The following is a 53,499-nucleotide window of genomic DNA, read 5'->3' on the forward strand; positions in this document are numbered from 1 at the left end:
AAATTTGTTACCGTTTTATTTCTCGAATCGGTCACCGAGATTTTGTTCAACATCTTTAGGCTTTTTTTCTTTAGGACAACGTAAAAGACAAGTTAAATGCTAAGGCCTTAAGATCATTTCAAGGCCAAGATGACATTTGTTAACAACTGTATAACTTGAAAATTTCATAAAAAGAATTTAAAGACGTTTTTTAACATATTAGCTGTTAATTGAAAGACTGTCCCAAAATGTTTGCCTATTCTATCGGAAATAAAATCACAAATTAAAAAAGGTAACAATAATTACCACATAACTGGTGTTTTAATGGTTTATCTTAACGAACAGTGTTTTTGCCTTGAGTTCTTATTCTTATACAAGATCTCCAGGCAGCTACTCATCCATAAACTGTTTTGTTGACGACAGTAATAGACCAAAAAAGTAGAGGTCATTTTTGGAGTGAAAGGAAACCAGTTGATATTAAAGCTAGAGGTAGGATATGTAAATGACAGACATTTTGTAATGGTAATTTCTTGGAATGAAAGTAAGTTAAAAGAGTTTTCATTCCTCATTATGAAATTGTAACTGACGAACGGTTAAATTCAACCAACTGCTCAGTATCGCGATTTAAGTCGCGAGTATATTATCAATTAATGTGTAAAGGTAATATCTTAAAATGTATGTCAATACAAAGGGTTTGAAAATTATCACGTCTACATTTGAAACATTTGAATTGAGTTACAATTTAAGAGATTGAAACAATATGCAGTGCAACAGTAGTCAGTCATTGATTCTAGAAGTTCAAAATATTCTACAACTTACAGAAACTGCATTTCACGAGTTTTTGTAAGGTATTGGTGCGATTTATTCTTATGGGAGAAGCTTTGGTGATACAAGTGGAGAATTCATATTCATATTCATATTCATATTTATTAATTCATAATTCACATTAAGATTACAACCTTATTATTTGTGAAAGCTTTATAAAATATGTTAGAGCGTTCGAGAATTTTAAATTTAGTAGATACTAAAAATACAATTTTAAAACTATAGTTTACAATATTTAATTTTTTTTTTTTTTTTTAATTAGTTATAATAACCCTAAGCATCATTGGTCAGATGCGTTAAAAGACGATTTTTGAATGCGTTTGTGTTAATTATTCTTCTAATTGTAATAGGTAGTGAGTTCCATAATTGAGTGGCATGGACAAAAAATGTACGTTCAGATTGCAGGCAAGCAAATCTTGGCTGGATCAGTACGACAGTTCTTAGCGAATTTGAAAAAGTTAATCGGTTGTGCAAATAATCAGGTTGACGAGACTGTAAAATACTGTGCAGCTGAATGAGAGTTCTAAATTTTATAAGGTTATCAAAATTCAGACCCATTATTTGTTTAGAATAACTTGAAATATGGTCGTAATATCTTATGTTGAAGATGTATCTGGCAAAGTTGTTGTATATAACATTAAGTTTTCGCCTTGTATTTGAGTCAACGCTACACCACACTTCACATCCATACAGCAGAATAGGTAATAGAAGAGGTCTTACAAGCAACATCTTACTACTGACAGAAACAAACCTTTGGGATGTCCACAGTAGACGCAGAGCACTATATAACTTGCCAATTGTAGTAGCTGCATGGTGATTCCATGTTAAAGTCTCGTTAAAAATAATACCTAGATTCCTAGCAGACGTTACAAATTCAATAACTGAGCCACCCAGCAGAACCGGTGGAAAGCTTGACTTATCAAGGGCGCGCTTGTAAATACACAAAGTTTTAGATTTTCTTGGATTAAGGGTGAGGTTATGCTTGAGAGCCCACTGTTGTATAACTACTAGATCCTCATTAACATAGTTAATAGCATTTCTTATGCTATCTACAGGAGTGTCCAAGTATAATTGGACGTCATCAGCAAACATATGAACTTTACAAGAATTAACCAGTTGAGGAAGCTCATTAACGTAAAGTGAAAATAATAGAGGTCCAAGAATAGAACCCTGAGGGACCCCTGCTGGGACTGTCAGAAATGAAGATGTCTGATTTCCTACAGCAACGCATTGTTGTCAATTAGATAAGTATGAGTGCAGAAGTTTCACCGCAAAACGAGAGAATTTGAAATCATACTTAAGTTTTTGACACAGCACAAAGTGATCGACTGTGTCAAACGCTTTTACAAAATCTAGCAATGTTAAGAATGTAGCACGATTCATGTCCATCGCTCTGCGTATATCATCAACAACAAGTAAAAGCGCCGTTTTACAGCTTCTTTTTGCCCGAAACCCGGATTGGTTTGTATCTAGCAGGCTATTGTATGTTAGGTGTCCTTGCATCTGTTTTAAAAGTAGTTTTTCAAAGACTTTGGATAGGAATGGCAGGATAGCAATAGGCCTATATTCTGGGTTAGCACAGTTTAAAGTCTTAGGGATAGGAAGTATCTTAGCATATTTCCATATTCTCGGATACTCAGAACTAGTTAATATAGAATTAAATAAATGAGTTATGTATTTTAGAATATGAGGAAGTACAATTTTCAAGAACTTCGGATCTATCCCATCTATGCCTACCGCGCCTGATTTAATGGACAGCATTGCCTCGACGATATCTTCCTCAGTGAAACGAGTAAAGTTAAAACTTTGTTCAGGGTCGTCAATTTCATTACTCGAAATATCATATGCAGAGCCATGAGAGTCAATTGAACTACGTGTTTTGGGAACAGATAAATACACAAACTGGGCATGGAGTTGGTTGCAGTCTATGTTAGAATTAGGTTCAGAAATTCGTTTGCCATTGCCCAATTTACGCAAGTTTTTCCAAAGGTTATTCCCAGATTGGTTATCTGGGTTCAATAAATTTTCATAGTAGCGTCTCTTAGCCGTTTTAATGCGAGAAACTACTAAATTTCGGAAATAACGAAAGATATCATGAAAAATTGCTAGTTTATAACGCTTCCAACGAATAAACGCATTGTTTCGCTTTTTAATCAAATCTATTATAGAAGCATTTAACCATGGCAAAGAATTACTTCTAATTACCTTATATTTCATGGGTACGTGACGATCATAAAGGTTGTTTAGATTTTCTTGCAAAAACTCTGCCTGTTGGTGCACAGATTGCATTTGATAGATATATTCCCATTGTATACTTTGTACATCATAACTTAAACTATGGTAATCTATGGTCTGAAAGTCTCTATAACTTATGACTGCATCTGTCACGTCCAATTGAATATCATAGGTTAAGAAGATCATATCATGACATGAGAAACCCGGGGCAGTTAGTTGGTTATAGAAAAGAGTTTTCTTGATATCACTAACAAAGAATACGTCGAGGAGAGTAGGGGTATGATTTTTAGCGAAGTGAGTTGCCGACGTAACATTAACAGGTAGAAGATTTAAACTTTTAAGATAATCAGTCATAGTAGCTGACGAACGAATGTCTAACAAATTGCAATTTAAATCTCCGCACAAAACTATATAAGCAGCATAGAAAGAAAATTTTTCTAATGTATTAATTACTGTATCGAATTCAGTGTTTTTGTTAGGTCTATAAATCACCCCTAGCATAACACTCTCTACTCCACAATTAACTTTAAGAAGCAAATAATCATTAGCAGTGTTTTCACCTGATCGGCAAATTTCTTGATATCCTATTCCATTACGCAAGTAAACAGCAACACCCCCACCTACTCGACCGATTCTGTCACTACGGAAGAGTTTGTAGCCCTCAATATCATACACCGAACTAGGAAACTTACAGTTGAACCAAGTTTCTGAGATACATATCACATCAACCTGTGAGTTAATAAACAACCACCGAAATTCGTCCAATTTTGGACTCAAACTTTGAGCATTAAGGTGTACAATATGCAAACCTTTTTCTCGCGAACGCAATACCCGAATCATTCGAAATAAATTTTCATCCATATCACTCAAACCAAACCCACCACCAGCTGATATCATAACTGAAATAAATAGGAATCAAATTGTATCAACACTAATAATATAATTTGAATAACAGAAGCTTAACATATGAAGGGAAAACAAAAATAAGCTCTATGACCAATGATTAACAAATATTAAAAAGAGAAATAGATAACTTTAAACTATAAAGAGAAAATATAAATAAAAATAAAGAAATGTTTAAAGAGAAATTACGGTTCTTATTGTATTTTAATATAAATTATATAAATTGCTGCAATTATTGTGAAGAGTTTACTTTAAATGAGTGTTGTTTCGTTTTCTCTGAGTTGGTATCTCATGGCAGCAGTATTTAAACTGTCAATATCATCAACAGCTAAAGATTTACAGTTCTCAGTAAATTTGACAAACACAGTGCCAAGGTGGGAGTAGGCAGAGAACAATCGCTTTTGCTTTTTCATACGTACCGCATGTTGAAGGAGAGCTCGATTTTTTTGTGACAAGCTCTCGTTTACATACACATTGCTGTTTGAATCGAGCCCAAGATCGCATAACGAAAGCGGTCGCTTAGATTTCTTACGATATTTGGAGAGTGCTTTTAACATTGCAGCTCTTTCACCTACATTACTAAACTGAATTATTACGGGGGGCTCGTCAGTTTTATAACGATGTGCGGTGCGAAATATGCTTTTCAAAACAGGCGGTTTGAACTCGATCGTGTTGCAAAGCTTATTGAACATGTCGTGCAGGTTTTTCATTCATGAGCTTAGGAATACCAAAAATAACAGCATCAGTCAGATACTCTTTCTTCTCCAGTGTATCACATCGCTTCTTTAACACAGCCAGTTCCTCCTTCGCTAGTTTGTTTTCATTCTTCTCAATACACTCGGTCCTCTGTGTCAAGTTTGATATCGCCAGGTTGACATTGTTGACGTGTTTATTTAATTGATCTTCAAGCTCGTTGACTTTACTAAACAGTTCATTGCGAATTTTGTGAATTTCTTCCCTGATGGTCCCAATTATATTTTCGGTTTGTTTTGCTAGTTCGGTATGAAAAGATTCCTGGGAGAGCCATGAATTAACGGGAGTAATTTCTTGACTAAGATGTGGAACATGTGAGACAGCAATAGTGCCGTTTTTATTTTGGCTACCATCGGCTGAGTTGTAATGAGAGAGACTCATTTGTGCGTCAGAAGTGCTAGTTTTCGGCGAATTCGGAATCAGTGGTGGTTGAGATGCAGACGTTTCAGACTTTTTCTTCGACTTTTGCTTCTTATCAACATGTGTTTTGGTTGATGCTGGAAGTTGCTGTTGCTCACGATCCAAGTATGACATCATGCAATGTATGTATAAAAAAAATTCACATTCGTATCGAGTAGAGGATCATCAGTCATTGACTATTGTTGTTCATCTTACAAAGTCATCTGGAAACATCTCTAGTAATTTGACAATGCAGTTACTTCCAAGGCTGAAGTGGGTAGAAAGAAAGCATCCAGATTACATTAAGAAGCTAAACGAAGCTATACCTCAGTACGTTGTGCGTGAAGATCACATTGAATCAAGATGTTAGACAATAAAAAAGTATGTGTGCGAAGCCAATGGATGATCTAACAATCAGGTTATAAAATTCGAAGCTACAGTCTGGGATGGAACTAGTTCGTCTAGTTTCTTCTAGAAATACAAAGAAGTCAAACAAGGATGCGTACTGAGTGCCGTTCTATTTGTACTATTCCCAAACGATCGATACTTAGAACTTCCAACTGGTCTCACTGTGAATGGTATGCAAATAAATGTTTTGTTATATGCGGACGACATAGTTCTTCTTTCTGACAGACCTAGTACCCTACAATCAATCATCGATAGCTTCAACTAAGAAAAGTCTGAAATAGTAATTTTTAGGAATGGTGGTAGAACAGCAGCAGCTGAAAACTGGTATTTCAACAATGGTGAGATAAAGATAACTAATCAATACAAATATCTTGGCGTTTACTTTTCTTACAACATTGTACTGGTCATATCACTTAACAAAAAGACTTACATAATCGAAAAACTCAAACAACTCGACATGGTCGAAATTTGTAAAGAACAAGTTTGTTACTCACTCTGCTAAATATAAAGTGTACGATGCAGCACAAGTGTGGGGATACAAGGAACACATTCAAACTGAAAAACTACAACGTTTCTTCGTCAAAAGATGCTTTGGTCTGCCTGATAATACGCCTAACTATGCAATACACATCGAAACTGGTCTTCCGAAAGGCTTTCCTAAGTACATTAAAGATACATCTGTCATACATACGTAGAGTGACGTTAATGCCACGTAACCGCTTACCGCGTATCCTCTCTGAAGTAGTCATCGAGAAAAATATTTATTGGGCTCAGAAATGGGCAGGCCTTTTCCAAGAGATGGAGATTAATTTTAGTCCCGAAAATCTAGTTTCAGAATGGAATCAAATGCACAAATTGCTGCTGACAAAGCAAGTAGAAAAGCATTGGGGCGATTTTACTAGCAATGCAGTCACAGTTCCACGACGAATATTGCAATCTTTTTTAAAGGGCAGTCAAGAATTACTCTGAAGATAATAATGTCCGTGACATGATCAGCTTAAGCTTCAAAGCAAGGTGCGGTCTTTTGAACTTAATTGCTAAAGCATTTCGCAACGACTCTGTTGGCCTGTCGAACTATGTAATCAGGATGCGATAGAAAATACTTACCACTTCATTGCTGTGTGCCCCATCTTTACCGACAAAAATACCTTGGAAATGTAACTTTAGATCGGCTAACATTCCTAAACATTTTCAATAGATCTTGCTACCCAAAACGGTACATTTTTTTAAAAGACTCGCTTAAATATCGTAGTTTAAAAATAAACGAATTTTGTTAAAACTTGCTAAGCTTTGCTTTAATTAAATAACCTAATTTCTTTTTGAACCTGACAGACGAATTAAAAACAAGTAATTGTCATACTTAATTTTGAATACCAGCCTAATAATGTTTTTGGAAAATTTTTTAATTGAAATAAAATTATATTATTATTTTTTGTTATTATTATTATAAAAAAAAAAAGAATTCAAATTTTCAAATTGATTTCAAGACATTACCTTTACTAAAACTACCAACAACTTTAATATTAACTGGTTTCCTTTTACTCCAAAAATAACCCTCAGATCTTAGACTATAACCTCAAAATTTCGTATTAATTTTTCGATATTGTACTCATATGTGAAATTGAAAACGCTTGTCCTTAAAGCGTAACTCACTCCTGATACCGCTTTCAATAAGTGATCCTTGCATCGAGGAAACTAATCAACTTTATGTACTCCTTATGTTCATCATAGATCACCTCTTATGGAATAATTACAATGTTCGACACTGCAAAGAAAAAATGAGAAGGGTTTAGAATTTCTTCCACGGTGTGCAATAAATTATGCTCCCCTGCTCATCTGGATGTAATTTTCAAGCCTTCATTCGCCCAGAACATGAATACATACACTCACCCTCGGACCAACCCAAAATTCTATAGTGTGCCCAGCCAGTGGAGTTATAGGAGAACGCTCACTTTGCCTACTTTACCGTAAAAACAAGTTGGTCTGCTAAAAATTGGGATTATTTTACTTTTTTTAAGTGTAAAGTTTGAAGTGTATATATAGCACTTGGCCTTACTATGAACTATGAACACCTTTATAAATGTTTTGTGTCCAAAAGTCTGCAACTTATGATAAACCGACTTTCCATTTATTGTGAAACATGGGAATATTATTTTTCATAATACAGGGTTTTTCAACAGAGACGCTACAAAAGTAGAGCGACTGAGACAGCATTTCATGATTTCAAAAAAAAAAAAAAACTTTTGTAGCGCTATTATTGAAAACCCGATAGTTAACGAAATATAACTACAGGTGATTGTGATTTGTTCTTTAATGGTAGCAGACTTGACGTTGTTAAAGAATTCAAGTCTTTGTAAATAAAAATGAAATTTATCTGCCATTTAAGAAACATCTGCAGTTTACAAAGCTAGATCAACATGACAATCACGTGGCACAAGATTTTTAGCAAGTAAAATGTCACACTAGCAGTCAAATGCAAAATTTTAGAAGATGTCGTAAAACCACGTTGTTCTATGTTATCCAATTCTTGGAAATAGATGAATTTGAAAAAGTAGCAACAATGAAACTTTCTGAAGAAACGTTTTAACTTGGCAAAAAATACACCTAATTACGCTTTCTATTTGGAAGGACTGGTTTACTAAAAATGCTTACCTATAACTTTAAACCTTTAAGCTGATTTAATATTAAAAACTGCTAAACACTCAAATAATGGACTGTTTAAAAAAAATGGTCTTTTAGGTTGATTAAATTACAGAACTTCGACATCATCTACGTAGTAAATATTCAATGTATTTTTCAGGACGTGAAACAACTTAAAGAAGGTCTTTACACCATTATACAACTAGAAAAAGATGCAGCCCGAAAAACCTAGTTTTTGCAGCCCGTGAATTTTGTACCTAATTATTACTTTGATGATGATTTCAGGTATAAGGAAATCTTAGTCGTATTTAAAACAAGATGTGAGCTACTACATTTAAATGGCATACCATACAACTACGGCAGCTTTAACCAATTTTTTACCATCTGTAACATGTACGTGAGGGAAGATATATTCCATTTTATCAACATTTGTCCAGTTCTAAAACACCAAAGACTTTCACATCTCGAGAAAAACACTTACAATGAATGAAACCATCGATAACCTGAATGAAAAAAATTGAAAATCCATTTGTTCCCAAGCGCACACTCAAGGGGTTAACATTACCCTTATTGTGTAGACACAGTGTGAGCACTAGAGGAGAGAGGGTTTGAAAGGAGATGTCAGTGCACATTGGTTTTGAATCCCTGAATATTGCAATGGCTGGGAAACACATAGTGTAGTAAGGCATTCAACATTCGCGTTGTACGGCAAAAGAACGAATCTCAGTACTTGACAGTACGACCGAAGTTGGACTCGAGGGTATATTAATGAGCATTCCTAGAAGCACGAGTATTACGGTTGAATTGTTTAAGGGAAGGAATGCAACTGGGTATTTCTCTAGAGTATAAACCGTACCCGTAACATGATGGTTAGTGCGTTGGACTGTCATGCCAGAGGTCTTGGGTTCGATCCCTGCCTACGCCATCTTAAGTCTTTTCACGGGTACTGCTCTTGCGAGGAATTGACAAATTCTCCGAGAGTAACTCTTGTCATGAAAAAGTGCTTTCTCAAATTAGCCATTCGGAATCAGCATATAAACTGTAGGTCCCCTCCATTCCTGACAAACATTACTCGCACACAGGAATGGTTGAGAGTTGTAAGTCACTAGGCCCTGGTTCTTCATGGACTGTTGCGCCACCCAATTTATTTATTTATTTATTTATAAACCGTTTAAATAACGGTAAGAGAGGGTGAGACAAGAAACATTTCGACGATGTTCAAGTGACGTAAATGAACTTATGATGGTAATATGACCAATCAATCTACGTTCAATACTGCCCTACGTTCAATACTGTCCGAAAGGCTTAAGTAAGTTGCAGCAGTAGGAGCCCAGATATGGGAGTAATATTCAAGCTTTGGACGAATATAAGTCTTGTAGATAACAGCCAGATCAGAGGGGGAGAAAAACTTCTTGCATCGGCTTAGAAAACCCAACCATCTTGCGGCGTTTTTAGTGACATCGCGTATGTAGTCGTTCCACAAAAGGTGGTTGGTGATACACATACCGAGAATATCGAGATGTTCACTTTCCTCGATGCAAGTGCCATTTATGGATAATGGCAGGGGGGTATATTTCACTTTAACGATACAAGACAGCATTGCGTTTTCGAAGCATTAAATTAGACGCGGTTTCTTATTCCCCATTGTACAATGCTATTTAGGTTGGATTTTAATAAGCTTATCATATTTTGTCAATGCAATTCCACTTTCGAAGAAGAGGGGTGTGAATCTGAAAACGAATATGAAAAGCTAAAAGTACTATCGTTGAAGTTGCAGACAGGAGATCATTAATAAGAACGAGAAAGAGTGTTCGAGATAGAACAGAGCTCTGGGGCACACCAGGTTTTCGATTAATGTATTGCGAAAGGTAATTACTAATAACTAATCCAATGAAGCAGGAATAAATAAAATAAAAATAAAATAAAAATCGAAAGCACGTATTTTCGATAAGAGATCCTGATGCCAAAAGCTACGAGTATCAAATGCTTCTGAAATATCAAGTGCAATAATCTTACCTTCTCCAAAGCGATGTTAATATTTTCTTCACTGTTCGGTGAGATGAACCATGAGGACACCAGTGGCTTCGAAAGCCGAATTATCGATCATTGAAAAGCTTTCGATCTTCGAGATTTTTCTTGAGCTGATAATTAATCAGCATTTCCATGACCTTGTGAAGAAGGGACGTACAAAGGTGCAATCGGTCAGTAATTACAGGGTGCGGAAGATTCGCCTTTTTTGGGAATAGGCTGGACAAATGCGGTTCTTCATCCGGTCGGAGGGAGACCTAAGGAGTAGGACAGATGAAAAAGCTTACGCAGTGGTTTTGCCAGCGTTGAAGAACACCTCTTCAGAACAATAGCGGGGATACCATCCGGGCCAGCGGATTTGTGTATGTTAAGATCTTTTGGGAAGTTGTCACAATACGAGTGCGAAAAAGGAATGGTCCCATAGAATCAGTTACTTATGCTCATGTAAAGGCAGAGTCATAACACTCTCTGGCAGCGTTGAATTGGCGCCGAACTGCCTTGCAAAGAGGAAAGCTTTCTCTAAAGAGCTTACGAAAGGAGTGTCATTGACAACTAGCATCGGAACCGAGAAAGAGGAAGAACTTCCCATGTTTCTTACAAATGACCAAACACTTTTACTGCCTTTGGGACGTTGCAGTACTTTTGCCGTAACTTTTGGTCATGTATAAATTTGGTCCGTCGAATATTGGTGTTGCAGACCTTCCTGGCTTGCTTAAACTTATTCCGGTTTTCCTCAATTGAATTGGCTTTAAAACAACGGAAATTAACCTTCTTGACCCTAATAACCTCCTTACTAATTCCTCCGAACAATGCGTTTTCCTTAGGTCTGATGCTTTCAACCCTATTCGGGATAAAAGTTCTCATTCACAGGAAGCATAGTGACCAGTTAAAGATTCTAAAATAATTATTGAGACCCTTTCAGTTGGCTTGGTGGCAATAAAATGCGATTTTTTTGGTATTAAATTAAAGTTCGCTGTAATAAATGCAAAACTAATTTTACTAATCAAAATATTTTATCAATTAACTTAAAAATGGGCTTCTTTGATATTTTATGGTAAAGTGTATTAATTCTGTTTTTAAACTCTGTTTACCTTTCTAATCTGAAATCACAAACTTCACCCGACTAGAAAGAATTTATATGATATTTTCTAAGAGATAGGTGAGGTATACCATGTTTCTTCCTATTTCTACAATATGTGCTTCAAATACTTCTAAATATTTATACACTTTACATATTTGAATATTTTATTAGGATTTGCAAATTATGTTATTCCTAAAGCAACAAGAATTTCGAAAACAAACAATGAAACTCAAGCACTATCAACTATCCCCTTAAAATGTTCAAGTTGATATAATGTGGTGCTATATGTTGGGCTTTGCTACCGGCAGCTGTCGGATAAGGGTTGGTGTATGAGTATCCTTGGTGATAGTATTTGGACAAACAGAATACAAAATTCTAACCTTACACCGAAATTTCAAAAGAAAACTACTTTTAGTTTATGCAAAGATAGGAAACTATCAAAATACTCTCTGCGAGAAGAACGTTAGAGAAGTGTCACTAAATGTAAAAAGTGTGAATTCAGCAAAATTAATTGATATTCTAAGTTTTTCCTTTGCTCGTGTTTAAATATAAAATTCATATAAAATGTTGCCTCCATGTCAAACTCAAAAGTGTGGAATGGTTCAGCTATATTGTTCGGAGCAAATTGCAATTCCAGAGACTTTTCCAAATATTCTCAAAACCTACGCAAAAGGTAAGCTACACGAGTTCGTAATGATTTATAAATAGAATTCTATTAACTGTGCATTAGATTATATTGACATTATGAATGTGCTAAATATGTATTTATGTATGTATATATGTGCATAGCTTCATGTAGCCGCATAAATACATATGTATGTACATAGGAACTTTATATACCTCTACGCAAATAAACAAAACCTATGTAATTACAAAATAGTTTGCATTTGATACCAAATTAGCCCGCATATATCACATGCTCCCAATTAATGAAGGTATACATTAGCCTGATTCAAAAAAACTAAAAGACCTTGGAATTTCAAAAAATTAATAAATTAGGTGGCGCATCAGTCCTTTGAGAACTCCGGCCTCGTGACTTACAACTCTCAACCTACAGTTTTAAGCAGAATCTTACATTACTTAAGTTAGCGCTACAGTCCTGTGTGAACTAGGGCCTCACCCAACAAACTTCTCCATCTAGTTCTGTTAATATCTAGGTGCCTCAAGTTTCACGCTCCATATTGGGTAAGGTCACTTTCCACTTGTGCGCGACACCTGATCCTCGGTTTTAATCTACTGTGCTGTCCTATGGGTTTGGATTCGAAGACTTTCCCGGCCGGAGCATTATGGTTTCCATGCGCTCTACGTGACCCAGCCATCTTAGTCGTTGGACCCCTCTGGCTAAGCCTACGTAGCTGTACAGCCCGTACATCTAGTCGTTCCATATTCTCCTTCAGTGCCTTCTATGCATACGGGTCCGGAGATCACTGAAAGAACTTTTCTCTTGACGCGACTTAAGGTTCTTTCATCCGTTACTGCACCGTATAACAGGACGGGGATGATGAGGGTCTTATAAGGCGACTCTTTGGTCCCTCGTGAGAGGGCTTTACCACTCGATTGCTTTCTGAGTCCAAAGAAACAGTGGTTAGCAAGAGTTATTCTTCGTTTGATCTCAGCGCTGGTGTTGTTTTCTAGTTTTATACAAGAGCCTAGGTAGACGAAGTAGTTAACTACCTCAAAGTAGCGTCAGTCGATGGTGACGTTTTGACCGATACGTCCTTGTTGTGAGTCCTTTTTTGACGACAGCATAATATATTTTGTTTTGCCTTACTAACCTCCAAACCCATTTTTGCCTGCATCAATACTCACAAAAGCCCCATTGACATCACGCTGAGTTCTTCCGATTATTTCAATGTCGTCAGCATATGCTAGTAATTGGACAAACTTTTGATAGATGTTAAAGAAATCTAATGACAGAGTATCACCTTATCTTAAGAGTTTTTTGACCCGAAAGGTTTTGTTAAGTTGTTTCCAAACTTTATACAGCTGCGTGAATTCTCCATGGTCATGCTGCACTAACGGAAGAGTTTGGCAGGGATGCCAAAACTAGACATGGCTCTATGCAGCTAGTTTCTGTAGATGCTGTCGTATACGGCTTCGAAATCGATGAAAAGATGGTGGGTGTCGATTTGGTGTTGTGCGGTTTTTCCAGGATCCGTCGTAATGTGAATATTTGATCGACTGTGGGCTTTTCTGGTCTAAGACCACACTGATAAGGACCTTCAAGGTTTTTTAACGATTGGCTTTAGACGTTGACATATTACGGAAGAGAAGAAGTTTTATGCGATGTTAAGTCGACTTATGCCTCTATAGTCAGTGCAGTGCAAACAATACTGAGGTTCCGTTCATTGGGCATGCTTTCTTTCGACTGTATCTTACAGATAAGTTGGTGCATGTTCTTAATCAAATTATCTTCACCTGCTTTGAAGAGCTCGGCATTTAAGCCATCTGCTCCAGCAGCTTTATTAGACATAGGAATCTTAAAAATCAAAAGACAGTCCTACGAACTAACCGTCACACCACGGGTACTGGTAATTTAGTTAACTAGGAACAAAATCCGTAAGTCAAGATTGGTTGAATCAATGTTTTATATACCACAAGTTTTGTATTTTCGTGTATTGCTTTTGAGTGCAGTACTGGCTTTAATTTCGCAATGATGTCTTTCGGGCTTGTTCATTGCAAGGGAATCTATTAAACTGCCATACGATGACTTTTTTCTCTAGCTATTCGAAAGCATGTTAAGCTACATTTTTCCGTATTTATATTTAAACCCCCCTAAATAAAGCTTTATGAGGTCGTTATGACTGTATCGTCTAAAAATAATATTCCAATATTTCATCATTCAAATAACCGAATGGAAAATCATATAAACGTATGTTAAACAAAATGGGACCCAATATTGATCCCTGTGGAATTCCTGATAGTATTGGGACAAGATCCGAGTGTTCACTCTTAGCTAATATATGCCTTTTCAATATCTATGTTTAATGTAATCGTTTTTAAAATCTAAGATTTTAAATAATTGAGTTTGAGGAATAATGTTTTAATCCTCAGAAAAGAATATTGACTGGTTCAACTATCATTTTCTCGAAGAGCTTTTCTATGTTGGAAAGCAAGGAAATAGGTCGAAAGTCTTTTAATTGTTATCTAGATCTAGTTTGGCTATTTGCAACAAGTTTTCATCAAATGAATGGGAGCTTTTTCACAAGATAAAGTTAGATATTCCGTCAATTCCGGAAGATTTTTTATTTTTCAGACCTTTTTTGCAAATATTGACATGTTAGAGTGTTGTAACAGTGAAGAAGATGGATTATGTGATGTCTCAGATAGTGAAAAGGCAAAGATTTCAGAATTGTTTTCAAGTAAAGAAAATTCGGAAACTTTAAAGGGACGTCGCTGGTTAGGTCTTTGTAGTAATTAGGCTATTTTTCGACAGCAGAAAAAAAATCTCGACAAGCATTGATTTTTGATCGAGTACCAGATAATTAACCCATAATGTGTATTTAAGAACATCTTGTGAGATATCTGCATCAAAAAATGTTCTCCCATAAATTTTATCGATTTATTGGAAAGATTGTAGCGACGGAAGAATAATTTGTTAACTTGTCTAAAAAGAGTTATTAAGATCGATATCTTTGTTTCATAAGCTTATTAAAACATTGAATTCTGGCTGCTAACACTTGATATTCAATACAAATTCTGTTAAGATGTCTATGAAACAGAGGTTTTAATATTTTAAACCAAGCGTTACGAATTTTTGTTAGTTTCATATTGAGTTCAGAAACATCCTTACATTTGTTTTTTTAGGCAGAAATATTTCTGAGTAAGCTTCAACTGTCAATTTCGTTGAGTCCAAGACGTGTTACTTTCAGGCACATTTTATTTATTTTGAATCAGTCTAATGCATATATGTTGATATTTAGGTACATAGGTAATTATAAACCTTTTCTCCTTTAATTAGAAACTTTAGGTTTGTTCTATTTTATGAAATTAGAAATGAGAACTATTTAAAATTAGATTTTGATAAAATTATTTATCATAGCTAGACAGTCAAATTAACTTTTGTAATTTGAGCCAAGTTCAAAAACGTGCTGTTAAAATGACTAATTTATTAAAGTTTCAAAAAGAAAATTTAATAATTTTTAGTTAATTTTTTAATTATATTATATCTAAGATTGTGGGCCTTTTACGCTAACCTCATTTTTAGTTCTAAAAAAATACGTTTTAAGATTCTGGAATGCGATCTGTTGTTATTTGACAAGTTAGAAATATATCATTTGTAATATAAAAAGTTTATTTCGATAACAAGTTTATTTGATTTCAAACTTTATTTTGTTGCTCTTAATAATTTAGTTTTTTTTTTTACAATATATGTATATTAATGGCTTCAATGGCCGTTGGCTTCTCGAATTAGAATGCTTTATTGCTTTCGTCTTCGTTCTTTTACATGAAGTTGGCTGCGGTTATTTTTTTATTTTCAATGGAGTTGGCAATAATTCTATAAAATAAGGTCTAGCTGCCATCGTTGAAGTGCAAACCAAGCAGAATGGTCTTCTTACACTTGGTCTCTTCAATTTATTATACTAATTATACTACACATTACTTAAAACGGAAAGATTAACACTCAAAATATTGAAATTCAATACAAATATCTTGCTCATTTATCCAAAGAGTATTCAAAAGTATTTTCTGTATTTTAGGATTTACAAATGTTAATTCAGGAAAAGATAGTTTTTAAAAATTTAAATGTCATTTGATTTCTCAAAAAACCTTGCTTTTCAAAATTTATATTTAAAAAACGTTAGACCGATTTTTTTTATAATTGTGTACATATGCATTTTAACTTGCGACTTATAGGAACTACTCGTCTATGCCAAGTTTTGCATTCGTAAGAAAATTCGATATCAAGATTTTCATCAAACATGACTATAGAGAAGTTGAGTGGGTTCCTGGATTCCGTTTGTCTATTATGGCCCTTGCAGTTTAGCTTGATTGACTTTAAATTTGGAACTTAGGATTTTTAGTCAATTCGTTTTACAAGTTTACAATTTTTCCATCAAAAATTCATTATTCGAATTTTCTCAAAAACAAACCGATAGTTTTTTTTTCTAAATTTTCACTAATTTTTTTTATTTATTTGGCTTCTTTCTATATAAACAAAACAACATTTGTATATTGCTCTAGAATGATACCCCTGTAGAACAATTATCATGTTTTTAGTTTTCCCAAGAACTTATGAACCGATTTCAATGACTTTTCTTTCTGAACAAACTCTTATACTGTTTAAATAATATTTGATAATAAAGAATGTCGTTGTTTTTATTTTTGATATCTAAGAAACTATTATAATTCATTTCGAAATTTAAATTAATTAATTAAAACATTGTATGTATACAAAATTAATTTAATCCAAGTGGCTGGGGTGTGACCCCTTGCTGAAAACTTTAACAAAATATTCATAACGAAATTGTTTGTAAGATTATTAATTTTAAGTCAATATCTTTATTTGTTCTCTCAATACTTTAGTCGAAAAAAATTTTTGTTTTGTTGTTTTTGTATATTTTCATATTTTGTTGAAAAAAAACATCAGCTAAATTTTTGTTATTAATAAATTTAAACTAAAAATTACCAACAAAATTCTGCATTATTAGATTTCTAGTCAAAAACCGTATTTTACCAATATTCGAAGTATTTCTTAAAAATTTTTATTTCTTACGTAAACAAATACAGATTGGGGTTTCCTTAAAACTATATCTTACGCTAACAACAAAGTTTAGCAAAGAATGAAATAATTTTAAAGTCCATATCTAAATTAATTTACGAGATATTGAGAATCGAACATCAATTTTAACCAATTTTGCGAATTATTTTTTGTAGGTCTTTATTTTTAAATGAATGTCGGATTTTTATAAAACATTAATTTAATGTCGAACACAATATTTTCTATAAGATAAGATTTGTTTGAAACCAATATCATTATATTTTCAAAAGATACTTAAGTCAAAAACAATGTTTACCAATTTTTGGTAATGTTTTCTTATGATTTCGTTTTTTTTTTTTTAATTTTACCAATGTCAAAAAAGTGATTCTTCGTGCCATAAATTTATTTTGAATTTCAACATTTTTTTTTAATTGCTATTGAAAAAAAAGCCACCCTCTCAATTTTTTTGATAGTCCTTTCTGCATCTTTCTGCATTGTTATCTATATAACAAAATTTATTTCAAGTAAAAATCTATTATTTAGAAATGTCAAAGTTTTTAATTTGACAAAACAGACCGATAACAATACCTTGGTGATGATTGGTTTAACGAAATATGTGACTTTAAAATGTATGCAACGATTTTCTCCGATCATATGCCAATCTTTGTAACTTTGAATATGTCCAAATTGAATCATTCGCTAGATACAAATGAACTCTTAAGCCCCAGGCTAATATGGCTAAATAATTGCAAAAGTTCAAACCAAACAGCATTGAATTTGCAAATAAATGCATTGCAATGGAAAGGAGTAGCAGTATCGATAGAAAATATGCAAGATGTTATTCGCAAAGCAGTACCGAAAGTTAACAAAAGAACTCATCAACTTTAAGCTAAACAGAAATGGTTTGATAAAGATTGTAGCCGAGCGAGAGATAAGGTATTTGCTTTTCTTGAGCTATTTAGAAAGTATGATACCTCTTGTTTAAAGGGTGATTTTTTTGAGGTTAGCATTTTCATGCATTAGTATTTGACAGATCACGTGGGATTTCAGACATGGTGTCAAAGAGAAAGATGCTCAATATGCTTTGACATTTCATTATGAATAGACTTATAACGAGCAACGCTTGCAAATCATTGAATTTTATTACCAAAATTAGTGTTCAGTTCGAAATGTGTTTCGCGCTTTACGTCCGATTTATGGTCTACATAATCGACCAAGTGAGCAAACAATTAGTGCGATTGTGACCAAGTTTCGCACTCAGTTTACTTTATTGGACATTAAACCAACCACACGAATGCGTACAGTGCGTACAGAAGAGAATATTGCGTCTGTTTCTGAGAGTGTTGCTGAAGACCGTGAAATGTCGATTCGTCGCCGTTCGCAGCAATTGGGTTTGTGTTATTCGACCACATGGAAGATTTTACGCAAAGATCTTGGTGTAAAACCGTATAAAATACAGCTCGTGCAAGAACTGAAGCCGAACGATCTGCCACAATAATTGGGCCCTAGAAAAGTTGGAAGAAAAAACCGCTTTTTTATCGACAAATTTTGTTCAGCGATGAGGCTCATTTCTGGTTGAATGGCTACGTAAATAAGCAAAATTGCCGCATTTGGAGTGAAGAGCAACCAGAAGCCGTTCAAGAACTGCCCATGCATCCCGAAAAATGCACTGTTTGGTGTGGTTTGTACGCTGGTGGAATCATTGGACCGTATTTTTTCAAAGATGCTGTTGGACGCAACGTTACGGTGAATGGCGATCGCTATCGTTCAATGCTAACAAACTTTTTGTTGCCAAAAATGGAAGAACTGAATTTGGTTGACATGTGGTTTCAACAAGATGGCGCTACATGCCACACAGCTCGCGATGCTATGGCCATTTTGAGGGAAAACTTCGGAGAACAATTCATCTCAAGGAATGGACCAATAAGTTGGCCACCAAGATCATGCGATTTGACGCCTTTAGACTATTTTTTGTGGGGCTATCAAGTCTAAAGTCTACAAAAAATAAGCCAGCAACTATTCCAGCTTTGGAAGACAACATTTCCGAAGAAATTCGGGCTATTCCGGCCGAAATGCTCGAAAAAGTTACCCAAAATTAGAGTTTCCGAATGGACCACCTAAGACGCAGCCGCGGTCAACATTTAAATGAAATTATCTTCAAAAAGTAAATGTCATGGACCAATCTAACGTTTCAAATAAAGAATCGATGAGATTTTGCAAATTGTATGCGTTTTTTTTAAAAAAAAGTTCTCAAGCTCTTAAAAAATCACCGTTTAAAACAAGAGTATTTCAAAGAAAAAGCTACGTTCAAAGAAATCTGTTCTCTTAAGAAACCTCAGTACTGCGAAGAAAAAGCAAAGATCATAATTGGGAGTAGAAATACTAAAGAGTTTTGGAAAGCAGTTCGTATTTTAAATGGATCAAAGCTTAGGACTGGTATAAACATTCCCACATCGGATTTAAAAATACATTTTCAATCCCTTTTAAATGTAGAGAAGTCAGCACTATCTTTTCAGTATTGCGTCAATTACATCAACGATCAAACAATGGACCAGCCTTTCACAATTACAGAACTTAGAGCAGTACTATAGTTGAAATGATGGAAGCCAAAACGCCTGAAGAAGATCAAATCCCTTACGAATTTTATAAGTATTGTTCGGACGAATTTGCCAACTGTCTTTTACATCAGCTCAATGAATTGTATGAAAATGATTAGGTATATCCCTAAATGTTTTGAATCATCTGTTATTCTTCCAGTTTTCAAAAAAGGAAACCGAAATGTGGTTGAAAACTATAGAGGGATTTCACTACTTAATACAATCCGCAAGATATTTGGAAGTACTTTGTATAAGCGCTTAACCAATTGGGTTGAGGATCATCAGATATTAAGTGAATTTCAAGCTTACTTTCGTCAAGGATATTCCACTGTGGATCAAATTTGTACACTTAGTACTATTGTCAATATCAACTGCACTCAGAGTAAAAAAGTGTATGCTTCTTTTATAGACTTTAAATCCGCATTTGACAGCGTTGATAGAGATTTAATGTTTTATAAACTATCGGTATTAGGTCTACCATTTAAAATGTGGAAAACACTAAAAAAAATGTATACAAATTGCTCAGCAAAAGTTTGGGACGGGACCTCGATGTCGGAAAGTTTTTTGACTCCTATGGGATTGAGATGTATCTTGAGCACACTACTATTCTCCCTCTTCCTTTATGATATAGTATGTCATTTAAAGGGTGGGATTGATATACGAGTCAGTCTAATCAAAGTCTTGATGTATGCGATGACATTGTGATGTTAGCCGACACTCCCATAAAACTTCAGATGATGATTACCAAATTGGAAGAGTACTGCAAAAGATGGAACCTAACCGTAAATCGTGCAAAATCTACGATAATGGTGTTTGGTAGTGGTAAGGGACTTCGGAGTGGTAATTTTAATTGGAAACTTGATGGGGTTCCTGTAGAAATAGTAGACAACTACAAATACCTTGGCTTGATAATGACGCCACAAAATAGTATATAAAGTTTCATTTAGGAGAAAAACTAAAAAGTTAAAAAAATGCTATCAACTCTACTTGGTTCAGCTGCATGAAAAATAAAAATATTGGTCTACGTGCAAAATACCAGATATTTGAGGCTACTGCTCGATCACTTATGCTGTAAGCAGCCCAGGTTTGGGGATACCTTCAATATGTGACTGTCGAACAACTGCTTAGATTTTTTCTCAAACGATTACTACACCTGCCCATGTCAACGCCCACTTATATGTTACATATTGAAATTGGACTTCAATCAATATACATTCCAACACTGAAACTACATTATCGACTACATCCTTAAAATGCTTAACATGAATGTATCTCGTCTTAATAAAACATTAGCAACATGTGCCTTGGAAGAAAAATCGTCATGTTACGAAAAGTGGAAGGAATTGGCTGAGAAGACCGGATGTCCCCTCAATCTAGGAACGTTTAACTTTTATCAAATGAAATCAAAGTTATACAACATTCCCCTTTTAGTTCTAAGTCTTCACAAACAGAAAATGCAAAAATGGTTTAAAAGTAATTTTCTGGAAGTCATATTTATAAGGCTATTACATTAAGTTTTTTGAATTTATGTATTAAAAAACAGAAACAAATGTTGAAAACTGGATATTTTAAAAAAATTAGCAGAATCTTAAATTTGCAAATCAGCTCTAAGTCATTTTATTAAAGTTGCAACAAATATATAAGTTAAAATTTTAAGCTTTTAAAATTTTCTACAACTAGAGTGCAAAATACATTTGTATGCCTTAAAACCTATAATTCAAGACTTAAACTAACTGTTTTACTTTTTCAAAATTCTTTTACTAACAAAAATCTAGGATCTTTAATGTAAACAACATTTAAAGAATCATCGACTACAATATGCGCATTAAAACACAACATCAGGCATATGTTTAAGCTATATACATATTTCACTCAGGGACAAATTCAGACATTAACACCACAGTCATTTGAATGAATCCCCCTTAAGTCTTTTATGTTTGCGGTGGCTTCAAATTCAAAATCGAATGAAAGTCATACCACCTTTGGTATTAAAACACAAAAAGTGGCACTATTCTGACCAAAGCAATATAAATCTCAATCTATCATTTAAGTGTGTGTTATTTTTTTAATGTTTCAAAAGACCCGATTAGATAGATAATCTCACGGCTTATGCCACCCCCCTGCATTTCTATGGAATTTAAAAAAGTTCTAAGCCACTAAGGACAATTTAACTGTACGTAGTAGAAATTCACTCGGCCCTTTCGTCCACTTAAAACCTTGTTAGGCTATCTACATTTTTTTACAACGAATTCTTGACATCTTTCCAGGCCCATGTAGGTATCTGAAGTTCACATACAGAATTTATATTATATTACTTTTGCTCTTCGGAGTCAAGCCTTATTCTATATTTCACCATAAAAAAAGGATACGAATAAAAAAAAAACTTTTTTCTATGAATAAATCAAAACCACCAAAGGGGCTGAAGCTGAACAATTCCTGCTTTGCATAGTGGCGTAGCTTGGCGTGGTGTGGCGTGTCTCTGGCTCTGGCTCCAGCTCCGGCTAGCTATCTAGCTAGCAAAGCAAGGCTACCTTCAATAACCCACCTAACTTTAAATATCAAAATACCACAAATGTAAGAGCCAAAACATTTTACGATTTAATTAAAATTTTCATTCGTCTGGTATTTGAGTTATTATATCCTTTTGAATTCTCTGTTCGTATTGTTCTCCTCTGTGTCCTTAAAATAAAAATAGTTGTACACGACGACGATGATGATGATGATGATGATGATTCTTGGTAGAAAAAGTTTTTTGTATTTTTATTTGCAGGATTTTTGTTTGTTTTTAACAAGAATTTCACTTTTCATTTTCACAGCTGCCATTCGCACTCAGCCATACGACTTACTCAGATGGTCGGCTGCCTATTTTCGTTGCTTGGCAAATAACGCACCACCTCCGGCTAAAATCCGTTTAGAACGAGCCTGCCGACAAGGCAGCATAACAAAGGGATACTTAAAGGTGCTCGTCGCTCAGGTTTGTATTTAACAAAAAAACAAAAAAAAGTTGAAGCTCTGACGTTGTTGAGATAGCTTTTATATAACTGACTAACCTTATTGTTACCATTTCTGCTATCTGAACTTCCAACTCCTCCTTGCCAACGCTAACGCCAACGCAACGAATGATGCCGGCAATCAAACACACCGTCAAACCTACGAAATCTGGCCATTCACATCCTTCCTTTCTTGTTGATGGTGGGCGCTCCTGGCCATGTTCCAACTAAATACTGGGAACACAAAAATCAGGTCGGAAAAGGATTCTTCATTAGCCGGTGCCTTCTGCAGGAGCGATGGAAGGCCCTCTGTTTGGATGAGGTAAGAGAGGACAACCGCGTATACAATGCTATGTCTGTGTGTTTTCTTTTTCCGCTTCGGCCTACGACGAGTAGGTTGCGAGCTTCAATCCTTTTGTGTTTTCGGCTTTGTTTCTATTTTCTTTTCTTTTTTGTTTTCTTTTTAATTTGGTCTTTTATATGAAATCCGTTTAAAATTTTTGCTCGTACCAACCGGAAGTTGGTGGCCTTGGTCCTGCAAGCTGGTAAGTTGGTACAACGACGACGTCACTAAGATAGGAATAAGGGCAAAGAGTAGCGGTAGGTTGGTAGGTATACATTTTTTTCGTCCTTTATAGGGTTTCTCAAGGAATATTGTTTCGAGCAATTACTTACGCGCGTTTTTCTTGTAATCTTTTGCTTGGCTGCTTTTTTGGTCTTTTGGTCTAGCTGTGCTCTCATAGTTATGTTGGTTTAATATAATTTTATCGATTTTTGTTTTTGTTGCCAACGCCATCGCCATCATTTCCATCAACACGCGCGAGTAAGGATACAATTTTACTCCTTTTATTTTTGTTTTTCATGTTTTTCGTGATGTTGTTCTTATTTTGTTTCATTTTTTGAAGAAGAAAAAAGAAAAACGTCAAAGAAGATGAAAGTAATGCTGTACTTTAATATTTTCCAACAGGATGATCTGCTTAAGTACTTATCACTTTGCCGGATGTTGAATTGGCCTCAAGTTCACTGGCTGAAGGTGCTTGCCGTAATGATTGGATCCTTGAACGAGGTAAGTGGATTTAGAGAGACTCTTATTGAAAGTGTTTTTATTTTGCTCCTATGTATATTGGTATACCTATTAGATACTATGTACCTACTTCTTGTTCGTAGAAGAGGTGAAAGCAAAAGTTAAGACACCACCGAGCTAAATAAACTTGAGTACCTTACCTACCTTAGCTACCTTGAGAAACAAATTAATATTCTTTTACTCTTTAGAAGTATTCCTCAGGGAAGTTATAGGTGCAATTATTATTGAGAATCTCTTTATAAATAATCGAAAAGAAAACCTTTCATAGAAAAGTATTTCCATTAAGAAATAAAAGAAGATTGTATTCTTGGTTTAATATGAGAGGTTTTTTTTGGAAATTATTTAGACCTAAATTTAATTTGTTTACTTACAAAACTTATGTAGGACAAACCATACCAAAGATTAATGAAGGGTTAAGCTTTAAAAAAGAATATGATGTTTTTAATTTTTTGACACTTTAAGAAAAATAAAAGAGGCTGGGATGCGACCCACACTGATAACATCCTATCCCGTCTGTCGATTTGTCTTGCTTAAAAGTTTGTCTATATGTACTCGTATCAATTTTTACCAAATTTGCGCACTATTTTTTGTAGATTTTATTTTTTATGAAAGAAAGAAGTTTTGGATTTTTATATACAAATTACTAAATATCGAAAACAATATTTTCTGTGAAATAAAATAAGTTTGAAACCAATATTTTTAATGTTTGAAAAGCTATTTGAGTCGAAAGTTTTTTTTTAGATTCATGAATTTTTTCTGAATTGTATGTGTTTTTTAAACTTTTATAAAGCTTTTAAAAATCAGCCTTTATTAGACGTTTTAACATCTTGCTGTTTTTTTCAACAAAACGTTATGTTGTTTATTAGTTATTTTTTAACTGGGAACTTAAAACTTTGTCTTTCCTAGTCTGATGATAGGAAGCTAGTTTTAGTTTTTAGTTAGTTTTAGTTTTATTTCATCAATCAGATTACAATCTTTAGCTAGTTTCATTACACATTGCTGATGGGAGGCACTTAGCTTGTGTTTTCTTTTAAGTGTGATGAGAGTTTTGAGATTGTCCACACTTTATGCAGAAGTGATCCCTAAAAAAGGAATTCATTTTTTTTTTATCCTCGCAACTATACAGCGAGACATTGGTAAAGGAAATATTGATTTTCGCTAAAGTTTATTTACTCTCTTTTCTATCCTTTTTTGTTCATTTAATCCGTAAGCCATGGACACAGACGCTCATTATTAACTATTCATAGCTTCTCTGACCTTGTTTTTATAATATGTATGTATGTCAGCAATAACTTATAGAATGTTTTTTTGCAAGATGCCAATCGTAGCGGCTTATCTACGTATCACATAACCTTACAAGTAAAAGTCCTGCGATGTTAAATTGCACGTTATTAGAAGCTACGCCACAGGACCACGATGCGAAACATTTCGCTTACTAAAAGTTTCTTGAACCATACCACTAACTTAGTTGTTAATTTGAATAATTTGCAGTTTTAACTAAATAATATCATGGATTTCATTGATAAATCTTATTTTGCCCTGTAAGGTGATTCTCTCAATAATTATTTGCAATCAAAGATCTTATTAAGTAATATCGCCTTTACCTTTTTCTTTTCACCTCTTACATTGGTGTACCTCAAGGCAGCCACCAAATATTAACTTGTAAATTAGCTAAATGCTAAATTTTGATATTTATCAACTGTCAATTGTTTCATCTTTTGTGTAGTTAACCGATAACAATCCTTGCATTATCAACAATTTGCCAACTATTTGTTGATAATTAGGTTTAAGTAGCTGTCGAAGATGAAAACGGACACACTTAGACCCGTTTAATGGCCCATTGTGATAAATTGTTCACAATTAAAAATTAAAGTTTGAGAGAGACCAGGTAATAGGTAATATTTGTTTCCACTCAAACATCAAAATTGAACCTGGTCGTAAGAGTTTTGGTTTAAGTTTTTGAGCATCATGGTTTTAAAATATTTTGTGACTTACATATTTTAAAATGACATAAATTAAAAATAATATGTGAAATTGCTATAAATAAATAAATTGGGTGGCGCAACAGTCCGTTGTGAATCAGGGCCTAATAACTTACAACTCGCAACCATTCCTGTGTGCAAGTACTGTTGTCAGGAATGGAAGTGACCTACAATTTTAGGCCGAATCCGAACGGCTAATTTTGAGAAAGCACTTTTTCATGACAAGAATTACTCTTGAAGGAATTGTCAATTCCTCGCAAGAGGCAGTACCCGCGAAAATTATTTTTTTAAACTAAGGTGGCACAGGCAGGGATTGAACCCAAGACCCCTTGCATGACAGTCCAACGCACTTTTTTTTTTTTTTTTAATTCATTTTTATTAGTTCAATCTTAAACCTATCTTAAAGCTAGACAAAAATTCATAAAACTAGCCTAATTATCCATAACTTAAAACTAACTTAATGGTCCCATACGGACACTAAGCTAAACTATAACACTAATTACTAATGCCTTTCGGCCTTAAGATCTATTTTACTTCAATTTAAATTTTATTAATTTTTGTATTTATTAGAAAAGTTTGAGAAAAAAAAAACTAATATCAATATCCTTTTTTACTTTTGCTTACAAACTACTTAAAATAAGGTCCTTAAATAAAACTTAAAACTAACTAAAACTACCTATTCTACCTATAAACTAATTAAAACTAGAACAACCACAGCAGCAAATCTAACTATCTAACCTTTTTGTTTTTCATATTTTGTTGTCTATTTTTTTTCTTATTTTTTTAATCCATGTTTTTTTTTGTTTTTTTAATGTTCTTTTTTTTTAATTTTTTTTTTTTGTATTTTTTGTATTTTTTTTTTCTATTTCTTTTCGTGCCACCATGCCTATTCTACTTAAAACTAAACCCTAATCCTATTAAACAAGTATGTAAGCCGGCCAAGGCTTAAAACCCATCCCGACTACCCACTATCAAGTGCCGATTGAAGCCACCAAAACTGGTTCTCCTGCTTCACCCTATCAGTTCGGTCCCGTTCGGACACAGCCCTACTGAACCGAAGGAGCTCTGCTCCGCCTTGTGCCATGACGTCCCGATTGTACGGGAGTCGCCTATCTACGGTTCTTCGTCTGACGTGGTAGATTAACGGGACTGCCAATCTATCCTGTATCAGACCGCATTTGTCTAAAAAGAGGAATGCCTCTGGTGGAATGAAGCCGCTCAAGCGTGCACTCTCAAAATACTCGTCGTTCGGATAGAACGCCCCGAAAATTAAATTGTTGGTCGAAGACATAGCTCTTGTACGGGCTTATTGTAATTCACTTAAAATTAATCCGAATTGAAGGTGTAAATTTCATTACATCCCTGTTTTTAATTTCGATACTCGATATCGCATTTTTCGTCAATTCCATATGACAAATTTCTATTCTCACGGCGGGCGGAAAGTCGAAGCTAACCTGTCATTCCTTCGCGCTTCATCATTTCTTTTCCGATTTGACTGCCGAGTATGAACATTCGTCTTCTCATCTTGCTAAAAGTTTTTTTTGTTGCCTAAAGTCCAAAATTATATCTATTGCCTTGTGAGAAAGTTGTAAAACACAAACTACCATCCTAAATAACTTAAAATAAGGCATAGAAAAACCAGCCTAACTTTTGTGCTTACTTCAAGCCAGCGTGACTGTACCTTCTACAGCTTCTTTCGTGGACCACGGAATATTAGGCTTATTAGCCCTTTACGTGAGGTAAATGAAGCGCAGTTTATACCTATATGTTAAAATTAGAGTGGTAACAAACCATCGTATTCTTTTTTTTTTGGTACAGTCATACCACTTAAGTGGGATCGCCGAACCTAAAAGCTCGAACGAGTGATCTTCGAGCGCACCACGTGCTGAGATTCACTGCTTTAGCTGTCCAATCTACCTTGGCATACTTTAAGGCGTTGTATATTTCGATCACGCTCGAGAAATTCCGCATACTATACAAGGCCCACGGAGCACCTACCTCCGTGTCGATCGAGCGGTCTTTTCGATCGTCAGCCTGTGGCGTAAGCCCCAAAACCAAGGTAAAGACAACGAGCAGCAAACCACCTCAGCATCCCACACGTTTTGGACCAAGTCTCAACCACAATTGGGATTATAGCTTCTTCTACCGATCGATCCAACAACTCCACATCATCATACCTGATACCTAACTACAATAGTAAATTAAAGAAAGTATCAAAAGAACAAGCAATTGATCGGCAAACGATTTATCCCTGCCTGTACATCAAACGTCATCTTTAAACCCGGCTCATCATTGAAGAAAATTTTCTTTTATTATATACCTTAAATCGTCTCTCATTCTCTCAGTTAAGTAAAATTTACAAGTTTTTTTTTTAAGTTCAAATTGAAAAGATTTTTGTTCCATCCACCATAACTAGCTTCACCAAATCAAATACAACCTCAACCATACATATAAAAATCACCAACTAACCAAGGAGTGCGCACCTCTTCGTTGGAAGGAAACCTGTAGGTTTAAATAAATGTAAACCAATATTTTTAAATCGGTGAGTGATAGTATGTAAGATCTTAAATCTCATCAATTTGAAATTCGAACCATTTAACGAAGAAAACTTAAATTCGGGAGTAAAAATATTAACATGGTTTAAAAAAATTATAGGGAGCGTGAGAGATTATTTTTTTTATATAAGAGATAAGATAAGAGTGACTTAAACCAGAAGTGAGATTCGAGTAAAAAGCAAGTTGTTGAATTTCCTTACAGAGAGATTTACCTCCAAATGAAAGTAAAAGGACATTGAGTGAGTTTTTCTAATAAAAACAGAACTCAAATTAGGTCAATTTTTTTTTTGTTGATGTTCTCATTCTCACGTTTGGTTTAAATCGAACTCAATTATGTTCCACATTAAGACTATTTAAATTTAACTTTATAACTTTTGTTTTTTTTGAATTATTGTCAATAAAAATATAAATAATGAATTCCAATTTAAAACATATCTATTTTTCGTAACTATTTGGTGTCTCAGTATGAGAGAGTAAAATTTTAAATCTTAAGGGAAAGTGATGGAATTAAGAAGCGTCAACGAAGGGTATATGAGAGGGCAGTAGGCCCGTAAGTCAAACTCAATTTAGGGGTTATCGCGAGTCAAGCAAATTAAGTGGTGCGGTAACCATGGCGTTTATTCAGTATTGAATAAACTGTGGGAGGGTACACTTAGGAAACAAAAACACCTGTTTCCAAAATAAGAAAAAGAAAAAAAGAGATGCATTTATACATTAACTAACGATTAAGGAGCCCTAGTAGTATATTTAAAATAGGCATGAAAATAGTTACGGCAGTCCAGTGGCGAGTACAAGATCCCACCCCACCGACGAGTTAGCCCTTTGGCCATCGCAAGCATGCCTGCGCGTACTCCGCCGATTGGACACTCTACTTCGTAACCCTAGTGACGTCAGAGAATCCTGTGGTTCTGACTGGACTTTGGGAAGTAAGTTTTTTTTTTGTATAGTCATAGCCGAAGTAGATCCTTCTTCCGTTACACAGGTGGCGCCCAAAGTGGTGGCTCGAAAACTTTTTTGTAGGTTTTATTGTTATTTTAGTTATCTTTGACAAAACTAAATATTTAAACTATTACAAAGCCAACTTTTTGTTTAGGCTGTTAAGACAGGTCGATTTTTGTTTTATCAGTTATGTCCTGGAACGCATGTTCTGGATACAATAGTTCCGTAGCAGCATATATTTTGATGAAACAAGGAATTCGAGTTACAAATTTAGTCAATTGCTTGAAGGAGTTCATCTGACGACCGGGAGATAACGGTTCGAGGAAACCATTTCTCCGCCCGATGCGCCGGAGTTCTGTTTCAAGTAACAAAAGTTCTTTTTGTAATGTCAAGATCAATCAAACAACAAAATTAATTAAAATGTGACATGACTCTTGCATTATGGAAGTGGCCCAGAGATTCATCCAAGTCGTATTTCTCTATCGTAGCACTTCATGCAACCTGAGTTAATTTTATACAAAAAACCTATAGGTAATAAATGTATGCAACACTTTTTTTTTTTTTATTTACTTCGTTGACGCAATTAATGAAAACTTTCCCTTATTCAATGAACATATACACCAAACAATTTTTCTTGAATCTCCTTTTGATATATTCATTTGTATTTTGTAATACGTATTTTCTTTATTTATAAATTGAATATTTATATTTTGAGCTATTTGCTTTTTTTAAATTACGATAAGGGTACAATATCCTAAACATATTTTTTTTGGGAATCCTCCAAACTTTCAGAATCAAACTATTTGCTTTTATTTTACATTCGACATTTTCTTTAATAAGAAAATGGCTCCCAAAACAAATCCCAGAAAAACAAAAAATTTGAATAATGGGGGAGAAGAAGACGACCTTGAAGATAATCCTACCGGCGGAACTGCTGAGGCAGGTAGTCAGTCTCTTCTTCTTAACCCTCATGGTTCGCGACAAAATACACAAACCAGTCTTACCCTCGATGAGAGTCTAAAACGCTACATCGAAAATATTGTTACAGCCTCCCTAGGGGTTAGTAGGGCTGAAGACTTGAGAAATCGAAGAGCGGAATACGAGGCGGAAAAGGTTAGTTTAAGACAGGAAATAGTAAGGACCATCCAAGAAGAGCTTAGGCCACCCACAATGGGTGTTGAAAGGGAAATAGGGGGTCCTAATAATATTTCACCTCCACGAGAACAGAGTACAGCTCATCATACACCTGTGCACAACCCAGTTCTAGCTGCCACAGCTCATCGTGAAAACCAACACGATCCTTCACAACTAAGCGATAATATTCGAAATTTTGAGGACCAACTCAACGGTCTGAATCTTAACTCTGATGCTCCAAGTGGCAGGTTACCTTCCACTTTGCCTTACCGTTTAATCGAGTTTCAAAAATGGGGTTTGAAATTCGATAATAAGAAAATGACAGTCGACGACTTTCTTTATAGACTCAATCGATTAAAAATCTGTTACAAAGTCACTTGGGAGGATATCTTCCTCCACTTTCATATTTTTGTAGTCGGTGAAGTTGAGATTTGGTTCTGGACCTTCGTAAAGTCCAACCCAGGTGCAACTTGGCGAAACTTAGAATTTGCTCTAATCGAACAATTCCGAAGTATTGAAACTGATTCTGAATTATCTAGAAAAATGTTCGATCGAAGACAAGGTCCCACGGAAAGCTTTGATAGCTTTTACCAAGAGATTTTAGTTTTAAACTCCCGATTACGATTGCCAAAGTCACCCAGAGAGCTTATTGAGCTCATTAAACAAAATGTAAGACGACGGACGGGTGAACTATTGATTACGTTCAATACAAATAGTTTGCCAGAAATGGTTTATTTTTGCCGTGCAATTGAAAAACACTCTAACCAAAATGATTCTTTACGTGCCAGAGTTTTTCCTACAGCAAATAGGAACCCAGTGGCTAAAGTAAATGAGCTTGAACATTCTTATGAAGACTTTCACGATATTGAAGCGATAGGTTTTTCACAACGGAACCAAATTAATTTTACCTGTTGGAATTGCAAAAACAAAGGTCATTCCTACAAACAATGCCCTAGTCCACAGAGAAATCTGTTTTGTTTTAGATGTGGTATGGAGAACACTACATCTCCCAAATGTGTTAAGTGTTCGGAAAACCGGAAACGGGGCGATACAACCGGGGAGTCTTGCCCTTCACAAGTGAACCCGGAAGTGAAACCGTCGAAAAGCAACTCGTCGTAAGTCCATCGGATTTACGAACTACACCAGCTTGTACACAATCACCTGACGTCCTACTTACACCTGACTTATCTGAACAAAGAATAGCAACACAATTACCTCAACCTAGCAAAATTACTATTTTAAAAAGACCAATTACAAGTTTTTCTAAAACTGAATTTAAGGATACCCAAAATGAAAACCAAAAACCAAAGACACTTCATGAAAGATTAAATGAATATTATAGTACGCGTGCGCGTATTTTCAAGGAACCTTCAAAAAACATAAAAAAACTTAGAGACAGATTCCTAGACAAACGAAACAAATTTAAAGCCATATCCGCTACAAACCTCTGCCATACCGATGATCCCAGACCATATGCTACCATTTCTATTTTCGGCAAGAAAATGCTTGGACTCCTAGACAGTGGCGCGAGCATTAGCTGCTTAGGATTAGGATGCTTAGATCTTGTCAAGGAAATGGGCATCGCGTACAAACGTTTCAACGCAAATGTTAGGACCGCTAGCGGCGATTCGCAATCCATTATAGGTGAACTTAGCACTAAAGTGAGCTACAAAGGAATAACAAAAGAAATTTCATTTTTCATGGTTCCATCATTAGAACAACCCTTGTACTTAGGGGTAAATTTTTGGAAGTCCTTTGAAATCGCTCCACACATTATATCTGAAATTTCAACAATAGTCAGAGTGAGTGACTCAAATGTACACGAGCTGACAGCAGAACAGAAAACCGAACTAAGTAACGTTATAAGTTTGTTTCCTTCCGCAGCCAAGTTAGGACTTGGACGAACAAAGCTGGAAGAACATATAATAAACACGGGTGATGTTGAGCCGGTTAAACAACGTTTTTACCCAGTTTCTCCAGCGGTTCAAACCCTGATGTACGGCGAATTAGACAGAATGCTTTCATTAGGAGTCATCGAAGAAAGCGAAAGCGCGTGGAGTTCTCCTATTGTACTTGTACAAAAGCCAGGAAAAAACCGGCTCTGTCTTGACTCTAGAAAAGTTAACAAGGTTACGAAAAACGATGCTTATCCACTTCACCATGTAGATGGCCTGCTTAGTCGCCAGATAGAGACACACTTCATTTCGAGTGTGGATTTAAAAGATGCCTTTTGGCAGATACCACTGGAAAAGACTTCAAGAGAAAAAACAGCATTTACCGTGCCTGGCAGGCCTCTTTATCAATTTACGGTCATGCCCTTCGGACTCTGCAATGCAGCTCAGTGACTTTGCAGACTCATGGACAAGGTGGTTCCACACGAACTGAGACAAAATATATTTGTCTATTTAGACGATCTTTTGGTAGTTTCTGCGACATTTGATGAACACTTAACAATTCTTTCAAAACTCGCTTCACTCCTTAAAAATGCAGGCTTAACCATAAACATAGAAAAGTCAAAATTTTGTTTTAGAGAACTAAAATTTTTAGGTTATATTGTAGGAGGCGGGCACATAAAAACCGACCCGGATAAAGTGGCAGCCATAAAAGATTTCCCGGTACCGAAAACTGCAAAACAGGTGAGAAGATTCTTAGGTCTTGCTGGGTGGTACCGACGATTTGTAAGCAATTTTTCGGCCTTAGCTACACCTCTGACTGACACTCTAAAAAAATGCAAAACTTTTACTTTCACTTCGGAGGCAATGAAAGCTTTTGAAGCCTTAAAACTGGCCTTGACCTCCGCTCCGATTTTAGTCAACCCTGACTTTAAAAAGCCATTTAAAATACTCTGCGATGCTTCTACAACCGGTGTTGGCAGCGTATTATGCCAAGAAGATGAAGAGGGTGTAGAAAGACCTATTTACTACTTTTCTCATAAATTAACTTCGACCCAAAAAAATTACAGTATAACAGAATTAGAATGCCTTGCAGCAGTGCTAGGCGTTGAAAAATTTAGGTCCTACGTCGAAGGACAGGCGTTCACAATCGTGACCGACCATGCTAGCCTGAAGTGGCTCATGAGTCAAAAAGATTTAAACGGAAGGTTAGCACGGTGGAGTCTCAGACTTCAACGATTTTCATTCGAGATACAGCATAGGAAAGGTACACAGAATGTTGTTCCCGATGCTCTCTCTCGCGTTTACGCCGTAGACGAGATTGCATCTAAGGAAAAAAATGTATTGGATCCATCAGATGTTTTATACGTCGAACTTAACGATCCGGCTTTTAAGTCAAATGAATATATTGGACTAATAAAAACTATAGAGGAAAATAACAGTCAGTTACCAGATCTTCGGGTATCAGATTCTTTTGTATACAAGAAGGTCAAACCCTGTGCTGGGGATCCCATAAAAGATGATTGTGTCTGGAAACTATGGATCCCGTCATTGCTGACTAGTCAATTAGTTCGTTTGGCTCATGACCCTCCTCGTTCATCGCATGGCGGGGTTGCCAAAACATTGTATCGCCTACGAGAACGTTTTTATTGGCCTAATATGGCGGCCCAAGTTAAGTCTTACGTCGGGGACTGCAATGTGTGTAAGGCGTCCAAAGCGCCAAACTCCATTCTTAGACCTCCCATGGGACAAGCATTTGTTGTCGACAGGCCTTTTCAACATTTATATGTCGACTTTTTAGGTCCGTATCCCAGATCTAAGAAGGGAAATTGCTACATCATTGTGTGTTTAGATCAATTGACAAAATTTGTTTTAGTAAGAGCCTTAAGAAAAGCTACTAGTGAATCGGCTGTAAAGTTTTTAGAGGAAGATGTCTTTTCATTGTTTGGTGTACCCGAATCACTTTTATCAGACAACGGTAAACAGTTCGTCAGTAAAGAATTTATTAAATTCCTAGCCACGTATGGAACGAAACATATAAAAACAGCCACATATTCTCCTCAGTCAAATGCCAGTGAACGCGTAAATCGGTCTTTACTCGCGGCTATCCGTTCGTATATTGGTTCTGATCAGTCCAACTGGGACAACAACCTAGTCTCAATTGTAAGCGCCCTGCGTTCTACAATTCATACTGCGATTGGCGTTTCACCTCATGAAGCCCTTTTCGGACAGAGTAAAATAGAACACGCTTCAACTTACCCCTTACTTAAAAGACTAGGTGGGTTAAACAACTCTGAAATTGAAATTTTGCCAAAACCATTGAAAATGAATATGATTCACAATCGACTTAAGGAATCTCTAGCTAAAGCACATAAAGTATATGAAAAAACGTATAACTTACGAAGCAGAGACATAAAATTTTCTGTTGGACAAACCGTTTTGAAACGAAATTTTATATTAAGCGATAAAATAAAAAATCGAAATGCTAAATTATGTCCAAAATTCGTGCCTGCCATAGTGAAAAAGGTAGTTGGAGACAATCTTTACGAATTAACCGATGTGTTAGGAAATAATTTGGGGTTAGTGCATGCAAAAGACTTGCGAAAATAATTGTAATCTTTTCCTAATCCTTAAGAACCACACACTAAAACTTCATAAAACATCTCCTATGTAAGTCGAATACTAAAAATAACTCTGCCTTTTTCATTTCATTTTTGTGACGAATCAGTCAAAAAATTGAAATGTTGTGTACGGGCATAGTGTAATTCACTTAAAATTAATCCGAATTGAAGGTGTAAATTTCATTACATCCCTGTTTTTAATTTCGATACTCGATATCGCATTTTTCGTCAATTCCATATGACAAATTTCTATTCTCACGGCGGGCGGAAAGTCGAAGCTAACCTGTCATTCCTTCGCGCTTCATCATTTCTTTTCCGATTTGACTGCCGAGTATGAACATTCGTCTTCTCATCTTGCTAAAAGTTTTTTTTGTTGCCTAAAGTCCAAAATTATATCTATTGCCTTGTGAGAAAGTTGTAAAACACAAACTACCATCCTAAATAACTTAAAATAAGGCATAGAAAAACCAGCCTAACTTTTGTGCTTACTTCAAGCCAGCGTGACTGTACCTTCTACAGCTTCTTTCGTGGACCACGGAATATTAGGCTTATTAGCCCTTTACGTGAGGTAAATGAAGCGCAGTTTATACCTATATGTTAAAATTAGAGTGGTAACAAACCATCGTATTCTTTTTTTTTTGGTACAGTCATACCACTTAAGTGGGATCGCCGAACCTAAAAGCTCGAACGAGTGATCTTCGAGCGCACCACGTGCTGAGATTCACTGCTTTAGCTGTCCAATCTACCTTGGCATACTTTAAGGCGTTGTATATTTCGATCACGCTCGAGAAATTCCGCATACTATACAAGGCCCACGGAGCACCTACCTCCGTGTCGATCGAGCGGTCTTTTCGATCGTCAGCCTGTGGCGTAAGCCCCAAAACCAAGGTAAAGACAACGAGCAGCAAACCACCTCAGCATCCCACACGTTTTGGACCAAGTCTCAACCACAATTGGGATTATAGCTTCTTCTACCGATCGATCCAACAACTCCACATCATCATACCTGATACCTAACTACAATAGTAAATTAAAGAAAGTATCAAAAGAACAAGCAATTGATCGGCAAACGATTTATCCCTGCCTGTACATCAAACGTCATCTTTAAACCCGGCTCATCATTGAAGAAAATTTTCTTTTATTATATACCTTAAATCGTCTCTCATTCTCTCAGTTAAGTAAAATTTACAAGTTTTTTTTTTTAAGTTCAAATTGAAAAGATTTTTGTTCCATCCACCATAACTAGCTTCACCAAATCAAATACAACCTCAACCATACATATAAAAATCACCAACTAACCAAGGAGTGCGCACCTCTTCGTTGGAAGGAAACCTGTAGGTTTAAATAAATGTAAACCAATATTTTTAAATCGGTGAGTGATAGTATGTAAGATCTTAAATCTCATCAATTTGAAATTCGAACCATTTAACGAAGAAAACTTAAATTCGGGAGTAAAAATATTAACATGGTTTAAAAAAATTATAGGGAGCGTGAGAGATTATTTTTTTTATATAAGAGATAAGATAAGAGTGACTTAAACCAGAAGTGAGATTCGAGTAAAAAGCAAGTTGTTGAATTTCCTTACAGAGAGATTTACCTCCAAATGAAAGTAAAAGGACATTGAGTGAGTTTTTCTAATAAAAACAGAACTCAAATTAGGTCAATTTTTTTTTTGTTGATGTTCTCATTCTCACGTTTGGTTTAAATCGAACTCAATTATGTTCCACATTAAGACTATTTAAATTTAACTTTATAACTTTTGTTTTTTTTGAATTATTGTCAATAAAAATATAAATAATGAATTCCAATTTAAAACATATCTATTTTTCGTAACTATTTGGTGTCTCAGTATGAGAGAGTAAAATTTTAAATCTTAAGGGAAAGTGATGGAATTAAGAAGCGTCAACGAAGGGTATATGAGAGGGCAGTAGGCCCGTAAGTCAAACTCAATTTAGGGGTTATCGCGAGTCAAGCAAATTAAGTGGTGCGGTAACCATGGCGTTTATTCAGTATTGAATAAACTGTGGGAGGGTACACTTAGGAAACAAAAACACCTGTTTCCAAAATAAGAAAAAGAAAAAAAGAGATGCATTTATACATTAACTAACGATTAAGGAGCCCTAGTAGTATATTTAAAATAGGCATGAAAATAGTTACGGCAGTCCAGTGGCGAGTACAAGATCCCACCCCACCGACGAGTTAGCCCTTTGGCCATCGCAAGCATGCCTGCGCGTACTCCGCCGATTGGACACTCTACTTCGTAACCCTAGTGACGTCAGAGAATCCTGTGGTTCTGACTGGACTTTGGGAAGTAAGTTTTTTTTTTGTATAGTCATAGCCGAAGTAGATCCTTCTTCCGTTACACTCTTGCAATGTGACCTCGAACGAGTTTTATCACGAAATTGTCAATTCTGTTGATTCGAGCCCCGTTGTATAGGACCTCGTTGGTATAGTAATGCACATAAGAAGATTCGGCTGTTCGATATAAGCCGGTACAGCGTCGTAAACACTGCCGCTCGAACACCCGAAACTTCTCCCTCTGGGAAGGGGCAACGTTGAACCACACAGGACAACCATACGATCATTGGCCCTATGAGGGCCATGTAGCAAATTACCTTCACTCTGGGGTCAAGCCGACTGCTAAAAAACAGTCGTTTCGTCAGAGCGAAGGCTCCTCTGGCCCTGGTCAGAGCAGCATTTATATGTCTGTCGAAATATAAATACTGATCTAACTAGATACCGAGGTACTTCACTACACTTTTGCTCGCCAATGGCTGCCCGTGAAGATCAACGATGACCATCTTGCGCCAATTCTTGCACGTATCCCTCGTGGCCCTAGCCAACGGAGTCCGGAACAGAATTGTCTCTGACTTCTGGACATTTATTTTCAGTTTCCAGTCGTCGCAATATCGCTGAATCTTGTCGAAATCACGCTGCAAGAGAATTCTAATAACCTCAACCTTTCGGGCCGTTCTGTACGCAATTAGATCGTCGGCGTATGCAATTGCCTTTGTAAGACTACCTATCAGATCGCTGGTGTAAATGCTGAAGAGAATCGGCGAATTCACCGCTCCCTGTTGAAGACCATTTTTAATTGAGAATGTTGTGGTAGAAGTTACATTGCCACTTTTGACAACAAACTTTCTACCGTTAAGCATATCATAAAGTATATACAACAATCAGTTTTAGGTAAAGACCCTCTAACCATACGGTGTCAAAGGCCTTTTCCAAATCAACCAGAACAGCACCTGTGCATTGTTGTTTTGATTTATTCCATTGGATATCAGAAACGAGTTTAGACGCAGCATGAATTGTGTCATGACCCGCCTTGAACCCGAACTGTTTATCCGGAATTGTTTTGTTGTCCGCAGCCCACTTAGTCAGAGCCCTATTAATGATCTTTTCGAAAACTTTGCTGATGCTCGGAAGAAGACTTATCGACCGAAGATTTGACGGGTTGGAGTTGTCCTTTCCCTTTTTCGGGAGAGGATGAACCACAGCGGTCTTCCAATGCACTGGATAATATGCATTATTCAGTGCATTATTGAAGAGCGTGGTGTATATGTCAATTGGTTCCATCGGTAAATGTCTTAGTACAACGTTGGATATGCCATCGACACCTGCTGACTTTTTGTTTTTTATTGAATTAAAGATGAGCTGAAGCTCAACCTTCGTCACTAACAAGGGACTTGGTCCCGTTTGCTCGGCGATTATGGCATTTGCCAAGGAATCGTCATTGAACCGCATGAAACCGCGGTTCTCAGATCGCTATTGTGTCATATCATTTCGAAGGTAAAAGTGATTAAGTAGGGCTCTGTTTTCCAGGTCGTGGTTGGGGCGAATGCTAACATTCACCTTGTATACTTGCTGGAAAGCAGCTCCCACCGCCTCCACTTTTTCCTTCGGATCTTCAATTATATAAAAGTCATCGTCAAAGATGGCTTCTTCTGGATCTATTTGCGCTGTCATGAGTACGTCTCTGTTTTCTTCGGTTCTTTGGAGTTTCAGACTCGGAAGGTCATTGTCGTTCTTTTTTCCTGAATATCTTGTTGATTTTAGGGAACATACTAGGGTCGCTCGAATTAACTGACTGGATCTTGCGGTCCCAGTACTTGTTAATTGATAGCCTGTAGTTCTCCTTAATCAACAGATTGACATTTTTTATTGACGACTTCAGTGTCCTAACCTCCAAGTCGTGTGGGTCTGTAAGTCGTCTGTACAAGTTTTTGAGTCTTGTCAGTAAGCCACTCTTGTGCTTTCGCAGTGCGTCGATTGTCGCGTTTCTGTAAGCGTCCATTTGGTCCCGTTGTCTGTACTTTGGGATTGTCCGTTCCATCGTTCGTTTTATTGTTTCGTCCATCTGTTGTAAATGTTGGTCAATTTCTGTATTTGTCAGGTTTCTGTTGTTTGGTGGGGCTATGTCACTCGAACAAAGTTCTCTCGCTAAGGCGTTGGTGAAACGAGGCCAACGCATCTTACTGTAATTGTAAGAGTGCGTTGCAACGTATTCCTCCAACTCCACGCGTTCGTTCGGAATCTGCATTACAGCAGCCAGTCCGCAGTGATCACTGTCGTACTCGACTGTCTGTAAGCAGTTTCGAGAATGATTACCCACTTTGTCTGTTACTGTCAGTCTAGTGTCGTACAGCAAAAGATCCAGAAAGGAGCAGCTTCTTGAATACGATGGCCTTTCAGTAGCAAGCAGGTCGACGCCATATTCAACGCTGTAAAGATTCATCAAATTAAAAAGATGATTACCTCTGGGATTACTATGTTGATTTCCCCAATCTTCATGTTTTGCGTTCAAATCACCGGCCAAGATGAAATAGTTTTCTTCCAAGCTCAGTTTCAGTTCCCTAAAAAGAATCTCGAGTTCTGAAGCAAAGTAAGTACCTGCGGAGCTCCAGCCGCATAAGCCGCAATCATATACATCCGCTTCCCTTGAGTGAGAGAGATGCATACAACGCAAACTTCTAGCGTCTTGAGCTTTCGCAATTCATTGTTGTATATGACTTTATAATTAATGCCTTTTCGTATAAAGAGAGCGACACCACCCCCTTGAGTGGAGTCGGGCCGGTCTACAGTCCAACGCACTAACCATCATGCCACGGGTACTACATGTGAAATTGCTGCTTTGGTCAAAAATCAAAAATTCGGATTTTCTCAAAACAAACCGATACATTTTTCTTTAATTTTCTATTGAAGGCTTTCCACAACTTGGCTTTAAATTTAGAAATATGCGTTCTATTTGTAAACACAGTCTTTGGATACGGGAGCAAGTTCGTGGGATTCAGTCGTGCACTTTATTTCCAATGGATTTTTGCAAAAATGGATTAATTTTTCAAAGTTGTTTACAAAGTTAGAGGTTTACCCAAATACAATAAAGTAAAAAGTCGTTTTGAAAAAAAACTCGTTTAAGGTTTTGACAATACTACAATTTGTCTTATTAAGAACAACAAAAAAATAATTTAAAAAGCATCAATGAATGGAAAGTTGTCATTGTGGGTCACATCCCATTATTTTTGAATTTTTCATAACTATGGAAATTAAAATGAACCAATATCAAACAATTGCTTATTTAAATTAATTCAAATTAATTATTATTCTTCTCGCAGCAAATGAAATGTAAGCTTATATGTGCCCCAAAATGTTTCCTCAGCATCACCCATGAACTTAATAGACCAAGAGCCGGCAGCAAATTTTGGGAGTGGAGTGATAACCAAAATATATATACATATATGTGTAGATATACGCAACATTATGCCAAATTCAACCGTCTGGCAGGTTTTTTTTTTCAGCCGGGGGCGGGGGTGGGGGTTCGAAAATGGTCATTTTTCCGATTTTGGGGTCGAAGTGATAACCACTTAAATGCATATATAAACAATAGGGGGTGGTGCCCTGTTGTCAAAAAAGTGTGTCCAAGACGTTTTACTTTCAGCCTTCCCCTTGCCAGACGGCCGCCAAAATGCGCGAAAATCAACTTTTTGGGTCGAAGTGATAACCACTTAAATTAATATATAATCAATAGTAGATGGTCCACTGATGTCAGAAAAGTGTGTCCAAGACGTTTTACTTTCAGCCTTCCCCTTGCCAGACGGCCGCCAAAATGCGCGAAAATCAACTTTTTCGGTCGAAATGATAACCACATGAATGATACATCAAAAAATCAGAAAAATTTCCCTGATTCTAAAAATGTGGGTCCAAGACGTTTTGTTTTCAGCCTTCCCCTTGCCAGACGCATTTTAACACTTTTTAACAACACTTTGTTATTAGTTATTACTAAAAAAACATCATAAACACTTCATGATTGCAAAAATGTAAGCACTCGAATTTTATAAGTCATACTTTATTATATCGATTATTGATATGATATGCATTTTTTTACATTGAACCACCAAAACTATGCACGTTGGACCATTAAAACTGCTCAAAATTTAATGAATATGAGTAAAACCCATCCATACTTAGTCCATTAGGTACAAAAGTGTGGCTTTGGTATAAAAAGAACTGAAAAATGTTTCTCGATGTCACCAGTGGATTTGACACTAGAACAAACTATCAATGCCGATGCAGCAAATAGTTTAACTGGTGTTGCATCCTTTACTAATTCCATAGCTGCCAGGCAAAAATGGGCAAAAACTCATGCGGATAGAACTGCAAATATATCATCCTTGTACAACATGTTGGGGTTATTGCAGAAGGATGACATAACGCGTGATCTTAAAAGTGGGCAGATTAAAAAATTTTCTGAAGACTTGAAGAAGTTGACAACAGAAATAGAAAATTTCAGTAACCCTTTTTCAGATACAATTCGTCAGCAGAGTGAAATTTTCTTATATAAGTGAAGAGGATATTCTAACAATAGAGGAATTTGTTTGTAAAATTTATAAAACAACCGCCCTCAAAGTGAATGATGCCAGATATGAACTATTTTACAAAACTTGTAAACCGACTTCGAAAAAAATTTTCAAAAACATTAAAAGTAAGTTTAAATTTAAAATATTTCTTTAAAACCTTAAGCAATTATATGCTTAACCATTTTATCTGAAGGTTTTGAAGGTAGTTTATTGCCACCAAACAGAAGTGTCTTACTGCAACAAATTAACCGTTGCAACTACATATGCCATATTTGGAAAAGTGCAATATTAAATACAGGAATACTACTTTCCCCATTTCAATGCGGCTGGACCATGGAGGATGACATAGTCAAATTGAAATGGTTCAACGGAGTCGCGGACCCAGAAACCATTGAACATTTAATTAACTGTGATGAAAATGATAGTGAAGAAGACAATTGTTCGCAAAATTCTTCATCGGACGAATCTGATAATGGAGAATAGTTTTTTTTTATAATTTCTTATTTCAAAATTTCATTCAATTTTATGTCATGTAATTCAATAATTTTTGTCTAAATTAAATACAATTGTAATGCTTTTGAAGGAAAACGGTGGTTTTTGTGCATTCTTTCTTTGGGGTTTTCTTTCAAGCATAAGACTGAAAAGAAAACATATTGGAAATCTTCTGATATTTTGGTATATGACTGTTTTGGTTATGGTTAATAGGAAACAAATTATTAAAGGATTTAAGTTGATTCTGTTAAAAAGTGTTAAAATGCGTCTGGCAAGGGGAAGGCTGAAAACAAAACGTCTTGGACACACATTTTTAGAATCAGGAGAATTCGTCTGATATTTTGGTATATGATTCTTTTGGTTACGGATAACAGAAAAAAAGTTATTAAGGATTTAAGTTGAAAAATGTTGTTAAAAAGTGTTAAAATGCGTCTGGCAAGAAGAAGGCTGAAAAAAAACGTCTTGGACCCACATTTTTAGAATCAGGGGAATTTTTCTGATTTTTTGATGTATCATTCATGTGGTTATCATTTCGACTGAAAAAGTTGATTTTCGCGCATTTTGGCGGCCGTCTGGCAAGGGGAAGGCTGAAAGTAAAACGTCTTGGACACACTTTTCTGACATCAGTGGACCATCTACTATTGATTATATATTAATTTAAGTGGTTATCACTTCGACCCAAAAAGTTGATTTTCGCGCATTTTGGCGGCCGTCTGGCAAGGGGAAGGCTGAAAGTAAAACGTCTTGGACACACTTTTTTGACATCAGGGCACCACCCCCTATTGTTTATATATGCATTTAAGTGGTTATCACTTAGACCCCAAAATCGGAAAAATGACCATTTTCGAACCCCCACCCCCGCCCCCGGCTGTAAAAAAAACCTGCCAGACGGTTGAATTTGGCATAATGTTGCGTATATCTACACATATATGTATATATATTTTGGTTATCACTCCACTCCCAAAATTTTCTGCCGGCTCTTAGACTATAAAGCCTTTATTGATTGAATTTCATTCTCGTATCATTATCTCCGTTAGCGCTGTGATGGTATCAAAACATTTTCTAAACCACAAACTTCTTCAAAACGATGTAGACAGTCCCAACCAAATGGCATATGCAGCTATAATAATTTGCAATTAAGCTTTTCCTTTAAGCGCGTGCAAGGAACCATCAAACACCACATTTCAACCAAGCAAACACTTTGGTTCTATATGTACCTAGGTCTACTCTATATCCTATCTCTATATGCTTATGCCCTATAAACGTGAATTTATGCTCGCATCTTGTTCGTTCTTCGTATATATTTTATCCTTAAACTTTAAGATGAGATCCTTGTTATTTGTGTGTATGTACGCGTGATATATAATACTGTATTTGTTTGCTTCATCATAGACGCCAAACGATACCATGGTGATGCTGTGCGAACTATTGACTGATGACATGGATGGTGGCTTAGCAAGGATACCATTTTGGATGTTTAAGATCTGTTACACCTTTGTGGCTAAACTGGATTGTTCACAGGAGCAGTGTTTCGTTAATGGTCAATTGGTACTGTAAGTATATATGTATATATGCACCTACCCTACCCACCCTGAAACCTAACCTATAAACAACCTAGCTATGTATAAACGAACCCTTTAGGTGTTCATATACACATAATGTCACCCACAATATGCATAAGCACAGGTGCAACTCCTAGAATCAACTGGAGGCCTATATCTGCCACTGCCACTCTGTCAGCATTGTCTTTAATGCAGGTAGGTAATTAAAACGGTTTCATCGTCATACGAGTATGTACACATCATACAGATCCTCGTGTATCAAGTTGCCGTTTGGAAAATGATTTAAATACAAAGTGGCAGATGGTGGCAGGCTTGCCAGGTTACGTGGTAAATTTCAAAAGCTGCAGTGTTTTGAGATATTTATTTTTTATTGCGATAATTGGTACCGTTTTTCTCCTTCAACTTTCTAAAAGTTTTATTGAATTAATTTCGTCCAGACCTCAAAATGCTAGCACTTGAAATACTTTCTCGTCATGAATCATTTTTAAAACAAAACCGGATATCTTGCAACCCTGGATGCTGGTGATTTGAGTGTTCATGTGCTTGTGTATGTGCATATTCTGTGGCTAGTATAGTGTTAAGGTCTAATTAAATGTTTCACTGTCATCAAGAATTAGATAATATCTTTTCAGACCTTGGGGTGGTTTAGAGGAGCAAACACCAATGGAATCGCTTCCACGAGTACTTTCGGCAACATTATTAAAGGACACTATAATCGCATCCTGCAAGGCGAAATTTGATAAGTCAAATTACAAAGGGGTAGGTATATGGTATACTCTCATCATCATCAGAGCTAAGTATCTATTGAAGTTAGCTTTGAAGTTAGATCTTAAACGCGCCTTTAATGTCTATTAGGATAAATTAATTATTTTACTATTTTGCACATGGTTAATGAAATTTAAGAACGATGTATTTAAATAAACTTGCAAGTATATCCAAATTCTTTGTAAATTAGATCTTAATTAATTAAAGTTGTTACAGACATAATTTTTTTATAAATCTTTTCTTTGTTCTCTGAATTTTGTTACCAGAAGCTATAAAGATTAGTTGCCTGGTTAAAATAATATTCCAAAAAGTATATATAAAATAAAAGTCAATATAATTTTCGTAATAGTTTTAAATTTAAGTACTATGTTTTCTATGTTTTTTTATTGAAGCTTTAATTAAGTCACGAAGAAACGAGAAAAGTTAATTTCTTGTTATTCTGCAATTAATTTAATTAAAGTGCTATGTTTTCTATGTTTTTTATTTATACTGATTACAAAAATGTGTATCCAAGGCGTCTTGGTTGAAGACATCATTCATCATCGGATTCATCGGATAAATGATTCAAAGTAATGTCTTCGCTCCCATGTCTTCGCTCCCACTTCCTTCAAAACCTGAAGATAAAAGGTTTAAGCATATAATAAGCTGTTGAACGTTTAGAATCAATATAGAAATCAACTCAGGTTGCACCATTAATGAAGTACCAATAGATCTTCTTCCTAAAAAGTGGAACTATTAAGTCCCCATGCAAATCCACCACTGAAATCCTTAATGGAATTAAATGACAACAACAGTTTAGTGAAAAATATATTACATATCATGGATTCAAGGAACTTCCGGGATGGAGCGTTGATGTCGTTGGACTTTAATTCTGTTAACCAGGTCAGCGTCGCTCCCAGCATTCCTCCAAAGAAATCAAAGAATTTTTCTCTCGAAGCATCCTAAGACCTCTCATCTTTCTTTGACAGGGTCCAAGTTTTAACGCTATAAATGAGAACCAGGATAATGAGTGTTTTATAGAGGGTTATTTAAGATGCTTGAGAGAAGACTTTACTACTTAATTGCCTTCTAAATCCAAAGTAGCAGCGATTTGCACGAGCAATTCCTGGTTTGATTTCAGCACCGACAAAGCCTCAAATACCTCAAAGGAATAGCTGAAAATGGCGAACGACGTTGGCATCGTACAATGTCGTTTTTTTGATGACAGCATGTATTTGGTCTTGCCCTCATTGAACACTAAACCCATCTTCTCCACTTCCGTCGCAATGCTCAAAAACAAAAATTTCAATATAATCTATGTATTCTAGTAATTGGATGGACATTTTGAAAAGTTTGCCTCTAGTGTTGAAAGTTGAGTTCTGCACAATTCTTGTGTTGAAGACGTCGCATGACAATGCATCGCCTTCTCTTCCCTATAGATGCTGTTATACCCGGCTTTAAAATCGATAAAGAAATGGTGGGTATCGATTTGAAGCTCCTGGGTTTTTTCCAAGATCTGCCGTAGTGTGAATATTTGGTCGATAGTGGACTTTCCTGGTCTGAAGCCACACTGATAAGGACCAATCAGGTTGTTGACGAATGGCTTCAGACGTTCACATAATACGGTAGAGAGGATCTTATACGAAATGTTAAACAGACTGATGCCTTTGTAGTTGGCGCAGTTTATAGGGTCTCCTTTCTTATGTATCGGGCAAGCTATTCTGAGATTAAACTCATCGGGCATGCTTTCTTCCGACCATATTTCGCAGATGAGTTGGTGCATGCTCCCTACCAAGTCATCGCCAGCTGCTTTGAATAGTTTGGCAGCGATTTCGTCAGCTCCAGCAGCTTTGTTTGACTTAAGTTTAGATATAGCTATGTTCACTTCGTCAAGGTCGGGCAGGCGGAATTGTTGATCTGCGTCGCCCAGGTTTAGTGGTTCTATCTCCCTTACAGCGGAATTCGGTTTTTCATCGCCGTTATATAATTTGGAGAAGTGATCTTTCCATATTCTCAGCATCGACTGCGGTTCTACTACGATGTTCCCCTGATCGTCTTTACTGGCTTCGGTTCATGGCTGGGAGTTTTTTTTTACCTTTTAGTAATATTTACGAACCTCATTCCTGTTGTGACATCCCTTCATCTTCTATATCGCGCGCTACTCATGCTCACTTTTTTCCATCTAAGAAGCCGGTGTTCCTCTCTTCTCTTTTGCTCGTAGAGCTCGCGGGCAGCTATGGTCTTCCTGTACAGCATCGTTTTGTATGCCCTTTGCTTACCTGCGTGCGCCTGTCGTGATTCACCGTCAAACCAAGGTTCCGCTGTTGTGGCCGTGTGAAACCTAACACTTCAGAGGTGGCATCTCTGATGGCTGCCAGACAATGTTGCCACTGGTTTTCAACGCTTAATTCAGGCAGCATAGGACTTCTTCAGAGGTTATTAGAGACTCAGTGGTAAAAGGACATGGCAGTCTCTTGAGATTGTAGGCGTCTAACGTCGAATCTTCTTACAGTTCTTCATTGTTTTGACCTGGATCGGGATATCCATAGCCGTACCTTATCTACCACCGAGTCAATGATGGCCCCTCGGAATATTTGGGAATCCTGTATACTGAAGAAGATTCGTTCTGATATCGCAATGTGGTCAATAGGATTGACAGTTGATTAATCAGGAGATTTCCATGTCTCCTTGTGGATATCAAGTTGTGTGAGCTCTGTACTAGCTACCAAAACGTTTTGCCTGCAGCGAAATCGATCTGCCTGAATGCGTTGGCAGAGGAGGTGGTGTAGTGCAGGCGGTATCTCCCGATTCTTCTACGCACGATGTCTTCTCTTCCTAGCTTGACGTATAAATCTCCTAAAACAATTTGTATGTCATAGCCAGGGAACTGCTCATAAGTGTCGTCCAAGCTCGAATAATATTCTTAACAGGGTCATTATAGGGTCATTTTCTCTGTTAAGACCAGATACAAGCATTACAGTCCCGTTATACGAAAAATGTTCCCCTTTTAACTGTAGAGAATAATATTGGTAATCTAAACTTTATGTTCTACTCCAAAAGAATACTTCCTACCATAGTTTTTTATAGAATACCGTTAGATTAAAAAACATTTTTTAAAAAAATGGGAAATGCACGTGGCAAGCAGAAGGCTGCAACCAAAACGTCTTGAAATGAAATTTACAAAAACAAAAAAGAAACATAAAACTTGAAAATATTAATCATTGAATCGTTGATAGCGTAAGAAACATTTTAATACGAGATTTATGTGTGATTTTCTTAAGGAACACTTAGCCAAGTCAATCTAAAGTTAGAAAAACATTAAACAAAAACATGCTTATTGTCACAACTTCTTTACTTCAATTCCATTTCTAAATGTTACTTTGCTTACTTGACACTCAATTAAGTTAATTTTTGCTTTATTTTTCAATTTCTCAGACCCCTTGTCCTTTAGAAATGCCATCCACTAACGATACTACCAGCATTGACTTCATGATAAGCTCCAATCTGGGCGATCCAAAACAATTTTTTGACAAGTGTGAAGATTTCGAGTCAATAATGTTGCTTCTTCAAGATGTAAGTTTGATATCCATTCACTTGGAGTTGGTCTTATAAAAATTTAAAAAACCTCTATTGTAAAAATTTATTTTATTTTTCTACAAGGCACAAGAAAACCCAATTACTGAAAATGACTTTAAAGGTCCACATTATATATCCGAAGAACAATTGAAGAAAGCTCGAAAAAAAGAAGACAAAATTAATGCAAAGCGAGAAGAACAAGCTGAAAATATGGCGGACAATGCAAAAGACCATATTCAAAAAGAAGCTTTACAAATGTTGCAGGAAGTTGGTCCTCCGTGGACATGGTTACACCAATTCACTGATAAAGCCCAAAATACTGCGAGCTATAATTTCATTGACCAGGAATCTATCAAATCTTTTGCAAACATAACAGACGGTACTTCTGAAGAAAGTTTTGATTTCGTCAAAGAAGAGCCCAAGGAAGTGGATGTAATTTCTTCTAGTTCATCATGCAATAAAACAGAAATAGTAGAAGAAACAAATAATATGGAAAGCCTAAAAACACTTCTCGAGGAAGGTGCCCAGCAAAACCAATATGATCTGGATAGCGCTTCAAGTGTTATTTCCTTTCTCAGATCAGATGAGCGCAGTATTGCTCAACTTGAAGGAGAACGTTTTTATCCTAAACTGAATTTGCCAGAAGTCATAGGCGTATTGGAAAGAGCAGATGCAAACGGAATCATGTTCTCAAATATTGATGAACTTATTGCTCACATCAAGAAATCGTTCCCTACAAATACTGATGACTTTCCAATCAAAACAACTCAAACACCACATCCAGAATCACTTCAAATTGATGATGTAACCCAGCTACACAACTTCACTGACGAAGGATCAATTTCCATTCCATCAGAATGGAAAGAAACAATACCGAAACAAGTTCAAATAGATGCTGCAATCGATGTCCCCAAGGAAACAGAATCAAAGCAAAAACTGGACGAAGAAAATCTAAAAGCTGTCGAAAAGGATGAAATTACAAAAGTCTTTGAAAATACCGTGGGAATACCAGCGGAACAAGTAGCCAAGATGCCAAAGTTCTGTTTCGAAACAAAAGATGAAGATGAATTGGTTCTGGGATTGATCCCAACGGAAAAACCTTCAGAAAAAGATGAACAAGAAGACCAAGACCAAGATATGTCATCAGTTCTTTCGGATGTTCATGTAGAAGGAAGTGAAAGTGGCTATCGTCAGGATGATGAAGACATATTAAAATACGACTCACAGGAACAACTCGCCAAAGCAAAAGTTTTGCGTGATGACATGAATTTCTATTGCTGTGTAAGTTTTTTTGATTTTAAACCTTAAAGTGCAGAAGATTTAATTTTGGACAAATTTCACCAGTGCAACTTATTTATTTTTCATTTTACGTTTTTGTGGTAGTAAAAATAAACAAATAAAATATGGCATTTGCTCAAGGTTCATGTTCTTGAAAGTTTTCTCAAGTACTTGAAAAACTAGAATTTCGAAAACTTACTCCGTTTTATTTGATTACTTTATTTTTTAAAAAATTAAATCAATACAATATAAGGCAATGAGCAATTTCTTCGTATTTTGAGCAAAAACTTTATTTCATTCATTTTGAAAAAAAAGTATTTTTCGTGCTTTTTAAGTGAAGTAAATTTAAAGTTTAAACAGGTTATAGGTTTAACTAAATTAAAACGAAATAAGTGTTCGAAAATCAAGCTGATTACTTAAAATTTATTAAACTTCGTAAGGATTTAATATCGAAAGTATTATCAAAACCAATTGCAAATAGTTCGAGTCGTTTATAAACTTAAAAATAAAGTCTGTTGGAACCCCTAATTCCATGTTCTTTAGAGCTATCCAAACCATGGACATAAATAGCAGAGTCGAATTGTTTGCTGACTTTTTCCAATCAGTCTATTTTTATTTTTGAATTTAACAGTAGTTCATTGAATAACTTAGTAATTAAGATTGATCTTTGTTCAATACCATTAAGTAGTGAAGAAATTTTATCTTCGATGAGCTCACTAAAGTCAAATTCCGCCTTAATTTTGAAAAATATATAATACAATACGCTTTATTGTCCGTTACTTGCTATCTTCAATAAATCTCTTTCGAAAGATAACTTCTTAAACGAGTAGAAATTTCATACTTAATGCCCATTCATATGCCAAGGGCTAAAAATAATAGTACCCGTGGCATGATGGTTAGTGCGAAAAAAAAGTGCGATGTACTGTCATGCGAGAGGTTTTGGGTTCGATCCCTGCCTATGCGACCTAAAGTTTTTTTTACGGGTACTGCCTCTTGCGATTAATTGACAAATTCTCCAAGAGTAATTCTTGTCATGAAAAGTGCTTTCTCAAATTTGCCGTTCGGATTCGGCTTGAAACTGTAGGTCTCCTCCATCCCTGACAACAGTACTCGCACACATGAATGGTTGAGAGTTGTCAGTCACTAGGCCCTAGTTCTCAAACGGACTTTTGCGCCACCCAATGTATGTATGTAGAAGCTTCACCTGCAGTTCTATATGTTGTGATTGTCCAAGGCTTCAAGGGATATCCGTAATCTCATATGAAAAGATTTAAGTACCTAATGTTAAATATTTTCTTTCAAAACTTTTATGCTACTAACCTAAGATCCATTAAGTCGTTTCTCCATTTTTGAAACCCCTTTTAAAATATGCTCTTTCGGCACTTGGTCTACTTTTTTTCATAAACTGGTGAAACTTAACAAGTTCAGATAAATAACGTATGCTATGAGGACATTTTATATGCACGTCAGATGTTTCCCAAGGAAGTCATCTTGGTCCACTACTTTTCATAATTTTTACTTATGATATTCTCACTGTTTGAATACTGCGATTTCCTGAAGTATGCAAATGATCTTAAACTGTTTTTAAAGGTAAAAATTATAGAAGATTGTCAGAAAGTTCAATCTGACCTCATTAGTTTATGTCAATAGTCTTAAACTCAATACTCAAAATAAGGCTAGGTGCCAAACTCAACTCAAAGTCAAGCGGGGTCAAATCGCATGATCTTGAATCCTTACCCTCGAATCGATCATGCAAAATGTCAATCATGGCGTTTGCTGTGTCGCACATATCGCTGTTCTGCTGGAACCACATGACATCTAGGTCAATATGGTTCAATTTAGTCCATAAGAAATTAGTTAACCATTGACCGTAACCGTCTCACTAACGTCGTTTTCTAAAAAGGACTAACCAATTATTTGATTGTTGACATAGCCATTCATCCAAAAATGTGCCTCGTCACTAAAAATGATTTGTCGGCCAAAGTCAGCGAACGAACGGCGTTTTCTATGGGCACGAGCTCCTGGGTCAATTGGATCTTGTATATGGGTGTAGGCCCAAGTCCTAACGCAAAATTCACCAAGTTAAAGCCTACGAAACCGAGTTCTTGTTCGAGGAATAGACTGCCTAGGGTTTGGCTGTACTCTTGCTTAGACCGCGGCGATGTTCTCGGCCGATCTTGCATTCCTTGAACGTATGTTTGCTGGCTGATTGTTTGCTGAACTGGTTGTCTCAAATATGGTCCTCAAAAGTTGAAAAGTCAACTCTGAAGGGCCACCACGTTTACTGAAAAATGGGCAACGTTTGCATTAACAAACACTCATTTTGATAACAAAGTTTTATCATTTACACGTGCTGTTCAATCGTGTTACTTGCCACAATGATTTGCATAAGCAATTGATTAATAAACAAAAGATTTGACAGATGTCACCAAACCAAAATGGCCGCCACGGGAAGCCAAAATTTACGCGCGCCAATTGAAAACCCCTTTAAATGAACATTAATTAATAAATTTAATTAAATCATAAAAACATTTTGATCATTTGACATTTTATTTAGAATTTAAAACAAAATGGCAGAGCTAAGTATTTGCTTAGAATAATAATGTTTTAAACAGTGGATTAGTGAATCCTCTCGAAAATTTCGAATTCAAATTTTTACTGTGGCCTTAAAACTGCACAATTTGCATAAATTTAACACTTAAAACCGTATTGGGTAATTTAATCACAAGAAAAAAAGACTCTAACGAAGCATATGCTAAGAGTAAATGCTCTTCATGTCATTAAGATGTCTTCCCTTAAATTTAAATTTAGAAAAGCACATTTAAAGTCCATCTGATGTATATCGTATCCAAAATGGTTAGCAATGGACAATTAAATACAGATGGTGGTCAATTTGGCTATTGGTGAATATGTTTTGTTGTAGTCAAAAGCCTTTTCCCTGCGTGAACCCACGGGCAACAAGTCTGGCTTTATACTTGTCGATGTCACCATTTGACTTATATTTCAACTTGAAAACCCATTTAAAAGTGACAGCCTTTCGAGGACAACGAACTTCGGATCTGTACATGGAATGTTAGGTTTGGTAGGTTACAGACCACGTGCAACCGAACAATTAGCGGAAGCCTTAAACTGCTGCAAGGCAGATATTACCGCCATCCAAGAAGTGCGATGAATTGGACTGGACAACCGCAAACTAAAAGACTGCGATATAGGTATACTACGGTGACTGCTACCGAGAACAAAGACAACGTCTTTTTGGGAGTGGATTTGTTGGTGGAACTAAACTCAGGCAAAAAGTCTTGAGTTTCAACAGTATAAGCGAGCACATCACGACAATCGGCATCAGGGCTAAATTCGACAACAGAGGAGAAAGATGAAGACACCAACTACATTTTCTTCGAGCTCTTGGACTAGACATATGAGCAATGCCCTGGCTATGATATTACAATTGTTAAGGAGATTTTAATGCCAAGCTAGGAAGCTAGGACCACCTCCGACAACGGATTCAGGCTGTGGGGCGAAACGTTCTGGTAGCTAGTACGCAGTTCACACATCTCTATATCCACAAGGGGACATGGAAATCTCCTGATCAATCAACCGTCAACCAGATTGACCAAATTGCGATAGACGCACGACACTTCTCCAGTAGGTATACAGGATATCCGAACATTACGAGAGGCCAACATTGACTCGGACCATTACCTCGTTGTAGCCAAGGTACATCTACGGAGAAGATTCGACGTAAGACGGCTACAAACGCTAGAGACTACTTTTCCGATCGTGTCTCTAATAACCTATTAAGGCGTGCTGCCTGCATTAAGCATTGAAAACCAGTGGCAACATTGTCTTGCAAACATCAGAGATGCCACCTCTGAAGTGCTAGGTTTCACAAGGCCACCTCAGTGAAACCCCTGGTTTGACGACGAATGCCGGCAAGCGCACACAGCGAAACAAGAGGCATACAAAACTGCGCTGGACAAAAGCACTTGAACTGCTCGCGATTCTACGAGCAGAAGAGGAGAGAGGAACAACTGCTTTTTAGATAGAAAAAAAGAGAGCATGAGAAGCGCGCAATCGAGGAGATAAGGGGGATGTCATAACAGGAATGAGGTTCGTAAATTTTACCAAAAGGTAAACAAAACCTCCCAAGGGTACCAGTCGATGCTGAGAATATGGAAAGATCACTTCTCCAAATTATATAACGGCGATGACAAACCGAATTCCGCTGTAAGGGAGATAGAACC

At 36.2% G+C, this 53,499-nt stretch overlaps 1 protein-coding gene across 1 annotated transcript; it reads left to right on the top strand.

Moving 5' to 3' along the window:
• The first annotated feature begins 11,673 nt into the window (after positions 1-11,673).
• On the top strand, positions 11,674-49,300 carry LOC129941398 (uncharacterized). The gene is made up of 8 exons (XM_056050022.1): positions 11,674-11,924; positions 22,366-22,523; positions 22,793-22,861; positions 23,507-23,605; positions 43,488-43,648; positions 44,290-44,416; positions 47,837-47,974; positions 48,062-49,300. Exons 1-8 carry the CDS (start codon positions 11,816-11,818, stop codon positions 49,283-49,285), a joined length of 2,085 nt encoding a protein of 694 aa, XP_055905997.1. The 5' UTR covers positions 11,674-11,815; the 3' UTR covers positions 49,286-49,300.
• The last annotated feature ends 4,199 nt before the right edge of the window (positions 49,301-53,499 follow it).

This window comes from Eupeodes corollae, chromosome 1 (genome assembly GCF_945859685.1).
Source record: "Eupeodes corollae chromosome 1, idEupCoro1.1, whole genome shotgun sequence".
Taxonomy (NCBI): domain Eukaryota; kingdom Metazoa; phylum Arthropoda; class Insecta; order Diptera; family Syrphidae; genus Eupeodes; species Eupeodes corollae.

Bases quoted from the DNA above. Each gene is read 5' to 3' on its own strand.
- LOC129941398 (XM_056050022.1), top strand. From the start codon at position 11,816: ATGTTGCCTCCATGTCAAACTCAAAAGTGTGGAATGGTTCAGCTATAT. The intron at 22,524-22,792 runs GTTTGTATTTAA...CACAAAAATCAG, and splicing joins TAAAGGTGCTCGTCGCTCAG to GTCGGAAAAGGATTCTTCAT. The intron at 23,606-43,487 runs GTAAGTGGATTT...GCTTCATCATAG, and splicing joins TGATTGGATCCTTGAACGAG to ACGCCAAACGATACCATGGT.